At 44.6% G+C, this 58,397-nt stretch overlaps 1 long non-coding RNA gene and 1 pseudogene across 1 annotated transcript; both read left to right on the top strand.

Annotated features, from left to right (window-relative positions):
* The first annotated feature begins 16,456 nt into the window (after positions 1–16,456).
* LOC105877588 (uncharacterized) lies at positions 16,457–41,588 on the top strand. The gene is made up of 3 exons (XR_001157016.2): positions 16,457–16,686; positions 27,458–27,596; positions 41,274–41,588. It is a non-coding gene; the product is annotated as an uncharacterized LOC105877588 (long non-coding RNA).
* Positions 16,832–18,496, top strand: LOC105877587 (solute carrier family 25 member 3 pseudogene; annotated as a pseudogene).
* Positions 41,589–58,397: the final 16,809 nt, after the last annotated feature.

Below are 58,397 nucleotides of genomic sequence, written 5' to 3'. Positions count from 1 at the left end.
ATTTAAAGCGCCAGAGGAATGTAGTTCTCAGTAAACCAATTACAGTAGAAAGGCATTGTAAGATACAAACCGTGTTTCTCCTCCCCGAAGCTGCTGCATCTGCTGAATTTCATTTCTCTCCCCTGCGGAGAAGCAGCCAGTCACAGTGATGCTTCTAGAATATTCTCAAAAGCTCAGTGCAGCGTGCTGATTGCTCAAGGGTGTGCCTATACAGGAATTCCCGTTTCTTAAGAGTCTTGTTGGTATAGAAATGCATTTCTGGCAGATAGCATATTGCTGTTGATGCCTTCCAAAGTAAAGCATATTTAAAATGTTTTAAAGTAAAATAGACTTAGGATATTCTAGCACTAGCTTGAATCATGGCTTAACTTGGCCATGAATGTAGTTATCCCTGTAAAGCAACCCAAATCTGGGACAGCTGAAAATCTAGCACCAACTTCATAGTTTACCCAAGGTCATTAAATTAATTCAAATTCTTTTTTGATAGAAATTTGTGACACCTTAAGGTCTTTTTTTTTTTTTGAGGTCGAAAAAGCAGACCAAAAAATGAGCCAGTAACACCTAAGCTGAAACCCTTATAATTATAGGATGTCATATTTAAGGAAGTAGTGATGGTTAATACCTGGCTAGAACATGTGCATTTTTTATTGCCCTTTCTTTGAAATTCGCTTTCTGGTGGTAAAATGGTAGAAGGGCCTAGTGTCCACCTTGATTTTCCTGAGTCTCTGATGCATTAGTACTTTGCATTCTCACTGGCTGCCTCGGAATAGGAAATGGTTGCCATCCTGAGGCTCATTAGACACTGGAAAGCTTGTAAAATCTTTTTCTGCTTAAACAAAAATATATATATATATATAATTTCTCATAATAAGAGGGCAAAATTATATATTTCCTGTATTATTTGGCTCTTCAGGAATTTCACTGATAGCTTTGCATCCATTTAAAGAGGTTTGTCTCTGCTTTGTTCTAACAACCTCTATGTTAAGTTTTTATTTTAAAAACTTATAATGGTTGCTTTAAAAACTTACATGGTTGCTTAGATAAAGGACAGGCAATCCCTTTTTCTGACTCCACCCAATTCCAAATGTATAGTTTTTCCACTGACCTTGTCATTTGAAAATTATATGTAAAAAATCATAGTTTCAATACTGCTGCCAAAAAATCTGGGGCATACACTGCATTGTTTCATGATATTCCAAATTGTATGGTCATTTTCTGCATTATCAAATTTAAATTTGAACATCAGGTGACATTGGATAATAAGGCCTAAAAAAGAAAACTACTCATTTGTATTTCATGCTTGGCCACCCAAGCTCTCTTCATTTTCTCATTAATGATTTAAAGGAACATCCTATTCAAAGCAAACTATTGGAGTTAACGTATTTAGCCTAGTTAACTACAAAATGATTCCACATTCACTTGATAGCTTTGGGGCAAAATACACCCAGGGTGATGTGAATTTGCATAGTGCTTTAAGAACACTAATAAACAACCATATATCTTTTTAATCAGTAGTCACATTGTAAGATGTAAAAATCCCAAGGTTTTTACAGTAAACAAACCTAAGTAGAAAAAGACTAGTTTATTTCTCCATTTTCCTGAAAGTCTTAATTTGTGTAGGTAAATTTCAACAGAGCTTTATTTCACTCTTGGAAATTCAGGCAAATTGATAGTTTGGTTTTATTTAAGTTGATGGCTGATTACTTCTCAGGCTGCTGCTGTTTTAAAAACATATATACAAGAAATAATAGACTTAAACAGAGCTCTAGAACAAAAGGGTCTGACAGATCTCTACAGAACATTCCATCCAAATAAAGCCGAATTAAATTCTTCTCATCAGCCCATGGAACTTTCTCCCAAATTGATCACATACGAGGCCACAAATCAGACCTCAACAAATTATTAAAAAATAGAAATTATACTGTGTATCTTCTCTGACCATAGTGGTATAAAATTAGAGTCCAACAGAAATACTCACCACCTCACAAAGTCATGGAAATTAAACAATTTATTGTTGACTAACTATTGGGTCAAGGAGGAAATACAGAGGGAAATCAAGAGTTTCTTCAAACTAAATGATAACAGAGATACAAGTTATTGAAACATGTGGGATATAGCAAAAGCATACCTGAGAGGAAAACTAATAGCAATAAATGCTCACATCCAAAAAACAGAAAGCTTAGAAATTGACAACCTAATAAATAGACTCAGGAATTGGAAAAGGAAGAGCAAACAATTCCAATCTTAATAGAAGAAAATAAATAACTAAGATCAAAGCAGAACTAAATGAAATTGAGAGCAAGAGAATTATACAGAAGATGAACAAAACCAAAAGCTGCTTTTTCGAAAAGATAAACAAAATTGACAGCCCTCTTGCTAGATTGACAAGAATTCAAAGGGAAAGGACTCTAATAAACTCAATTAGAAATGAAAAAGGAGAAGTCACAACAGACACCACAGAAATACAAAACATTATTTTTGATTACTATAAAAACCTATACGCCCAAAAACTACATAACAAGGAGGAAATGGACAAATTCCAGGAAACATACAACCTCCCTAACTTCACCCAGGAAGTAACAGAATTTCTGAATAGACCAATCTCAAGCTCAGAAATTGGAGAAGCAATTAAAAACCTCCCAAAACGGAAAAATCCTGGACCAGATGGCTATACTTCAGAGTTGTACCAAACATACAGAGAACTCATACCTGTACTACAGACATTATTCCACAACATTGAGAAAGATGGTATCCTTCCTAACTCACTCTATGAAGCCAATATCACCTTGATACCAAAGCCAGGAAAGGACACAACAAAAAAAGAAAACTACAGACCAATATTCCTCATGAATATAGATGCAAAAATCCTCAACAAAATTTTAGCAAATAGAATTCAGCAGCACATCAAAAAAAAATTCACCATGACGAGGTAGGCTTTATTCCAGGGATGCAAGGCTGGTTCAACATAAGCAAATCTATAAATGTAGTTTACCTCATAAATAAAAGCAAGAACAAAGACCATATGATTCTCTCAGTAGATGCAGAAAAAGCATTTGACAAATCCAACACACCTTTATGATAAAACCTCTTAACAAAATAGGCATAGATGGCTCATACCTTAAAATTATCAAGTCCATTTATGACAAACCCATGGCCAATATCATACTGAATGGAGAAAAATTGAAACCATTCCCACTTAGAACTGGAACCTGACAAGGTTGCCACTATCTCCACTTCTATTCAACATAGTGCTCAAAGTCTTTGCTACAGCAATTAGTCAAGAGAGGGGTTTAAGGCTGTCCAAATGGGGACAGATGAGATCAAACTCTTGCTCTTTGCCAGTGATATGTTATATTTAGAAAACCCCAAAGATTCATCCAAGAGACTCCTAGAATTCATAAATGAATTCAGTAAAGTCTTAGGATACAAAATCAATACATACAAATCAGAGGCTTTCATATATGCCAATAACAGTCAAGCCAAAATTCACATCAAAAACACAATACCTTTTACAATAGTGTCAAAGAAAATTAAATATCTAGGAATATATTTAATGAAAGATGTGAGAGACATATATAGGGAGAACTACCAAACAGTAAGAAAAGAAATTGTAGAAGATGGAAACAGATGGAAAACTCTACCTTGCTCATGGGTTGGTAGAATCAATATCATTAAAATGCCCATACTACCTAAGTGATCTACAGAATTAATGCACTCCCTATCAAAGTACCATCATCATTCTTTACAGATCTAGAAAAAATAATTCTATGCTTTGTATGGAACCAGAAAAGACCTTGCATAGCCAAAACAATCTTAAGTAAAAAGAACAAACTGGAAGGTATCAGTCTACCACACTTCAAGGTGTACTACAAGGCTATAATAACTAAAACAGCATGGTACTGGCACAAGAACAGAGACATAGACCTTTGGAACAGGACTGAGAATCCAGAGATGAAACCATCCACATAGATAATCTAATTTTTGACAAAGAAGACAAAAATATACACTGGGGAAAATAATCTGTTTTCAATAAAAGGTGCTGGGAAAACTGGATAGCTACATGCAGAAGAATGAAACTGGATCGCCACCTCTCACCTCTCATAAAAATAAATTCAAGATGGATAACAGCAGGCATCCTCAAATTATGGCCCACGGGCCACATGCGGGTGTTTTTGCCCATTTGTTTTTTTACTTCAAAATAAGATATGTGCAGTGTGTATGGGAATTTGTTCATAGTTTTTTTTTTAAAACTATAGTCTGGCCCTCTAACAGTCTGAGGAACAGTGAACTGGCCCCCTGTTTAAAAAGTTTGAGAACCCCTGGATAACAGACTTAAACCTAAGGCATGAAACCTTAAGAATTCTAGAAGAAGATGTTGGGAAGACCCTTTCAGACATTAGCTTAGGCAAAGAACTTTTGAAGAAGACCCCCAAAGCAATCACCACAGCAACAAAAATAAATAAATGAGATCTGATCAAATTGAAAAGCTTTTGCACAGCCAAGAAAACTATCATTAGTGACTAGACAGCCTACAGAATGGGAGAAAATATTTGCTCTCTACGCATCCGATAAAGGGCTGATAACAAGAATCTATCTAGAACTTTAAAAAATCAACAAGAAAAAATCAAACAACCTCATCAATAAATGGGCAAAGGAAATGAACAGAAACTTTTCAAAAGAAGACAGAATAGGCCGGGCGCCGTGGCTCATGCCTGTAATCCTAGCACTCTGGGAGGCCGAGGCGGGAGGATTGCTCGAGGTCAGGAGTTCGAAACTAGCCTGAGCAAGAGCGAGACCCCATCTCTATTATAAATAGAAAGAAATTAATTGGCCAACTAATATATATAGAAAAAATTAGCTGGGCATGGTGGCACATGCCTGTAGTCCCAGCTACTTGGGAGGCTGAGGCAGAAGGATTGCTTGAGCCCAGGAGTTTGAGGTTGCTGTGAGCTAGGATGATGCCATGGCGCTCACTCTAGCCTGGGCAACAAAGCGAGACTCTGTCTCAAAAAAAAAAAAAAAAAAAAAAAAAAGACAGAATAATGGCCATCAAACATATAAAAAAAATGCTCAACATCTCTAATCATTAGAGAAATGCAAATCAAAACCACAGTGAGATATCACCTAACCCCAATGAGATTGGCTTCTATCAAAAAATCCCAAAACAACAAATGCTGGTGAGAATGTGGAGAGACAGGAACAATCTTACACTGCTAGTGGGACTGCAAATTAATGCAATCTCTGTGGAAAAGAATTTGGATATACCTCAAAGAGCTAAAATTAGAAATACCATTTGATCCAGCAATAGCACTATTAGGCATCTACCCAAAAGAGCAAAAAATATTCTATAATAAAGACATTTCAGCACCCAAATGTTTATGGAAACACAATTCACTATTGCAAGGATGTGGAAACAACCCAAGTGCCCATCAATTCATGGGTAGATTAGTAAAATTTGGTACATGTATACAATGGAATATTATCTAAGCCCATTATCTGAAGCGAGGTATCACAAGATCAGAATAGGCTCAACTTGTACTTGCCATCAAATTGGCACTAACTGATTAACACTATGGTGCTCACATGGTCATAATATTCTCTAGGGATTAGGGAGTTTGGTGGGGGGTAAACTCACAACTAAAGGACACCGTGAGCATTGTAGAGCGGAAGTGCATGCCTCTAACTCTCACTTGGGTGATGCAAAGACATAAAATGTAATCAAAATGTTTGTACCCTCATAATACCCTGAAATAAAAAAAATAATAAAAACATATACATTTCTTTAAATTGTTGTTTAAAAAGATGGTGACAAGATATAAAAGTAGAAAATAGGAAATCAAAAAAGGATGGGAGCAGGAAGTACACTGTGGTCGCCTTCCTTCCCCTCACCTAAACATTAGGACATTTATGTTTAAGAAAATCTGCATCATCAAAGGCAATAATTTATAAATACCAAGTTACGTTTGCTGGGGAATCACCAATTTGACTAATTAAACACAAAGGGGCTACTTGGTGGTCATACCTAATTCCCAACTTCAGAGATGGCCCTTTTTCTCTCAGAGTCTTAAATTTCCTAATGCCTCTTCTATTTGGTTGATATGATTGCTATTGGTACTATTTAATTCATATTCATTTTATGCAGTGCACAGGGATCATTTATAATCATTAAATATTGCATGCACTAGAATGTTTCCTTATTGGTAACACACAAGAGTAAGGAAGGTCTTTTTTGCCTACAGCTTCTTTCCCCTAACAGCTATAACCCAGATATCTGCTATCTTCCCCTCTTCAGGCTCTCTCTAATGAGCAATGAAAATTTTATTGAAGATTTCATAGAGAAGGTAGAGGGGAGGATTTACATGACACATTCTATAAAATCCTGCTTTAGCATTTCTGTTCTCCCAAGATCTTTCTCTGCTGTGCCATACCCACTAGAGATAAACTGGTCTGTTCTCCACCCTCCCCACCCCAAAACCCAGCCACTCCAGTTTCTCTCTCCTTTCTTGTTTTTTTGTTAGCCTCTGTAAGGGCTGTGGTTATCTTATTTTCCTGTATGTCTAGCACAAAATTGACATTCAGTAAGTACTTGTTGAATGTATGAATGAATCCTGCCTGCCTCCATCTCCTGCTAATGTCAGAGCTATCTCTTCCCTAATTGGCTTCAGCAACTTTCCCCAAACATCATACAAGTGCTCAGCAAAACAGAAAGCTCACAGTGATCAGGGCCACTCTTCTGACTAGCAGAATTGGGGGATCAACTTTGGTTCCCTGAACTCACCCCTGATCCCTAATGGGTTAATAATAGTAACAATAATAATAATAATAGCTAGCACTATGTGTTTATATGTGCCAGGAACTCTTAAGTGCTTTACATGTATTAATTCATATAATTCTCACAACAACATTCCAAGGTAAGTACTGTTCCTATCACCCCCATTTTATACATGAAGAACTGAGGCCAAAGAAGTTAATAACTCCTGAAGGTTTCACAGCCATTAAATGCTAGAACCATGATTCAAAACCAGGAAATCTATCCTCAGGGTCTATGTTCTTAATCATTATATTTGCTAACCCAAATATTTCTCCTAAACCAAACAGTGCTCTCCTCAAGAAAGCTTTGGTTATGAACAGAAATGTTTGTCTTAGTATATACCTCATTACAGAGGCAGGGCAAAAGGGGGTGAACGTGCGAGTAAGCTGGGGAATATTTCTAGGATGCCCTGGTTAGCTGCTTTCCTTTACCTGTGGCCAATATTTACTGAGTGCCAACTATGTGCTAAGCATAAGGCACATGGAAGTAAATAAAAAGAAAGGATACTTGCCTTTAAGCATATATTCTAGCTAGCAACCCAGAGAGTAAACAAATAATTCCAGTGTGATGAAAGTCAGGGAGAGACCCAGGATGTTACAGGATCTTAACCTGGCTTGAAAAACCAAGAAAGACTTCCTTGAGGGGCTGATTACTAAGCTGATGCCCAAAGGGTGAGTAGCCAGGTACAGAAGTTGTAGAGGTGTGTCCCATATGCTAATTACTTATCACAGTGCGGGTTTGGTACAGCAAGGCTGGGAGACTGGCAAGAGATGAGGTGGAGAGGTAAGTAGCAGCCAGGTTGTGGAAGGAGTCCTTGGGGGAAGTTGTGTGAGTCACTATCTAAGACCAAGGAGAGAAAATGACATGGCAAAGCCAAGCCAAACTATAACCTTGGTTATTCTTTCAGAAAGCAGGACAATAAGTAATCAGGACTCACATAGGTATTGCAAGATTGAAATGGAGTAGAGTGGGGTTTTCTTTGGAGTGGTCGTTCCAGGTAGGGCACACATTGGCGGCTAAGCATGGACCCAAATCAACACTGTGCTGGGCAGGGGTGTTCCTCCTAAGCCTGGAATGCTGTTGACAGATTCATCTGACCTCTCCTAGGAGTTTTAAAGAGGTGAGACGCAAAGCAGCGATGGAAGACAAAGGAGGGAGAGAAAAGAAGAGTAAGATGCAACCAAACAGACTGAAAGCTGTTACAGAGGTTGTGCAGTAAAGACTGGAATGAACAAGTCATGGAGCAGATGAAAAGTACAACTGGGCAGAGAGGGCATGCTCAAAGTGCTACTGTTAGCTGAGTTAGATCCAATAGTACTGACTTTTGTTTTGTTTTTACTTGCTAATTTGAAGAAAGAAATTATTTTTACACACAGAAACTTTCATAGTATGTATATGTAGTTGATTGCATGTATTTTTGATGGTGCTATCAAATTTCCATAAATTAAAAAAAATTTTGTTCTGCAAAGATGAGAGGCTCATAAACCTATAAAATACATTGCTAATAGGGAATAATATAACCTTTAGTATCTCTGTCCCTTGGTAGAATGTAAATTAAGTTTAACACAACAGGCATGAGTTGAATGCCTACTAAATACAGGGTACGGTTCCCTAGTAAAATCAGAGTCAAAAAGAGCAAAGGAAAAAAGAAAATTAATCTTCCTTTTCTGTGTATGGTCCTTGTCTAGTTTCTTGGAACAGTCAATTCCATTTATCAAAAAACAAAAAAACCAAAAAACCCAGAAATTATTTGTATGAGTTATGCTTCTATGAGAATGACAAGCTGATATCAAGAATTTAACTTTTAGGCTGGATGTGGTGGCTCACACCTGTAATCCTAACACTCTGGAAGGCTGAGGCAGGAGGACTGCTTGAGCTCAGAAGTTCAAGACCAGCCTAAGCAAGAGCAAGACCCCACCTCTACTAAAAATAGAAACATTAGTTTGGTGTCATGATGGGCCCCGGTAGTCCCAGCTACTTGGGATGCTGTGGCAGGAGGATCGCTTGAGCCTAGGAGTTGGAGGTTGCAGTGAGCTATGAGGATGCCACTGCATTCTGCTCAGGGTGACAGAGTGAGACTCTGTCTCAATAACAACAATAAAAACGAATTTAGCTTTCAAGAGACCTTTTTTAAAATTTTATGTCAGAGTCAGTACAAATTCGGTCCATTTTATAACTAAAAACAGATGGCAAGAAATACTACTCTAAAGATATGCAGACTAGGTGAGAACCTGATCATTAGTGATGAGTTATGTTACCTTGGCCAAGTCACTTAACTTCTTTGAGCCTCAGTTGCAGTCGTAATATTTGTATAATGTGTTGCAAATCTCAAAGTATGCCACATTGATCTCATTTAGGGATATTAATATTTAATGAGTGCTTATGGTTTTGCAGGCATGGCCTCATTTAAACCACAGAACATCTATAAGGGAGGTACTTTCATTGTGTCCATTTAACATTATAGCACTTAGAGTTAAGAAATGTCTTACCCAAGGTATATAGGCAATGACAGAAGACATATGAATAAGCTCCAAGTCTGAACTACGCTATATTGCCACCATTTGGTTATTTCATTTACTTTAACTATAAGGTGGAATCTCTGACTCTTGCAGGATTAATGAGATAATGCATTTAGAATACCCAGCACCGTGAATGATATCTGGCAACATGGTTAACATGCATTACATGGTATCAAGAAGGAAGAAGGGGCAAAGGGAAGAGAGATGAGAAGGAAGTAGTATCTCTGACTTAACTGGGGCCACCTCCAATCACAAGATTTGATTCACCTACACAGTGGCATCAGGGTCTCCAAGCATAGATTAAACTCAAGCTGTCTAGTACGGTAGTTATTACCCTCTGTGGCTGTAGAAGTGTGGCCACAATTAAGATGTGCTGAAAGTATAAAATGCACACTAGATTTCAAAGACATAGTATAAAAAAAGAATGCAAAATATCTCAACAGTTTTATATAGATTACATATTGAAATAGTATTTTGGATATATTGAGTTAAATAACATTTTTTAATGTGGCTTTTTACTTTTTTAATGTGGCTACTAGAAAATTTTATATACATATATATTCTCGTGCTATATTTCTATTGGGCAGAAATATAAGAGAGATTTGTCTGCTCAGTTCTCCTCTACTTCCAAAGATGAGGTTTTCGACAGCAGCTCAAGTTGAGGTGTTACATCATCTTCATGTGGAGTGTACCACATCCATACATCCCTTCACGTTGGTGAGATGTTAACCTTCACTAACATGAATCTCTACTCTTTGCCACGTAGGGCCTTTCTACTGGGATCAAAACACTCTCATGCTTTTGAATTGAAAATATCTATCCATTAGAATACCATCAATTAGAAAAGTCTAATTAAACTCTAGTTTGCATTTTAAATCTTCAAATGTATTAATGTTATTTTATAAGAATATTTTCATCTATCTTGTTAGATATAAAGCACCAGTACAATACTGTGTAAACTAGAAAAGAAAGAAAGGCATCATTATTTACTAAGGTTACAGCATACCTGTGATATATAATCCATCAGATCTGCCTAAGAGCTCAACCAGAGGGCACAGGTCAATTATGTACATGCTGCTTGATAAATGGAATCCCTCTGATAATTAATATTATTAAGAACTCTGGAAATTTAATTTTAAAAAATATTTGATTAATGCTATTCTTCTTCCCCTGAACCTACCCCAGGTAAATAATTGCTACCACTAGGAGCACTAATGTTGCTTTGCACAAATAATTCCTTAAACAAAAAAACAGCATGAAGATTTGTTATGAACAGTTTTTTCCTAAGCATAGAGATTATTACCGCCCACAACATTTTCTTTAAACATGGTTAAACTTACTTAGTTTAATCAGTTTGAGGATTGTTGCTTTTTCCTCTTTAATTTGCCAGATAAATCAGAAATATTTATTTTAAGAGACAGTTTAAGGAACTCTGTAATTCCCAATCTGTCAGAGTTTTATAAATAAATCTCAGTTGAATGTCTATCATTGTTTCCAATCTGGTCAAGAAAAAAAGAATAAAGAAGTATACAGTTCATCAGAATAATTAGGTGATTGGGGTTGAATAAATTCTAAGAATAAACATTTGATCCCCTGGCACCTCATAAACCTCCTGGAGTGAGGAGGATTATAAATTAATGTACAACATGTAAAATGGTTCAGATACACCCTTAACATCACTGTGAGCATGTGGGACACATTTAGATAAGTTAAAACCAAGTGTGGGTTTAGAGTTTGGCCATCTTTCATCAGTGGCTTACTAAAGCTCTGTTCCTTTGGTGTGAGGATGGGGGTGGTCCCTGAGGTGAGTTGAAACAATGGAATAATGGCAACACTGCCCCCTGCTGCCTGTGGCCACCTCCCTTCACTCATGGGGATTTACTCCTCTTAAATATAAGGATGTCAGGAAGGAAAGCACTAACTTTTTTTTTTTTTTTTTTTTTTTTTTTTTTTTTTTTTTGAGACAGAGTCTCGCTTTGTTGTCCAGGCTAGAGTGAGTGCCGTGGCGTCAGCCTAGCTCACAGCAACCTCAAACTCCTGGGCTCAAGCGATCCTTCTGTCTCAGCCTCCCAAGTGGCTGGGACTACAGGCATGCGCCACCATGCCCGGCTAATTTTTTTTTTTTTTATATATATATCAGTTGGCCAATTGATTTCTTTCTATTTATAGTAGAGACGGGGTCTCGCTCTTGCTCAGGCTGGTTTTGAACTCCTGACCTTGAGCAATCCGCCCGTCTCGGCCTCCCAAGAGCTAGGATTACAGGCGTGAGCCACCGCGCCCGGCCAGCACTAACTTTTATTGCAAGCAATGTGCTATCATTTAATAATATGAAGTTATTATAAATTCAGGAAAGAATATGATGTATTTCCTAAATGAAGAAACTGAGGTTAAGAAAATTGGATAAACTCTACAAAAAGTCATAGCCAGAAGTGGATTTGCACCCAAGTGAGCCTAGCTCCAAAGCCTGTGCTTCTTACACTGCAGCACACTGTCAATGGCTAGAGGCCGTGGGCATAGCTCAGGCACCTAAAAGTTTGGTGACCAACTGTCTTGATTTGCCTGGGACTGAGAGCGTTTCAGGGACACTGGACTTTTAGTGCTAAAACCTTCCAGTTTAGTCCAGGGCAAACCACAATGAGTTGGTCACCATAGTTGGAATTTAGTTGAATAAAGCACTAGGCTGCAAGGGTTTATTTGAAAAAGGAAGAAGGCTGCCTGGTTCTCTGTATTATTTTTTTTGCTGTGGCTCAGGCTGTTGGGCCACAGGTGAACAATCTCTGTCCTAGTTATTTTATGCCTTGACACATGCTGGGGGCATTGTCAAAGAAGTTCACATCTCTTCCAGCTATGATTTCTTCAATTCCTGTACCAAATCATCAAAGTCTATAGGCATTTAGTTAACTGATTTATCCATTCGAGCAGAAAGGAAAGAGCAGAGACAGGCATCACAGAGACATGAGTTCTGTGAGGATCAAGGAAGGCCAGAAAAGGGGGCTGAGTAGCAGAATGGACATTCATGGACTGCTTACCGTGCACTGAGCTAGGTACTTTATGCACATTATCTCACACGTGTGCACATTAGCTCTCCTGATTATAACCCTAAAAGATAGTTATAATTAACTCAATTACAGATTCAAAAAAGAAAAGTAAGCTCAAGAAGAGGCTAAATAACTTGTCTGAGGTCACACAGCTAGAAAAAAAGGTGGAGGCCGGATGCAGTGGCTATTGAGCCCCTCAGCCCATCCCTGTCTCTACTGAAAATAGAAAAAAATTAACTGGTGTAGTGGCGCTATAGTCCCAGCTATATTAGGGGCTGAGGCAGGAGAATCGCTTGAGCCTAGGAGGTATGGCATTCTAGCCCAGGCAACAGAGCAAGACTTTGTCTCTAAAAAAAGAAACGAAGAAAAAGTGGAACTTAATATTTGTTTCTGCCCAAAGCTCTGTGACTTTTCCCACTATATTATAGTATCTAACTGTGATATTGTGATACAATAAGAAATATATACCTGGTCTTCATGGCACAAAGTCCCTAAAGCCCTTGTAAGTTCCTGAGTAATAAGGGTGATAAGAAAATTTTTTGTTATGATATTTGGCCTTAGTCTCCAGTTCCTGACAGGAGCTTCTAAGACCCTTGGAATCTCTCAAGTGATAACAGTGTCTTTTTGTATGCTAATGAAATGACTGGTGGCTGGGGTCCCCCAGATAATCTCAGGATGAGGGACCAGTCACCAGGAAGACCAAAGCATCATTATAGGGTTGGAACTTTCAGCTCCCACTCTCACCTCCAGGGAGGAGGTAGGGGCTGGAGATTGAGTTAGTCACCAGTGGCCAGTGATTTAATCAATCATGCCTAAGTAATGACTCTCAGAGGACATGGAGTCCATACCCCTTCCCCTCTTACCTTGTCCTATACATCTCTTCCATTTGGCTGCTCCTGAGTGTATCTTTTATAATAAACCAGTAAATGTAAGTAAAGTGTTTTCTGGAGTTCTGTGAGCTATTCTAGCAAATTACTGAACTTGAGGAAGGGATTGTGGGAACCTCCAATTTATAGGCAGTAGGTCAGAAATGTGGGAGCCCTGGACTTGTCATTGGTGTTTGAATGGGGGCATCTTGTAGGACTGAGCCCTTAACCTGTGGGGTCTGATGCTAACTCCCAAGTAGTTAGTGTCAAAATTGGACTGAATCACGGGGTACTCAGATGGTGTCTGGGGAGTTGCAGAATTGGTTGGTGGTATGGAAAAAACCCACACATTTGGTGTCAGAGGTGTTGTGAGTACAAACAGCTTTGTAGTGACACATAGTAGTATTTAATAAATATTGAATTCCCTTTCCCATTAAGTTCCTAACATTAAATTTATTAATTTCAATGACCTCCATATGCTTTAAAACAAAACAATGTACCAAAAACAGTATTCTCCAAACTCATGGGGTGAATATGGAGTTTCACTATGGGGGGTGAAGTCACCTGATTAAGTCTGTAATGTTAAAGCTGAGAAAATAATTCAGGCAACTACTCCAGTTCATTCTCACTGATAAGTCATATTTGGGCTCTGGAAACAATACCCCAAAATGAAGGCCTCAGAAACAAAAGTTTTTGTCTGGCCTTCTCCTGCCTTCCTGTTTCTCAGTCCCATTCTCTCCCAAGGCTATCCATAGAAACTAGAACCCCTCTTCTCCAAGATGGGTCATGGAAACCAGACCCCTTTTCCCCAAAACCAGCCATAAAACCTAAAAATATTACTCCATCTTTCCCTTTGCCTTTCTGTGTAAAAACTGGCCATAAAGAAATTATCCGACCTACTTGTTTGTGGGTAATAAGACCCCCATTCCAGAGATGGTTCTGCCCCATACCCAAAAGGAAGGAAGGCATGTTCAGAGAGACCAAGAAGAATCTAGTCAAGGTTTGCTGGACTTCCCTACTCTATTAGTATTAGATCACACCCTTTTTGTTCAATCATACTTCTTAAATGGCTGTTCATACTTTGTTAAACCTAAACATAAAATGGATAATTTCCCTGGATTTTTGTGTCTTCTGAAGGCTATACATACAGCAAATAAATTTATATATATTTTTTTTCTAATTAACCTGCCTTTGTGAGTAGATATTTCAGCAAACTTTCAGAGGACCAAGGGCAACTCTCTCTCCTTGGCCCCTACAGTAAGTTGGCCAATACCCACTGAATACTGGATAGAACACTGTACCACGAGATGATATGTAAACAAAGTAATCAATATTCTTACAATCTCATCAGAAGTATTTTCTACACAGTTTAAAAAATGGCAATTTTTCCAGATAACATTGCTGATGACTTAAAAAAAAAAAAAAGAGGCAATTTTATGAGTCCAGATTAAATACAAATTAATGTATGGTAAACCATTTAAACACTGTAGTTATCACAAAAACACAAGGGAGGTGAATTAATAAAGGAAAGTTTTCTGGCAGACATGCTTTGTACCTGATTCTGTAAGACAGCATGAATTGGCAGAGGAAGGTGTAAGGGTACACACAAAGACATGGACACAGGGATAAGGACATCTTGCATGGATATATTTTGTGTAATTAAGAGTAGAGAAACCATTAATGGACCTAAGTATTTATGGCTGAAAATCAAATACCCTACAAGCAAATAAAAATGTCGTGAGAGGGAAGTAAGCCAATATGATGTAGAGATCAAAGAATATCCCAGATACCTGAACAAGTAACGGTTCTGTTAGCAAAGAGGAATGGGCAATTGGCTTTAAGGTAGACATGTCTACTACTCCATATTTATAAAAAGGGAAAGATTATCTTGCACAATTGTTGTAGGATTAGAGATGTTTAAATTAACTGGCAAAGGGTAGGTATTCAATGAGAGTTTGTTATTGTTTTATTTAAATACTCTATGATTACATTTCAGAGCTTATGAAAATTCACTTTGGGGATGAGATATTTGCTCTGCTTTGGTTGTTATTAATAATTCAAAATGTGCCTGGCATATAATAGGCACTTAGTAAAAAATCTGTTGAATGAATGAATAAAGTAATACATTTTCACTCTTTTCTTATTAAGTATAACAAATAAGAGAACAAAAAGTCTATATCTGGCCTTGTGGAAAGGAAAGGTCTACTTAACTTGAGTTAGCAGGAAAAACACAGGAAAAGTATAAGGATGATTTCAAGACAGAAATGTTGCCTAACATCATGTAACTACCAAAGACATAATAGTGGGGGAGAGTCTGGAGTGTGAGATCAGATTTTTAATAAAGCACTCCAGGTGATTCTGATGCAGGTGTGGATCACCCTTCTGGGAAACATTGGCTGGCTCTATAGGATAAAAGTCAAAGTCCTGAACAAGACATTAAGGTCTTCTCTAATCTGACCCAATTTTATTTTTCCAGACTCAACACTTAATTTCCATCCTGTTGAATTACTCATCTCTCCTCAATAGGTCATGCACTTAGGTTTCCCTTAATTTGAAATTACCTTTCCATTCTTCATTACAGGGCAGACTCCTACTTGTGCTTCAAGACCCAGCTACACTGTCACCTCCTCTGGGAAGTCCTCTGAACCTCATCAGGCAAAATTAATTGCCCCCTCATGGTTCATCCAGAACTTTATTCAAATTCTATTACAATATTTATCACAATACTGACTTTTTAAAAATCTTCTTCAGAAGTAAGCAGGAGTATGTCTGGTTCTTTGCTAAGCCCCTAACTCAGCACAGGGCCCAGCACACAATAGGGAATGAATGAATGAATGATCCTATACTACTGGTTTACACCTGGAGTCACTGAGTTCTTATTTTTCAGGCCAATAAGTGCAAGCTTCCTAGGAGAAGAAAAGGTTTCTGACTCACTTTCATATTCTCCAAAATCATGCCAAGGACTCAGTAGTCAATGACAAAGTACCTAATGAGTGAAAATAATCAGCACCTACCCCCAGTTTAATGAGTACTTCCATGCTTCCCAGGCCCTCGCTACAACTGTTGGAGGAGACGGGAATGGAGTGTGAGTGTTGGGGGAAGATGTCATCCCCCCTCCGCCAACTGAGAATGTTATGTCAGGCTGGAAGCCACATAAACGGGCCTCCAACGCCAGGTTCCTGGCTCTCTCGGCCCGTTCCCGAATAGAACACTGCTGCCATGGAGATGGCCATTACCCTAAGCGGGCACAGCTGTGTGAGGACTCCAGAAAGGCAACAGTGCATGGAGACTCTTCACCCCCTCACCCACCTCCTCATCTATTTACTGGCCTATTCCTGCGTTTACTCGTGTTTGTACTTGCTTGTTTACTTTTTTAGGATTTTTGTAGAGGACTAGGCAGCTACCCGGGACAAAACTCACTTGGGACTCGAAAGCCCCACCCACCGGCCAAGGTAGGATGGGGACACTGAATGCCCGCCGAGGCGGGGCGAGGGTCGGGGTTCCTGCGCTACCACACGCCCATTGGCCTGAAGGTCCCCGAGGGGCGGGCCCACCGAAACTCGCGGCGTCCGGCGCGGGCTGCGCAGGCGCGGGCGAGCGCGGCAAAACCCTTGGCGGGACCGTTGGCGTGGCGGGCGTGCGGGCGAGGTTGGCGACGCCTGGCGCCTTCCCGCGGCCCCCAGGAGTGCGGCCGGACGAGAAGAGGCCTTCCTGCGAGCGGTGTGTGCGGGCCCGAGCGTGGCCATGTTCGACGCCAACGGCTACCGAGCCCTGCGGGCGAGAAGCGCGGGCCGAGGCCGGGGCGGGCCCTGGGCGGCGGCGGCGGCGGCGGAGTACAGCTTCGAGTACGGCTCGAGCAAGTACCTGCTGGTGTGCGGCCTGGGCGGGATGGTGAGCTGCGGCCTGACGCACACGGCCATCGTGCCGCTGGACCTGATCAAGTGCCGCATGCAGGTGGACCCCGGCAAGTACCGGGGCATCTTCAGCGGCTTCGGCGTGACGCTGCGCGAGGACGGGCTGCGCGGCCTGGCCCGCGGCTGGGCCCCGACCTTCTTCGGCTACTCCCTGCAGGGCCTCTTCAAGTTCGGCCTCTACGAGGTCTTCAAGATCCAGTACGGGGAGCTGCTGGGCCCGGAGAAGGCCTACCTGTGGAGAACCGGCCTGTACCTGGCCGCCTCGGCCAGCGCCGAGTTCTTCGCCGACGTGGCCCTGGCGCCCATGGAGGCCATCAAGGTGCGCGTGCAGACGCAGTCCGGCTACGCCAACACCCTCCGGGCCGCCGCGCCCCGCATGTACAGCGAGGAGGGCCTGTGGGCCTTCTACAAAGGCGTGGCGCCGCTGTGGATGCGGCAGATCCCCTACACCATGATGAAGTTCGCCTGCTTCGAGCGCACGGTGGAAGCGCTCTACAAGTACGTCATGCCCAAGCCGCAGAGCCAGTCCACCAAGGCCGAGCAGCTGGGCGTCACCTTCGTGGCCGGCTACATCGCTGGCGTCTTCTGCGCCATCGTGTCCCATCCCGCCGATTCCGTGGTGTCTGTGTTGAACAAGGAGAAGGGCAGCACGGCCCTGGGGGTCCTCCAGAAACTGGGGTTTGTGGGCGTGTGGAAAGGCCTCTTCGCTCGCATTATCATGATCGGCACCCTGACGGCCCTGCAGTGGTTCATCTACGACTCGGTCAAGGTGTACTTCAAGCTGCCTCGCCCTCCCGTGGCTCAAGCGCCAGAATCCCTGAAGAAGAAGAAGAAGTAGGCGTGGATTTCCGAACGACTATAGCCACAATGGATCTGGATTTCCTTCAAGTGGGGAATTGCGTGCGAACAATGCTAGTGTGTAAAATGTTAACGTGTTTGGGACAGATGACTTCATACGCAGTCTGAGTTCTTTTTAAACTGATTCCTTTTTTGGCAATCCAGGAGGACTGCAAATGTTTCGTTAGAGGGTTTGAACCATTATCTTTGGGGAGTTGGCATGGTTGCTTTAACTCAATAGCTTTTCAACAATTATAAGGAAAGAATTCTTAGCAGAAAGTAATGTTAGGTAGTCTTGCCTCTCTAGATTGTATCTCCTTTGATTTGCCATTTCTGTGGAGATTATCCAAGCATGACTATTGAATAGCCTACAAATGAGGTTTTAAGGTCAGCACAACTATATGGAATGGGGAACAAAGTGAAATTCTAGTATGTGGTGTTCATCTTAATAGAAATTGTGCACCTGTCGAGTAGATGAAGGACTCGTTGCATATTTCCTGTTCATGTCCATTACAGGTAAAAATTATTAAAAGTTAAATTGTGACATTGTCAGATAGATTAGAATGTATTCACTGTTTTCAAAGAGACTGAAAAAAATCTGCATTTTATCATTTTGCTTTGTCCCCTTTCCTGATTAGAACATAGCTCTCTCCAGGAATGCTACAATTGGATCAGTGTGGAAAGCCAAAATGAGATGAAGGGCAGGCTCTAGGAATATGTAAAGGAAAACCTATTCTCCAAAGATTTCTTTTGTATAACTCAGCTCTCAATAGCCAGACATCCAGAGAAAGACCATACCACCCTGACGTTAAAAAACAAAACAAAACACACCAAAAGCCTACAAATTGCAACAATTTTTGTTGAATATTTGAAAATGGTTTGGGTGACTTTGGAAGGAAAAATCTCACTTTAAGGGTAATAAGTACTTAATTTGGTAGGTGTTTCAGTGATCTTTACAATGGTTGAGGTTCATAAAATTTTTAGAAGTTATAAGGCATGTTTTCCATTCTCTGTAGCTTTTATATCTTGGGGGGAAATAGTAAACTGTTTAGTGGCTAACATGTTAAAAAGTGTTTAGGTTTAAGTATATCTGAACTGTCTTGAATGGATAATAAAGAGTTTGTAGGAAAAAGTCAGAACTTGTGAATGAGATGGAAAGAAATTTATATTTAGTGCCTCTGTTTTGCTTATTGGGAAGGATCATTATTTGTTGTTAAGACAGTTCATATTTCCTTAGGAAGTTAGTGTCTAAGTTTGTTGAAAAGTTCTCAGTTAAGGAGAATGGTAAATCTAATACAAGTTAATTGTGCAGATTTATTTTGACAGAATTTTAAAACCAGTATATTTCTGTCCGTCGTCTTTTATACAGTATGGGAAGTTTCTTTGATCAACAATTTATTAAGTAAATTACTTTCTGTCAGTGATATAACTTAGCAAATTGCTGTAAAACTATGGATTTCAAGGTAGTAAGAAACCACTTGTTTTGCCCTGTGGTATTTCATCATTGTTCTGTTGATAGCACTAGATAATTTTTGTAATATACCCTGTGTATGTTTAGAGAAGTATAATTTAAGGAAAACCATATGGCATAATTCTGCCTGTCATGAATCTGGTCAAGACGGATTTACCTAGTTTGGTTCAACAGTTTTCATATTCAGTTCTATTCACCTCTTTTTTTTTTTTTTTATGGTTTACAAATATCTGTTTGAATAAATAGGGCCTGGATAGCTGACAATAAAGAATAAAAGGTAATTTAAGTAAAGATAACATGAGTTCAAAATCATTAAAAGTTTTTTCCTAGCTAGTATTCCTTTGGAATGATTTAAGTTTGTATTCAGCATTTTACCCTGCCTATGTGGGAGACCAGAATATGCCACCCCAAAATATGAAGGATTGTTGAGCTGAAGACCAGAAGAAGCAAATGCATGTGAGCTCTCTGCCCTCCATTTGCCTAAAAACAGGATGTAGATTTACAGACAAAAGACACCTTGCAAAGGTTAACCTCTGAAGAAAACTTAAGATCCTTACTGGACTGGAGATGGTACTAGAGGAATTTATATTAACAAGCTTTGCTACCTAGCCTTCACTTGCCATTTGCCTTTCCCCAAGTTGCTTCCCCTGAAGACTCAAAGTCCTTTCCTAAATTTTCTCTTAAGTATTCACTATTCTTTGTTGAAGATGCTATATAAGCTAGATTTCAAAACCGCCTCTTTGAGAACTACTCATTCTCTGGGTATCTTCCATGTATGTATGAAATATACATGTTAATAAACTTCTCTTTTTCTCTTGTTAGTCTGTCTCTTATAATAGGGGTTCATTCCAACTAAGAACCCATAGGGGTTATTCCTTCCCCGCACCTGTAATTATCACTCTGTGAAATCATGCATATCTATTAGAATTATCAAAGTCATAGTATACATTTGGTATTGTTAGGTATCTTTGTATTTCATTTTCTCGTATAATTGCAGCAATTCTTGAAGTAGTCCATTTTGTGTATAAAACAGGCTTAGAGTCTAGGTAACTTGCTTAAAGTCATAGAGCTGGTAAATGATATAGTCTGAATCAAGTCCACATTTTTTTCATTGTTCCAGCTTAACACCTTGATATAAACAATAACTATTCTTTTCTTAAATTGTTTTTTATAGTACCTCAAAATTATGTCTAAAAATTTTTCTATTTGTATATACTATAAAACTATCCTAATTTTGCACCAATGGGAAATTTGTAATGTGTCTCAGTTGTGGAAAATTTATGGCACTGGTATGGTTGTTTAGAAATAATCAAATTGCAAAATACTTAATATTTAAGTCATTTCCCACATCAGTCAGTGCCTCAGTCCTAACTTGAAGGGATTGATCGTAAATGCAGGCTTTTGGGTTTTTTGTGTATGTGTGTGATATTGCAATTTCAACAAAAGGCTTTATCATATTTTCCTTTTTTTCCTCCTTGAATCTTTAGTTCCTATAGCAGAGGAAGCTGGCTTAGGCGATTTATCTTTTCCCCCAGGTGGTGATTAAAGAATTATAGCTTTCTCAAGTATATGAAATTAATTTCATGATAGAGAGCTGTAATCTCACCCAATTGATCTGTCCTTTAAGAAGTGAATAAAAGAAGCAGATAGGCCGGGCGCGGTGGCTCACGCCTGTAATCCTAGCTCTCTGGGAGGCCGAGGCGGGTGGATTGCTCGAGGTCGGGAGTTCGAAACCAGCCTGAGCAAGAGTGAGACCCCGTCTCTAGTATAAAATAGAAAGAAACTAATTGGCCAACTAATATATATAGAAAAAATTAGCCGGGCATGGTGGCTCATGCCTGTAGTCCCAGCCACTTGGGAGGCTGAGACAGAAGGATCGCTTGAGCCCAGGAGTTTGAGGTTGCTGTGAGCTAGACTGATGCCACGGCACTCACTCTAGCCTAGGCAACAAAGTGAGACTCTGTCTCACAAAAAAAAAAAAAAAAAAAAAAAGAAGCAGATAAAATCTTGAAAAACAAAGACCATATTTACATGTTAATACCACATGATAAAGGTGGGAAAGAACCAAGGTGTTACTGTTAGTATTTTTCCTTGCTGCACAAGTGGTCTTTGGAAAGAATTTCTTTTGGGCCTTTCAAAGGCAAGAATAATCACTATAGTCAGAGATCTCATTTTGATAGGTAGCCATCTGATTATAGTGTGCTTGGTTTTTGTGGTCTTAAAGATCATTTTTTTAATCATGAGCAAGGAATTGTTAGAAAGGAAATTTAAATTTTAATATCATTTAGAAGACTTCGTCTTGTTTTTCTGAATTCTATTTGGGTGGATGTGTGAGTAGGGACTGTATTACACTGTGATTATAGCCAGGTTTGTGTGTGTGTGTGTGTGTTTTAGCATATTTTTGAGAACTTCAATGATACAGTATCCAATTTTAGCAGCATTTTGATAATTCTGCCCATATCCCAGTCTATAATACTACCCATCGACATCCACCATGTACGAAGCATTGTGCTAAGCAGAAGGTGATGAGCATAATACATGGATGCTGCCCTTGTGGGGCCTACAGTTTAGTAGGAAAAATTAGTTACAATTGTGCAAAGTGCTACAAAGAAGTATAGGGTGTTGTAAGATTGGAGATCTAAGTGATGTTTAAAATGAGAACTAGAAGGTAAGCTGGAATTAGACTGGCAAGGAGAAAATACATGGCAGTGGGCAGAGCATGTGCACCTGTCCTGAAGAAGGAGAAAGCCTGATAGTTTTGAGGAACTGGGAGAAGTTTACTTTGGCTGGAAACATTCAGGTGCTGAGAGGGTTATGTAAAATGAAGTAGGAAAGATAAACATGAGGAGGGTCATCCCAGGCTTTGTAGTTCATATTAATGATCTGAACTTCTTAAGAGTATTCTTAAAGCCATTGGAAAATCTCTGAAGGGCTTTAAGTATGGAATGGTGTTCAAGTTGCTGGTGGAGAGAAATGGAGTAAAGGGGAAAGAGGTGATTTAACCACTTCAGTATGGCACTCACTGGCTGCGAAACCTTGCCCACAGCCGGCACTTGAAGTCCCCACGATAGTTTGTGCTGTGCATTGACGAGGAATCCGTTTTGCTCTTGTGTGATGAGGAAAGCTTTAAAGAACTGAAAGCTTGTTTTACTTTACAGGCAGCTTTACTTGTAAATCAGAATAGGTAACATATACATATATGTTTTTATTACGTTATTTTTAAATGTTCACAATTTTGATAAATGAAAAATTAGAAAAGTATCACGGCTGTCAGATGAAGTGGCTGTGCACGTTCATCTGTGGCTATTGACTATTGCCGACACTTGTACTGAAGTGGTTAAAATATTGTAATCTGGGTGAAAGAGAATGGTAGCATGGACTAGGGTAATGACAGCAGGGATGTTAAACTATCCTGAGAAGTCAAAATGTGGAAAGAGCCCACATATCCATCAATTAATGAGTGGACGAACACATTGTGGCATATACATACGAGGGAATATTATTCAACCATAAAAAGGAATGAAGTACTGATACATGCTACATCTTGGATGAACCTTGAAACATTATCTTAAGTTAAAGAAGTCAGATACAAAAGGTCACATATTGTGTGACTCTTTTTATATGATATATCTAAAACAGGCAAGTCCACAGAGACAAGAAACATGAGTGGGGGGGGGAGGAATGGGAAGTGTCTTAATCTGTTCCGTGAGGTTTTAACAGAATACCACTGACTGGGTAATTTATAATCAATAGAAGTTTATCTGGCTCACAGTTCTGGAGGCTGGGGAGTCCAAGAGTATGGTGCCAGTATCTTGAAAGGGCCTTCATACTGCATCAATTCCATGGTGGAAGGCAAAAGGGCAAGAAAGGGAGAGAGCAATAAAACAAGAGAGGGCCAAATTAGCTTTAGAAAGAAAAAGAAAAAAATTTTTTAAGTGACAGAGTCTTGCTCTGTTGCCTAGGCTGGTCTCAAACTCCCGGTCTCAAGCCATCCTTCTGCCTCAGCCTCTCAAGTAGCTGGGATTACCGGCACGGGCCACCATGCCAGGCCCAAATTCACTCTTATAACAAATCCACTCTTGAGATAATAACCCCACTATTGAAATAATGACATTAATCCATGAGGGTTCTGCCCTCATGACCTAATCACCTCTTTAAAGGTCCCAACTCTCAAGACTGGTGCATTGGGGATTAAATTTCCAACACACAAACTTTGGGGGACACATTTAAACCATGGCAGGAATTGATCATTCAATGGATATGGGTTATTTTTCCAGGGTGATAAAATAGTTTTGAGAGTAGAGAGAGGTGGTGGTTGAACAACACTAAATGCCACTTAATTGTACATTTCAAAATGTTTAATTGTTATATGAATTTCACCTCCATAAAAACAGTTATGAGACACTTTATTCATAGTAGCCTGAAAGTAGAAACAACCCAAATGTCCATCAACTAATGAATGGATAAAACTGTCATATATCCATACAATGGAATATTTTCACCATAAAAAGTAATGAAGTACTATTTTCCATAAAAAGAAATAAAATACAGGCGATGACATGGATGAACCTTGAAATCGTCATGCTTGGTGAAAGAATCTAGACATAAAAGGCCATATATTGTGATTCCATTTATATGAAATGTCCAGATTAGGCAAATCCATAGAAATAGAAAGTACCTTGGTGCCAGGGCCTAGAGTGGTGGGGGGAGGGGGGAGGGAGGAATGGGGAGTGGCTGCTAATGGGTACAGGGTTTCTTTAGGGGGTGATGAAAGTGTTCCTGAATTAGTGGTGATGGTGCACAATTTTGTGAATATACTAAAAACCACTGAATTGTATACTTTAAAACGAATTTCATGGTATATGAATTATATCTCAATGAAGGTATTATCAAATATGAGGATATAAAATGCACCTCAAATACCTATTTGTTTCTAAAGGTACAGCCCTTAACTCTATCTTCCTAAATCCAGTTAAGACCATAGCTACAAAAGTAAACAGCTGGCTGTGACACAGTCACATTAAATTCCATAAAAACAAGTATCAAGAAATCTACCATATTGTAAAGAGTAGAAACTGCCTTTAAGGAATGAATGCTATCTTAGTCTATAGTAAAGCTGAGATCTTTGATTTTGAAAAATCACTTCACATTGTAAAATTTGAGCTACAACCAAATTTGCCCTTTAATGTAAAGGAAGAAGGAGGCATGTGTGTATAGCACACAAGCAAATCTCAGCTAACCAAAATGTTCAGGAATTGGTGGTTTTATTTAACTAACTGCGAGGTAAATAGTAATACCCTTTTGCTTTCAATTCTTGATGAATTTTTTTCTATATGTCTGTTTTTTCTTTATCAGAGAGATGCTGAACATGATGACTAACTCTAAGATTTGTAAAGCCCCATGGCCCTATATAAAACCAATGCTTGTTGTATAGTGCCAAAGCCATAGAAAGTAGAGGGCCTTCAGATAATATACACTGACCCTAGACATAGTGAACATGGAAGTGAATGTGTATGCGTGTGTTTAATCCCCAGGATTAATTTGTGTGTGTGTGATTTATTTATACAAAGTTTATTTTTTCTTTTTATTTTAGCATATTATGGGGGTACAAATGGTTAGGTTATATATATTGCCTTCGCCCTGCCTGAGTCAGAGCTTCAAGTGTGTCCATCCCTAAGAGAGTGCACACTGCACCCATTGGGTGTGAATATACCCATCCCCACCACAGGGTTAATTTGTAATCTTGACATTTGTCTCTTTGCTAAAACATAGAGTGATGAAAAAAATATGGATCACTTTAAGATTATTTTCTACTATATTACTTCTATAATAATAGAGGTATTGCCTCTATTATGCTAGGTACTTTCACATGTTATCTTAATTTGTTCTTACTTTGTGCTATAGTAGGCTGTATTTCAAAAATTGGTGATTTCATGTGTAAACTGTAGTCCTATGATTTACCACAGTGATCCAAAATGGTAAGCTATATCTAAGGAAATTATATTCCTAAATCATATTCTTATATATCAGTGTGCTTATCTTTCCTGCCATAAAGAAATAAAATGTGTTTTTAGAAAATACTACATTTAGTATTCTGGAAAGAGATTCTGTGGGTTAAAAGTACTGTGCCCCTTTGCAAGGCTGGTAATTCACATACACATAATTGTTAGGCTTTAGACAAGGATTGGAGCTGCTGACAGGGTGATTGTCCGTTTGTGAGAGGGTGGATGGAAACCTGGCCAAGAACCGCAGCTCTTTCATCTCCAACTGCGTTTGTGTTGGGCTGGAGTTGCATCTTACTCCCAGATATTAGAATTTGTCACTGTAATCAATGTCTTATACCTCAATGTCTCCTTACCCCTCCTTTACCAAGAGTATAAAGCTTTTTTGTCATGCTAAATCAGTACCATTCATCCCATCTGTCTTGTGTTTTGATATTTTTGTTCCTCTAAATTGTTACCTATATTTGATCAATGCTATTACTATTACTTGTAGCAGCCATTTACTGCTATTTATTGTGTCAGGTATTGTGCTAAGTACTTTACATATAACGTATCATTTATTATAACCATCTTGTGGTGTTGGTATTTATTTAAGTTAGTATTTTGGGGGGGTTGTTTTGTTTTGTTTTTTGGCTGTAAGCAACACAAAACCCAATACACAACAGTTTAAACCATAAAGACATTTATCTTAGCAAGAATCTGGAGGTATGTCAGCCAGGGTTGGTTCAATAGATTAGTGTTGTCCCCAAGGACCCAAACCCTTTTGGTCCTTCTGCTCTGCCATCTTTACTGTGTTACTGTGTTTCCCCGAAAATAAGACAGAGTCTTATATTTAGTTTTCCTCAAAAAGACATCCTAGGGCTTATTTTCAGGGCATGTGTTTTATTTTCCCCTCAAAGCCTCAGCTTGCAGCACGCACAGGATGGCTGGGACCTGACAGGGGGAGCCGACCTTGGTGGGGCTGCCCGCAACTTTCCGGTCACCTCTGGGATAGTAGCTGTCAGGATGGGGCAGATGAGAAGGGCTGCTCGTCTTCTTTACCACTCTGCAACGAAATGCATGTGTTGTGCCGATAGGCTGCGTAGCCACGCCTTATCACTAGGTCTTATTTTCGGGGTAGGGCTTATATTGTGCAAATGCTTAGAAATCCTGCTAGGGCTTATTTTATGGGTAGGTTTTATTTTCGGGTAAACACGGTAGTAATGTTCCCCCTCATGTTCATGATATGACTGCCACAGCACCAACATCACGTCTTAACAACAGCATCCAGTGTGAGAAGCAAGGAGGCAAAGGCAAATGGGGCTTTCTCTTCATTTATCTTTCTTATCAGAGAGGAAAATCTTTCTCAGAAGCTTCTGGCTAATTTCCCTTTCAGCCTCACTGGACAGAATCAAGTCACATGCCTTCTTGTAGACCCTATAGGCCAATCACTGGCACATAGGAATGAGTACTTAGGTCAAGGCAGCTCATCTGCTGGAATCAACAACACTGTGACCCAAACAAAATTTGTTTATATCTGTTGTTGTTGTTAATAAGGAAGGGGAGGGAAATGGCTATTAGGTAGGCAACCAGGACCTGCCTTGTGATATTTTCCCTATTTTACAGACAAGGAAGCTGAGGCTCAGAGAGATTAAGTAAGGAAAGTCAAACTGTAGTGACAAAACCAGAATTCAAAGCAGATCTGTCTGCCACCAAAGCAGTTTGCTGTCACATTACTTGTTTTAGCCTGGAACTTGCTATGAGACAGTTACTGTACATCACATCAAAAGGAATTTATTACCGAAAGTGCCAGAAAAACAGCTTTCTAACAGTGAGTAATACATAATTAGGTCTCAAAGCTGGGAGTTTTTGGACATGATGGATTCATGGATAATAGGAAACTAGGTGAGAAACAACACAAAAATAAAGAAACATCTTAAAAGAAAGTAAATGTTTATAATCTTTTTTGTGAACATCTGTGGTCTCTTAATTCTGCACTTTTTCCCCCTTGACTTTCCAGAAATGGCCATTTGCTTTCAAATACTGTACACTGGAAAAATCCAAAGGATTCATCAGATGAACAAATTTCAAAGAGCCACTACCAATTTTTTTTCTTAAGAAAAACATCAAGCATCTGATTTGCTACTGATAAAATCTCTGTAAGTAGCATTATAATTAAGCACACACAAAACCATTCTGTGTTTCCAAGAATACAGCTGGGCTGGCACTGAATTGGTGATAGCACATGGGCACCAAGCAGGAGGGTTCCGTTGCATCTCAACTACCATGTAGGGTCTTTGTGCAGTGACCAATCCGTCTCTCTCCTCAACACCCTCAGAATCACAGGCCATTGCCCATTCACCCCGTGTCTGTCACTGAGCTAGTTTACTGGGCACCGTCACTGGGCCTTGAGACTGAGGTTGTCCTGCTTCCAGGTTCTGGTCAGAAAAAATACCAGGAAACCAAAGTAGTTCCCCACTCCCAGCATGATTTCCCCTTACCCCCCAGGCTGGTAGAGTTGAGAAAAAGACATTATATGCAGCACAACTGGGGAAAGAGAGAGGCAGTTGGGGGTGGGGGTGGCAGGAAAGGACTGAGCAGTCAGACCAGGTTTCCAAACCTGGCTTCACCACTCCTGGCTTGCATGGCTTTGGCAGGTTACCTCACCTTGCCATGCCTCAGTTTCCCCATATGTAAAATCAGGAACCACAGCACCTACCTTGAAGACTGATTATGAGAATAAGCAATAAGTTAAGTAAAACACATGGTATATAATAAAAGCTTAATATATTAAAGCACTTAAAATTATTACCAGCCTCTTAGTAAAAAATTGACAGGCAGTTTGCAAGGAAAGATTTAGCCTGTGTTGTTGTTGTGGTGGTTGTTCTTGGATATATACAGGATATAATTGCTTTAATTTTTGATGCATCATAAAGTATATAACGCTTTGTGGGAAATTCAGCTCATAGGAAAGTGAAAAGCAAGTACCCTGGGGGTGGTGTGTGTATAGAAGCCAACAGTGACAACCCTATTTCCCCCTGGCTTCTATGCAAACAGTTTCTTTTACAAATGTGTTTTTGGTATGCAAATCAGTCTATGCAGATTTCTGTGTGCAAAATACAGCATAGAAAAATGGACTTCTTGCCAAGGAAGACAGGAGATGTTGGCTGCCATCAAATGAAATAGCAGCAAATTTTAGATTTCTTTTCCTATTGCTCTTTCTAACAATGTATGGGGTGAGCATATTTTTGGCACATTAAACTGAACTATTTTGGCTTTAGATTGTGTGTTCTTGTGATAAAAGTGTGCTCATTGAAGCCTGTAACTACTTTTTGAAGCCATAATAATGTTAAGTGGTATTTAATTTAGCATTTCACAACAGCGTGCCACCTCAAGTTAGCAAAAATGCTTGTTGTAAAATCACAGATGGCTTCACATCTAAGGTTATGCTGCTAGTCTTCGTGCACTTCCTACTTTTCGGTAAAGCCTGTGCTTATTAAGAGATTTAATTTTATATGTTGGGAAATGTTTTCTCCCTAATTAATGTATGTATTAGTGAAAGGAATACATTTAATATTAAAATCATCCTTTTCTTTTGGTGAGCGTGGGAAGCTAGCACTGAATTCACAAGGCAATATTTTACCACCAGGCAGAATAATGATCATACGTCTCTTTCATGGTGTTCCTTACCATTTCCAACACTTTTCTCACTGGTCCCTCTTGTGGGCTAATGGAAAGTGAAGAAAAAACTGTGACTGAGGTCACTTGTCATAGAATGCCTCTCCACTCCCATGCCCTGGATCACATGTCCTCTTCCTCCTCTTCTTTCCTTGCCCTTGCACCCAAACATTTTTTGCTTGTTTTGGTGTTTCAAACTTGCTGAATGACATACTCATTAGTTTTACAAAAACAAAGTTTAACTCGAAGGCATTTTTCAAAACAAAGTATGAATACATTGTCTGAGAGAAAATAAATTTAGCTTACTTTTATTGGACATCACCAATAAAATGTCAGGAACTAAACAAAGGTTCTGGAGTCCCAAGATGTGGGAAAAGAGGGAAGAGAACAATGTCTTCACTCATTCATTTATTTGTTTACTCATTCATGCATGCATTCATTCATTCACTCAACTCCCTGCCTACCATGAGTCAAGCATTGCCCTAGGCACAGGAACATGAAGATGAGAATAGTCCCAACCATTAAGGAGTTCACCGTCTACCAGGAGAGGCAGATATGTAAACAAACTACCCTGGCACTGGTGTCCCAGCAGAAGTATATGCCAGGTATCAAGGTGTACAAAGGGGGACTCACAAGGTCTTAAAGGATGAACAGGTATTCTCCAGATAGGTGGTGGTAGGTGGGGGAAGAGCTTCGGAGATGGAGGGAACAGTAAATACAAGGGCCACAGAGGCCTGAACAAGCAAAGAAGGGGGGATTTTTTTTCCAGAGGAGACATTTCTTTGAGCTAAGAGCAGAGGGGGAGATAGGAAAGCTTGGGAAATATTCTTAACATTTCACATATCTGTTTCCCCATTTTTATTTCTACTCCACTACCCATGGTAGGTCACCTTATGGCTGGTCCAAATTATTGCCACAGCCTGTAACTCGCCTTCTTGCCTCCAGCCTCCTTCCCCACTGACACAGAAGAACACTTCAGAGGCCCGCAGTGTGCAGCCCCCACCCACATGGGAACCACTGCGGACAAGATGCAGTGCCTTGCCCCTGGCGCATGTGAGGCCTGTTAGGACGGGATCCCTCCTGGCCATGGGCATTGGTCATTTCCCACTGTCCCTCAGGTCCCAGCCCCCCAGCCTGGCTCTGCCCCTCCACCTGCCCTCCTCCTTTGACCACGGCAGCCCCGCTGACCAGCCCGTCTGCCCCTCGCTTGGTCTCTGCTTCCGTCCTTCAGGACTTAGCTCAGGCCCTTTATCTGGCTGGGATGGGCTTCATCCTCCTGTCTGCCAACATTGGATCAGGGACTAAACACAGGTTCTGGAGTCCCAGGATGTGGGCTCCAATCCTAGCTCAGGCTTTCGACAAGTTGCCAACGCTCAGTTTCCCCAATAGTGAAAGATGACTGCTCACCTTGCACAGTCCTTATAGGATTAGTAGAGCATGTTTATTAAGTGCCTGATACACAGCCTTCAGATGTTGGAGTTATTATTATTATTTAGCCTCTTCATGAAATTCATGCAATGGTAACTACCTTTCTAACTTGGTATGAGAATCATATAAATTCATGGGCATGAAACTGTTGTAAACCGAAAAGCCCTGTGGATAAAGCTATCATTTGTATCTCTATGAACATATTCATTCATGTTTCTCTTCATTCATCCATTCACTCATTTAACATTTACTAAATTCCCAATATGTGATACATCCTAAGCTCAGCACGGAGGAAGAAAGACGAATCCGAAATGCCCCCAAACTGCTCATAGCCACACGGGGGGATCAGACAGGGGTGCAGTCAGGGCTCAAACCGGCGGGGCAGGGGGCTTGCCTGTGACCGAGCTGGGTGCCGCGGAATGCGGGAGGAGCCAGGGCTTAGGGTTGAGCTCCAAAGAGCAGCCCTGTCCTCAGGTCTGGAAGGATGGGAGGAGGCAGGGAAGGGCACGGAGGGCACTGGATGGGGTCAGTCAGAGCCAGGGGGCGTGAGGCTGCCTTAGGGAGTCTGGAGCCAAGCTGTGGGTCAGGGGCTGTGGGTAGTGGGAGGACAGTGGGTACGGGAGATTATGGTGGAACCAGAGGTTGCAAAGGTAGCCTGGGCCTGAGGGGAAGGTTCTGAGCAGCTGTGTGCTCAGAAGATGCAAGCCGGTGGAGGGCAGAAGTGTTCTGAGTCACTGTTTTATCCCCGAAGTCCTCATGTGGGGACAGGGCAACCCCATGAATCCGAGGGAGCCAGTGATGGACAGCCCTGCCGATTAGCGAGGACAGCCGCCCCGACCGCCACCTGTGCTGTGCCTCGCCGTAGCCCCCAGCCTTCCTTCGCACCACTGAGGGGTGGAGGTGGCCTGTTTTTGCCAGGGAGATACACCATCCGTAATGTAATAATTCAAGTCAGCAGGATGTTACAGAAATTTCACTTTCAGTAAATTTCACTGAAATGCATATAGTTACAAACTGGACAGTCTGCCTGCCCAAGCGCTTTTGAAGTGTGCAGGAAGTGACTCACTGTGAAGGTTGCCCTGTGAAAGCCATTTAAAGTCTGTGGACAAGGCTGGCAACCACGTAGGTGCTAAAAGAAATATGAACTCTTTGAATAGAGATTGGGCTATAGGGTACGTGACTATAGCTTGTCAGAGGTTGAGGAGTAATGACCCTTTTTCTTCTTGAATGTGGAGAACAGGCACTTGGAACAGAAATGAGCTCTATCCAAATACCCGAATCCAGTCAGGCCTGATACTATGTTCCTACCACCCTCGGAAGTGAGTTTTGAAAATAAACACTTGAAAGTCTGCCCAGATTGTTGTAATCTTATTAATCTAACAAAGAGACTCAGTAACTGCCTCAACCAGGGGATCAGTGTTTACCATGTAATTTGCAACGAGTTGATAAACACAACCTTGCCCTACTCGAAGGAAAATCTCATGCTCCCTGCGAGGAAAGCAGTTGGCAGAAAACAGTAATAGAGGATTGGAGACCAAAAATAGCGTGGTTTAGGATCCAGGTCATCTCCTCCACCCCCTGGCCTCCCCGCCCCCTGCATCTCCAAGGTCAGAGGCAAATGTGTGTTTTTCCTGGACTCCCAAGGATCTGCCAGATGTTCCTGGCTGCTCTGGGCAGTCGTCAGAGAGCTCAGGCTGAGGGATTTCTGCCTAGGGTCTTGCCCTATGCTCTGAGGTCGTTCTTTATTCTCTCGCAGATTTTAGGCCTATCCTCTGAGCTGAGCCCCACTCACTAGTCTAAGGGGGTTCAGAGCACAGTGCTCCCTCCCCTGGGGTCCCTAGTGGACAGTGGTTTTGACACCACCATTGAACATGGCTCTACCTGGAGCTGTTGGTTGTATACCACAGGAATTTACTGGAAGAGCAGTGGGCAGGAGCCAGGTAGGTGAGGCAGGGAGGTTATGCCAAGTTAGCACAGGGGCGGTCTGGCTGCCCCGCCACACTGGCATAGCCACCCTTCCCCACAGGGCCACCAGCCCTGCAAATCATCTCTTAGAGTGGCCCCGCACCTTTGCCTCCGTCTCTCAGGATTAAGTCCCAGGCTGGCCCGGGCTCACTTTCTACAAAGGAGCCACATGAGAGGGGGAGGTTTGGACATGGAGTAAGAGATGAAAAATACCCACTTCACTCCTCTGAATACCAGTGTCTAACATTTACTAAGTGCTGTGCCAAACACTATAAATGAATTAACTCATGGAGTCCTCACAACAAGCCTATAAGAACAGGCTCCATGTTACAGATGAGACACTGAAGCACAGAGAAACTGAGAAACAAGCCCAATGTCACACAGCTAGGAAGTGACAGCACTTCGAGTCAAGCTCACTGTGGGTGTGTGAGCAGAAGCCAGTCTGCTACCTGTAGAGGCTCTGGAAGCTATGTGAGAAGCTGACCTGAGTGGAGCCTCTTATTTTTTGCTGGCTCATCCGTGTTTCCACTGCCGACCTCGTGAGCTTCTTGCGTGCCCAGCTTTGGTTTGGTTCCAGGCCCACAGACCCTCTCCCCCATCTCACCCATCTGGGCTCCTGCTCGCTGCCCTTCACCGCCCCAGCCCTCACCCCACTTCTCTGTGCAGGGCCCCTCTCTTACTTAACCCTGGTCCTCAACAGTACATGGCCCACATCAGAAATGGATGGGATGCCAAGTGCCATGATTGATTCTATGTCATAAATTCTTCCACTGTATTTTAAAAACTATTTGTCCTTATCAGAGTCTGTTTCAGGATTTGAATCACTGAGTAAAAAAAGCATACTAACCTTTACAAATCTAAAGATTCTAATTTTTAAAAAAGTGTCTGAGCACTATGGCTTACACCTATAATCCCAGCCCTTTGGAAGGCCAGTCTGGATAACTAGTAAGACTCCATCTCTAAAACAAATCTTTTAAAAAGTTAGCTAGGAGTGGTAGCATGCATCTATAAGGTCCCAGCTACTCGGGAGGCTGAGGCAGAAGGATTGCTTGAGCCTAGGAATTCAAGTTACATTGAGCTATGATGATGCCATTGCACTCTAGTGCGGGTGGCAAGAGTGAGGCCTTTTCTCTAAAAATAATAATAATAATGAAAAATGTGTCTTACCAATCAATGATTATAACATGTACAGCAACAGAATTTGACACAAAGGGATTTTTACTTATTTTAAAAGATTGGCATGCTTGGAATCAGGCACGAGGTGGGCATTTGATAATATTTGCTGCACTAAAGAATGAGAACCAGAGGCCTGCCGCACTGGCACCTGCAGTGTTTACTGAAAGACTGATATTCTGTCTGTGAGCATGCCACAAACAAAGCCTCCTTTTCAGTTTCTTTTTAGTCCTTTCATTTATTTCTTTCCCCTCTTCTTACCACCTTCTAGATTCCTGATGACCCCCACTCGTACTGCTGGGAAAGGCGTTTGTTGCTTTAGAATCACTTTTAGCGATGCTCCCCCACCCCCACAAAACACACAGCACGGGAGAATTCTGCGCGTGCCACGCCGTGACTGCAATCTAAATACGACTAGTTAGGGCCTAACTCTACCAGGCGGGACCGTGTCTGTCAGTTTGTCGTCTTCTGCGTCGCCCCTATCCCACTGTGATTTCTCAGCAAGACGTGATAATTATCCATAATTATAGTGGGCATAACAGCCAGATGAAGTCTGAACATTAAACCCACCCTTCTAAAAACGAAAAATGGCAGTGCGCAGTCCCGATCCCGATCCTTTGCAGTCCCAAGTGTGGCTAGAGCTCTTTGGCCACTCTGAGTAAAGTTTTTAAAATGACAATTGGCTGATACTTGAAAAATAAATCTGTTTTGAATGCAAAGTAATTTAGGATTTAAGACTCCAGGAGTGATGCGAACAGGAAGGGAAAGGCCTGCAGACACCTCTTCCCACATCAGAGTGACTGAACTCACTCCCACCAGCTCGACCCTCTCCTGGAGGCGGCCAGCCGGAGTGCGTCTCTTACCCTCAGACAGCTCGTCAGTCTCCTGCCACAAAAATGAATCAGCCTCACGTGCAGACCCTCGTCCCGCTCCCCTGCAGCAAAAGCACCTGCCAGGCTGGGTTAGAAAGCAGTGACGCCGACACAGACGAAGTCCACACGCTCTGGCGCTGGGAGCCGGCGGGGTCCCTGTAGCCAACGCCACGTCTCCTCTTAGACACATCACGCCCACGTCCCCTCCAGCATGCATCTGTCATGTCCCGTTGTCAGCAGCAGAGTGGGCAGACACATGTGTGCGTGGCCGGAGGCAGAGCTGCTGTCACGGCACGGGGCATCTGCCTGGGACGTGGCCTGCAAGGGTGGCCTTCTGTCAGTGGCTGGTTGTTTAGGGGGCTCACCTCTCCCACGGGCCTAAGCCCCATCAAAGCGGTTTTCTGGAAACTTCAGATTTGGGTTCAGATTCTAGCACAGCCATGCAGGTAAGTTCCCCAGCCTCTCCTAGCCTGTCTCCTCACAGGCACAATGGGAAACTTAAAAGGTTGCTGGGCGGCACAGAAGTTCCACATGGACAGCCCCTAGCATGGCACCGGACACACTCCAGGTGTTCTATATACTGGACTCTGTTTATCTCAAAATCTTTTAAAAGGCCACCCATGTGGCATTTAAGAGACTGCTGGGATCAGAAACAGAGATGAGCCATTAAAGCAGCGGTCCCCAACCCTTTTGGCACCAGAGACTGGTTTCATGGAAGACAATTTTTCCACAGACAAGTACCAGGCCATGGCCCAGGGGTTGGGGGCCCCAGCATTAGAGAGGGGCCTTCCCTGGCCTTCCCTGAGCGCACAGGGATCTCTCCTTTTGCTCAGCTTTCCAACAGGATTTGAACTCCCAGCCAGGCCCTGGCACTGGGGCCTGTGTTCCCTCGTGGGGCTACTCAGCTCACCCTGTGGAACAGCTTGCACCCTACCCTCCAGACTGCTTCCCTTAAAACCCCTCTCCTTCGTGTGTGCTCCTTTTATAGCTGGCATTAATGGCTTCAAAGAGCCAGAAGGGATTGCCTGGTGGGGCAACGGAGGCCCTGCCAAGCTGCGAGTGAATCCCTGGACTCCTAGTCCAGTGCTCTTTCTATTCTGCTGTACTGCTGCCCGGGGCCTGCATGTCTTCCAGTGTGGGCGCCCCAGGGAAACTCTGTTCTGACATGCTGCCCCCGGCCCCCAGTGGCACAGCGGCCTTGCTCAGGAAGGAAGGTGGCAGGCCGGGATCTCCCCTGCAAGCCCACTGTTCACAGCCCCCTGCACACAGGAAGCCTGCGCAATACCCGTGCTGGAAGACACTGTTTTAGGGTCTGGCCCCTGTTGACCGGGGAGCCCCCTGCAAGGTTGGGCACAAGTCATCCTGGCTCTAGCAGTTACCACCTGGAGACTTAAAAGGTGCGAGCCTAGTCGTGACTTGTTCAGATTCTGCAAAGTTTATAGCCTGTGAGCCCACCCTGGCCCCCACCCTTTCCTTGCCAGGCTCAGCTCCACCCCCACAGTGTACCCCAGCCCTGCCCCTTCCTCACTGGGCAACCCAACCCAGGGACAGCCCAAGGGTCCCTCTTGTTGACACCTACCTGGGCTGCTGCCCCTCCTCAAGTCCTCAGTGCTACCGGGCTGTTTGGAACCATCATCTCCTCGTCCATCTAGCCTCCCTTCGCCCCACACTCCCCTCCCACACCCCCGCCCACTCCCTCAGCACCTCAGGAAGACCAGAGAGGCCATGTGCCCCTCCCCACCGAGCCTCTCCAGCTTTCCCGCACCCTTCTCCCAGGCATGCCCGCTCCCATCCTCATCCTCTCTAGCTTTCCTTGGGGCATCTCAGCCCTTTCTGTGTCCCTGCTAAGCTGCTGTCACCACCAAACACCCTCCCATCCAGGCTTGACCCTGGAGTCACCCTTGACCCCCTCTCCCTCCCAATGGGTTGCCCATTTCCTCTTCTCTCTGTTCCCATGGTCATCACTGCCTTGATCAGGCCACAGTCACCTATGGTCTGAGTTCCAACCCCAGCCTCCACGTGCTCCTGACCTTCAGCCTGAGCCCCTCCCCCGTCCCTCCTATACACAAAATTGCTTATCTGTCCAAGGTCAGATGTCCTCCCCACCCAGCACCCTCCGGACTCCCTGCACCTCCTGGGGAGGGTCTGCCCCTGACCTTAGAGGTACATCATGGCCCTCTGTGATCTGGTCCTTGAGCCCATTCTAGCCTAGGTCCCCCTCCAGGCTGGCTTCCCTGGGCCCCCTCCTGCTTCTCTGCCTGGAGCCTTCCCACCCTCGCAGCCCCCCTTCACCTCGACTCCTCTCCTTCCTTCCAGACCCGCCCCTGCATCACCACCTCCCGGGGCTAATACAAACCTCTAGGGTAAGGCTGTAGCCCCTGATTGTCCCTCTGCCCAGCCTGGGTCACAGGTGCTGTTGTCATCTGTTTGTGCATCTGTCTCCCACACAGCCTCCGAGGCAGGGCCCACACCCCATTACCTCCAGCCTCCAGGACCCCTGAGCCTGGCACATGGTGAATGGGCAGTGGTAACTTGTGACGAAACTCAGGCTAGCATGTATATATCCAATGTCCATACCTCTGGCTTGGCCACTAGAGTAACGTTTCCTTCTCATATGGAAGGCCTGTGTCTCCACCTTCATCTTCTACTCCTCTCCATTGGCAGGAACATGGACTGCAGGGTCAGACAGTCCCAGGTTCAAATCCTGACTTGACCACTTACTAGTTATGGATTTTGGAGCAAGACACTTAACCTCCCCGAGCCTCAGTTTTCCCATGTGTAAAATGGATGTGAGAATGCCTACCTCAAAAAGTTCTGATAAAAATCAAATGAGGTGATGCAACTGGACCTGGTAGAGGACCTGCACACAGTAGACACTTAAAAGTGGGAGCTGCTATCCCAGTGGGCTGTGTATATATTAACTAGGATAGGACAGAATCCAGCAAGACCCGGCATTCCATTAACTACAGAAACAAACCAGAGGTAACAGAATGAACACTGGGGTAGAAACAAAAAGACCCCAGGACCACCTCAGTCACCAAACCAATGTCCTCACTTGTTTAAAAGGAGGAGGGTTTGGTTAAAATGGTAACTACATTCATTCGCAGCTCATGGATCCTCTAAGGTTCTTTGACTGTAAAATTTCATGAGCTACCATATGTAGCCTGAGACACTATCAAGGTCATTAAGGAGAAATGCCATGGAAAATCTAATTCTATTGAAGGGCAAAAGACCACTATTGGAAGGCCAGATGAGGTGGCAAGTCCTTACCTGCAAATATTTCCATCCACATGAGAAGGTGACTTTCCTTCTGAAGGGTTCAGAGACAATAATGCTTAACACAGACATTTCGTGAATTCCAACAATGCTTGGCATTCCAGCAATCACTGCGGATGGCTGGCAAGAGCTTATGTCTGCAAAATGCAGCCTTCTAGATGAAATTTGCAGGGAAATGGAGTCTTTAGATATTACAGTGTTTTCAAATATCATTATTATGGCTCTATAAATATCCCACGCCCACAGTGTTTCAGGTGCCACATGGGAAATATTGGATTCGTTTGGAGATTTTCTTAAAAGACACATAACAGTACCATATGCCAGTCATCTTGGATAATATTTATGTACATGCTACAGAAGCAAAGATTAGCTGTGTCAACATGTATAGAAAAATCTCGCAAAACAGAATCTGTGGGGTGTGTATTATCTGCACTTATGATCAAAAACATTTGCCGACTTTCTTCACTTCTTTCAGAGCTATTCACCCATAAACTATAGAAAGGTTAGAGGAGCGAGGAATTAAAACAGCAATAATCAGGGGGAAATTATCAGAGATCCCTCGAGTCTCCTACCAGGGATAGTTTAGAGCCTCTGTAGCTGAGAAAAGCAGTTCCAAAGCTGTGAACAGCAATTAACCCTTCCATTTAGTTTTTTGTTTTTTTTTTTTTTTGGTTTTGTTTTGAGACAAGGTCTCACTCTGTTGCCTGGGCTAAAACAGTGGTATCATCATAGCTCGCTGCAACCTCAAAGTCCTGGGCCCAAGGGATCCTCTCACCTCAGCCTCCCCAGTAGCTGGGACTACAGGCACACACCACCACAGCTAATTAAAAAAAAAAAAGTGAGGGTGGGTGGGATCTCGCTATATTGCCCAAGCTGGTCTCAAACTCCTAGCCTCCAGCAATCCTCCTGCCTCAGCTTCCCAAAGTGCTAGGATTCTCAGTGTGAGCCACCACACCTGGCTCCATTTACTTTTAACTAATGAGATTTAAACACAGTTCATTTCTTTTCAATTGTCCTTACCAGTACACCAAAGGGGACATTGCTTAGAGGTTAAAATATGTTTTTGCATGGGAGACATGCAAAAGGGAAACACTATTTTTGCTAATATGATCCCAAGTGCAAATTTGTACATAAGCACTATGCAGATAACCATTCACATATGGGTGCTATGGACTGAACTATGTCTTCCCAACTTATATTTTGAAACCCTAGCCCCAAGTGCCACGGTATTTAGAGATGGGGCCTTTGGGAGGTAATTAGGATTAGATGAGGTCATGAGGGTGGGGCACTCATGTTGGGATTAGTGCCTTTATAAGAAGAGACACCAGAGAGCTTGCTTTCTCTCTCCTTAGTGAGATCACAGTGAGAAGGTGACCTTCTGCAACCCAAAAGACAGCCCTCAGCAGAACCTGACCATGCTGGCACCCTGATCTCAGACTTCCAGCCTCCTGAACAGTGAGAAAAGAAATATCTGTTGTTTAAACCACCCAGTCTGATATTGTGTTATGACAGCCCAACCTGACTATCACAATGGGGTTCTTCCACCCTGAGCTTTTATTTTAGATAGTGACAAGATTAAAATTGGGGATTATATTAAGCAAAGAGACACAGTCAAGTGGCTGATCCTTGGTAGAGTTGATAGTTAAGAACTGAAAGGACACATGGCTATCTATTAGGGACTCAATCCTGAGCTAAAAATATGAAATTGTCCAATTATTTGGAGAATAGAGCAGTACTAAACAGACTGATGCCAGCAAATGGTTTGAAATCCGGTAGCAATATTGTGGAGCCCAGGCAAGTGGAGTGGGGGAGAGAGGGAACAACTTAGTTTATTGAGAATTTCATTTCTCTTTACTGTGCTATTTTATTTTTAATTGCAAAGTGTCTGGTTGAGCAGTTATTACGGAAATTTATTTTTGTAATAAAAGCACTTTGTTAAATCACAGTTTTATTAACAGTGACATGAACCAGATTTTGCAATAATAAATAAGATGCTAAAGCACGTTTAAAATCTGAAAAAAAACTGTGTAGCCCACCCCAAATGTTAATATGAACGTTAGGCAGATAAAAGAGTGACCTAGCAGGATTGCGTAAGAACTCAGCAGGCACTCCCGAGCATGCTTCAGGAGCCTGTGTTCTGAATTTAATCTGCTTCCCTCGAAGCTGTGTGTCCTGGGGCAGGTCCCTTCCCTTCTCTGGGCTTTAGTTTCTCCATCTGTTAAAAACAAAGCAAAGCAAAACCAAAAAACACAAGAAGGCTGCATCTTTCTGCATGACATGCTCCTCAGGAGTATAGTTCCACTCAATAGCAGGTGGCTCTAAAAGACAAAAATAAGGGCTTGGGGGCAGAATTAAGCATGAAAACCATGTACGTGGCTATGGAAGGCCCAGTCGGTCCCCATTATCACCCTGCCCTTCCTAGAGCCCAGCTCCAGCCCTCACACCACGTGGCAGCCAGGCACGTCCAGGACCATGCATGGGAAGGTCCAGGCACGGGAGGAGAGGCCCGAGCCGAGGTCTCCACGGGGGAGCCTGCCCAGGAGTGGCCTGGGGAAGCCGGTCGTTCAGAGGTGCCCTGTACTGCTTAACCGGGGCGCTGTGTGAAGACTTCCGCTCCTGGGAGGGCTGGGCAGGTGCCAGGTGGGCCACAGCCGAGCGTGCTGTCCGACCACCCTGAGCCAGCTGCTGGCAGCCGGTGAGGCCGGCCCAAAGGCAGGGACATCTCCAGCTGCCCTCCCACCCAGCAGGGTGGCCGAACGTTGGGGCTTGAGGGGCATGTTAGTTTGCTGAGCTGCCATAACACAGTACCACAGACTGGGAGGCTTTAAGCAACAAAAATGGGTTTTCTCACAGTGCTGGAGGTCAGAAGTCTGAAATGAAGGTGCTGGCAGGGCCACACTCTCTGAAGACTCTGGGAGAGGTTCCTTCCCGGCCTCTTCCAGCTTCTGCTGGTTGCTGGTAATCCTTGGTGTTCCTCGGCTTGTGACACATGGCTCCAGCCTCTGCCTCTGTCTCAGATGGCGTTCTCCCCGCGTCTGTGCACCCTGCACCGACACCCAGTGTCCCCTTTCTAGGTGTGTCCGTCTGAACTTCCCTCCTGGTAGAAGGCCCACCCTATGCCAGCGTGGCCTCACTAAACTTGCTCCTGTCTGCAAAGACCCTATTTCCAAGTAAGGTCACATTCACAGGTACTGGGGTTTAGGGCCTCAACATATCCTTTGGGGGGACACAATTCAGCCCACAGCAGACCCCTTCTCTTCACACCCCTCCCCGCCTGCCCTCAGAGTTGCTCAGGTAGCATGGTTCTGCTGAAGGGTTCTGAAGTGCACTGACTGGCTTTCTGTTTGGCCTTTTGAATGACTAACATCCTTCTCTTTCCCACTCCCCTTTCTCTCCCTCTCTTTGTCTCTCTTCCCTCTCCCCTTCCCCCCTCTGCCCTCCCAGCTTCTGTCTCTCTGCTCTGCCTCTTTCTTCCCTCCTTCTCCCTGCTTGCCCCAATCCCCTCATGTGGGGCCTCTCTTGTCTCTACCTCCTCCCTTCGGTTTCCGCCCAGAGGACACCATCATTCCTCAGATGTGATGACCAGGAAGAATGTTTCTCAGTTGTTCCAGAAATCCTGAGTCTCAGCTTTGCTGCCGCGACCGCACCATGACAGCTCGTCACGGACTGGGTCTGCCTTTCCCAAGCATTTTATGATAGTTACTTGGCTTTTCACTCTTTAAATTCTCTCTGAAATTAATAAAGTTAAAAAAAAAAAAAAGACTGTGATTATTTCCCTCTTCTACAGAGGCCCAGACTGAGAGGGCTCAGTGTGGCCAGCGGGAGTCCGTCCGCTCTGTGCCCGGTGGTCACCCTGCTAACAGGGGTCTCGCCAAGGTTTTTCTAGGCTGCTCTTTCCTATCTGGTTAGTCTATTCTGGGCCCAACTTTTGGTTTATTGCTCTCCTTAAAGAATATAGATGCATAAGTCCTAAACAGACTATTCACAAACAACATCTAGCAGTGTATTTAAAGAATAATAGGCCATAACCAAGTAGGGCTTATTACAAGAATTCAAGGAAGATTCCAAGACATGAACCATTGATACACACAACGCCATGGCTGAATCTCAAAATAATTATTCTGTGTTAAAGAAGCCAGACAAAACAAGAACATACATAAGACTCTAGAAGGTGCAAACTAATCTCTAGTGATAGAAGGCAGATCAATGGTTGCCCAGAGGAGGGGGTGCCAGGAGGAGGCCATTGCACAGGGGTACGAGGGGAGGTCGGGACATGATAGATATGTTCACTCATTTGATGGTGGTGGTGGATTCGCAGAGGGTATGCACATGTCAAAACACCAAATCACACGCTAAAAAGATCAAAGAAGCTACACAGGAAGAGATTTACTAATGTGGTCGAGTGTATACGATTTGGTACAAAGGTCAAGACATGAAACGGAAAGCCACGTGGCAGATGGGAGGTCCGTTCATTCCCCCCAGATGTTTTCAATGGCCGAGGCTTCTGGAAAACCGAGGCATCCGCTGGGCTCAGGGACTGTCCCACCTCAGTCCTCAGCATGCCAATGTAACAGGGTCTCTTTCATTCATGAGTCCAGCCCAAGATCCATCCTCACCAGCTTTCCAGAAATTGTCTTGGGATCCCCAGGGGAGGGAGGCCTAACTCAAAAGCAAACAAGTTTTAACTGTTCAAAAAGCACAGTGAATATATATTTTGAAAGCAGGGAGTAGCAATAAACATGGTATCACAAAAACCATATCTGAAAGGAAATTCCAACATGCGTCTGAAAAGAAAGGAAATCACAGTGTTGACCCAGAACAAAGGAGAACATGACATAGAAGGAGTAAAACATTCAGGACGTGTTTTTTTTGTTTGTTTGTTTTTTGTTTTTTTTTTTTGAGACAGAGTCTCGCTTGTTGCCCAGGCTATAGTGAGTGCCGTGGCGTCAGCCTAGCTCACAGCAACCTCAAACTCCTGGGCTCAAGCGATCCTTCTGCCTCAGCCTCCCGAGTAGCTGGGACTACAGGCACGCGCCACCATGCCCAGCTAATTTTATATATATATATTAGTTGGCCGATTAATTTCTTTCTATTTTTATAGTAGAGACAGGGTCTCGCTCAGGCTGGTTTTGAACTCCTGACCTTGAGCAATCTGCCCGCCTCGGCCTCCCAGAGTGCTAGGATTACAAGCGTGAGCCACCACGCCCGGCCCAGGACGTGTTTTGTTAGCTGAGTTTTTAACTTTCAGAATACATGACAAAGTTCTTTTGGTTTTGGAGGGGCTGATTTCAAGACCTGCTGTTCCTGGGGTGAAACCAGTGCCAGGTGTGAGGAGACCTCTCAGAGGCTGCCTGGGGCTGTGACAGGCACAGGTAGAGCTGTGCAGCGTTGCCCAGGTGTAGGTGGCTGCACGTTGGGGCAGGCCCCACTCAGATCTGGTCAGGTTGCAGAAGGACAAACCCATCATCACCATCACCATCATCACTGTCACCATCATGACCATTATCATCACAGCAAGCTTATATTGAGTACTTACCTTGTGATAGGTAATGTTTGAAACACTCTCCATCTTTCATGTACATCTTGTTTAATCCTGACAATAGCCCCATGAGGGTTGGTAGTATTATTATCCCTCTTTCACAGATGAGAAAACTGAGGCACAGAGAGGTTAAGTGCTTGCTTAAGGTCATATATGCAGGGCTGGGGAGGCAGAGGGAGGGGAGATGCAGGCAAGGAGATTCAATAGAAGGGGTGTCCTTATTCATGGAGCATTGATCTAAAAATGTGACTTTAAGGGTATTGGTTCCCTAATCCCTACAGGGCTATAGACCTGGGGACACTCAACCAGTGCATGTCGGGGTGCATATCATGACCATTTTCATGATGTTCAGAAAGGAGGAGTGAGGGGCAGAGCTCAGGACCCCCAACCAAGCAGGGGGCATGGAGGGACTCCCCAGTTTTTATGCCCACAGAATATCTGGGTGGGGCCACATTTTACAGATAAGGAAACTGAGTCCAGAGGACCTAAACAACCTTGCCGGGGCCCTGCAGAGCTGGGACTTGAACTCAGGTCTTCAGGGAGCTAGCTTTGCCCACAACTCTTTAAGAAGAGTCAGAGTGCCCTCTTACTCAGGGCCCAGGAACTGAGGCCCTGAGAAGTGAAGGCTCTTGTCACCGGCAAGCTGTCCAGAGCCAGAGCTCGGTGTCTCCTCCCATCCTGTTCCTTTGTCCCATCCACGTGGACCCAACCCCCCCAGAGAAAAGGCGAGACCCTTGCAGTGGCCACCGCAGGAGCAGGGGTCCTCGTCCGCTGGCTCAGCTGACACCCGGCTTTCTCTGCTTGGCTCGGAAGGGCAGGCATAATCCAGGAGAGCGCACGTGGCTTTTCAACAGCCTTCAATACCTGCCCATTGAGAAAAGAACATCCACACAGGGAAAATTATATGAACACACTGCTCCAAAGACTCTGGGTGGGGAAGGCTCCCGATCCGGTCTGGGAATGCAGCCAGGAAAAAGTCACTGTCACAGCCTGTTGGAGAGCAGAGACTCTGACCCTGCTGGAGAAGCCTTTGGTTAGAGAATGTCCTCACTGTCCCCCCCTGGAAGGGGCTCCTGCCACCCCTTTTCTCCCAGAAACCACATTATTCACACAGTTCTTTAGGACCTTAAAAAGTAAGGGTGCCCCCCCACCCCCCGGGGACGGGCAAACTAGCTGAGGTGCACCCTTACGATGCACAGGAGTAAGCTACCCACCCGTGCAACGACACGGACAACCTCAAAAGCATCGTGCTAAGTGACAGAAGCCAACCCCAGAATGCTACATACTGCATGATTCCATTTCTGTGACATTCCGAAAAAGGCAAAATTACAGTGACAGATAGAGACACCAGTGTGGCCAGGGCCAGGGGTAGGGGAAGGAAGCAACTGGAAAGAGTCCTGAGGGAACTTTCTGGGGTGACCGAAATGCTCTATATTTTGTGGGGTGGTGGAAACACTTTGTTAAAACTTCTCAAACTGTGTTTAGGAAGTAAATTATATTGAATGTGAGTTAGACGTCAATACAGCATATTGAAAACCACCGGGAGAAAAAGGAAGGAAAGGGGGCAGCCCCCAGCTCAGCTGCTGCTGGGTCCCAGTCCCTGCCATGGCCATGTGGGAAAAGTCCTTCAGTGCCTTCTCAGGAGGCCACTGGCACTCTCGCTTCTGTGTGAATGAATGAATCCAGCAGCAGCTCCACCAGGACTGGCACCTCTCGCCACAGTCCCTGAAGATAACGTGGACAGCCAGGTCCCTGGTCTCTGTCCAGCAGGCTGCCCGGCAGACACCCTCCGGCTGGGTTCCTGAGGACCCTGCTCCCTTCACCCCACCCCCACTGAGCTCCACCTAGGTGCCAAGCCCTGGGCAGGTGCTGGGGACAGGGCTCTTCCCTGGAGGGGCTCACACTCTGGTGGGGGTGGCAGAGCCACCTGCAGACAATTATGACAGGGTGAGACATGGGGAAGCCCTGAACTGCAGAACCCTGAGCAGGGGCCAACGGTGATTGGAGGAGGTGACATTCCAGCTAAGCTGCAGGGCTGATGAGGCGCTGGCCAGTGAGAGGCAGGGGACGTCAGGACCAAGGCAGGCATGGGGCAGCTTGGCATGGGGGAGGGCTGCGGCAATGTGCTCCTGCTGGAGAATGATGTATGTGATGGCTGGCGAGGGCCCTCCTGGGTCTTCAAAGCTCATGAATCTCCTGAATTTGGACTCTCCCAAGGCAACCGTGGGTCTCCTGGGGAGCAACACTATCGGATTTTCAATTTAGAAAAATCCCCATGGCAGCCGGCGGGGGACAGGGGTTCCCAGCTTCTGGGTCTCACATGCCAGTGTCGGGGTTTTATTTTGCATTTTTAACATCTCTTGTTCATAGGGTTGCCACCTTTTTATTTTGTCCTTAAAAACAACCACGATTCTCTCTTACTATTATGTCCCGCCCCCCAAAAAAGTGGTAATTAAAACTATGGTGCTCAAATGGTGGTAGTGTTCACCAGGAATTCAGGGTGGGGGTAGACCCACATTTTAGGGATGTGGTGAGCATTGCGGAGGGGAAGGGCATACCTCTAACCCTTCTTAGGGAGAGGCAAAGATATAAAATGTAACCAAAATTTAAAAAAAAAAACAAACCAAAAAACTTTTATCGGATGGCGGGCAGGTGGGAGGGGAGGAGGGGATGGGTGTATACTTACGTAATGAGTGCGATGGGCACCACCTGGAGATGGACACACTTGAAGCTCTGACTCGGTGGGAGGGCGGAGGGGTGGCAAGGGCAATATATGTAACCTTAACAATATTTTTACCCCCATAATATGAGGAAATTAAAAAAAAAGTGGGGAGAAGGAGCAGATTTTAATACACAATATTGGAAAGGAACTAATCTCAGGATATGGAACAATTTTTAAAATTGAGTACACATAGCTTTATGAAGAATTTACCAGGTAGCCCTTGAAGACCTGCAAAGACTTTGCAGGTCCACCCTACATCTTCAGACAGCCCGGGACCCTGGACCTTAGCTGAATGTTAGAAACATGGGAAACAACCAGAGAGCACCCTAAACCATCTGCAGGTGGAAGGAAGAAGCTGGCAGGGGCTGGAATAGCCACAGAAGGTTCTAGAACTGTGTTGGCCAATAAGGTTGCCACTAACCAGGTGTGGTTATTGATTACTTGAACTGTGGCTAGTCTGAATTGAGATGTGCTATGCATACACTGGATTTCAAAGTTTGGTATTAAAAAAGGCATAGTTATGAATAATTTTGATATTGCTTACATGTTGGTATGGTAATAGTTTGGAAATATTGGGTTAAATAAAAACATTATTAACTTCGCTGTTTCATTTTACTTTTTAAAAATATGACTACTATAAGATGTAAAATCGCTTGTGTGCATTGTGTCAGCATCTCTCATATTTCTGTTCTAGGAGCCAGAGTCTAAGCGGTGACAGAGCAGGGACCAGGAGAGGCTCTGGCCTGGCTGCCAGGAGTTGGGGGCACAGCAGAGGGGAGTGGAGGAGGGTGGCTCACTGGGAATGGGGGGGAGGGGGGCTCGGGATGGGGAGCAGGAGGGGGTGGGGACGGGGAGTGGGAGAGCCAGGCCTGGACCTGAAGCCTTTGGTTACAGGGAAGGGTTGTAGGTCGTTAGCAGAGGAGCGAGTTGTGGAAAGCTGCGGCTGGGAACAGCATATCTCTGCAGCGCTGTGCAGGAGGCCGGGCCTGGGCACGGTGCACAGTGGTGGCCAGGAGGCTGTTGGTGTGGTCTGGGCGGAACCGTGAGGGTCTGTACAGAGTGTGATGGGAGGGATGAGCTGGGGGTGGATAGATGGGCAAATCTCTGCCACGGCAGGTCCCTCAGCGTCTACTCCTAAAGCCCAGAGTATGTCACAAAGAAAGATTCAGAGCACCTGGTGGGGTCACTGCCACTGGGTGGCACCTTTCCCTACAGCTAGTGGACACACACACACACACACACACAGACATACACACATGCACACACCCTCTTCCCGAGGGCTGAGCTGGGCGGGAGAGCTTGCAGCAACCCTGCCCCTCCCTGCTGCTGCCACGCTGCCCCTCCTCTCTGAGCCACGGCAACATGCTCACACATTTGTTTCTCTGAACCACAGCCAACACTTGTGGGACACGTATGACCTTTCAGGGCACCCGGTGCATGCCGTCCCGAGTAACGTACGGAAGCGCCCTGTAAATGGTGCACATCTATGATGATCTGCCTTGACAGCTCTGGGCGCAGGCAAACATTGCAACCCATCTCACAGGCGGCAAACAGCATCTTGAGGAAGAGAAGGGATTTGCCTACAGCCCTGGCCCCTTTGTGGTGGGCATGGCTGAAGAAGGAGAAGAGCAAGTGTCATTTACGCAGTTCTGGGTACAGTGGTTGGGAGCTGCCAGAGGCTGCAGGGCTTGACCTCTCCACGGGCTGCCACCTGCCAGGGCCCAGGAGGAATGCCTGGCGGCCTGGAAGTCCCCAGGCCTAAAGAGCAGAGCAGGTCTGGGCTGGCTTTCCAGCCTCTGTCCCCACAGCACAGGCTGAGCCTGCGGGCGCTATTTGCAGCTGTGGCCAGCAGGGGGCGCTCTAGGACAGACGACTTTTGTGGACTCGCCCAAAAGGATCACCCAGAAATTGTGTCCTCTACACACTCAGAACTAGTGTCCCTGGGCTTCCTCTACCTCCCAAAGCCGGGACGCTTAGATGTCTTCAATAAATCGTGTTGAGACAGGCCCTTCTACACCTGACACCCTTGACCAGGCCCAGTGCTTTGGAGAGAGGTCTTTGAAAAGCTCCCCCCAGGAGAAGCTTTTTCCAAGATAACTGGCCAGTCCTGTATGAAGGAAGAGGGAAAGATGATCTTGGGGTGGGGGCTGGGGAGATGCTGGTTGGAAGAGGTTCCCAGTGGGCCCTATGAGCATTCACCAGGGCCGTTTCTCGGCTCACATTGAACACGTTCCTCCCCTGAGGCCCCACACTCTCAGGGGATCTGGGTGGCAGGAGGGAGGGGTCAAACCCTTGGGACCCCCTCCCATGACACCACACTTAGGCCTTGGCCTCCTAGAGCCAGGGCGGGTCTGGTGCCGATCCGAGGCCACAAGTGTGGGTGGGTTCGCCGTGAAGTCAGTTCCAAGATTGGCTCAGAACGGCTCCAGGTGGGCAGCGGGCACTGAGGGGCCTGGAGGGGGTCTTCTCTGGTTATTTTAGGGTGAGAGCAAACAGCCAGCTCAGGAGTGTGCGCCGTGCAGATAAACGTCATAGAGCAGAGTTCAGTGCTGTAATTAAATGGTGCACACAACAGAGTTAGTCCCACACCTACTTAAAGACATGCGATGGCGATTGTATGGCATGATAATTGGGCAAAAATAGAAAATGTGTTGTGTAAATGACTATAATTAACACTGTTTTTGCTCGGCAAACCTTTTTGCAGCCTCCTGTTCTCTGCTAGTGCTTTCCTGTGGAAGGCAGGATTGCCATTTCTCCCGACACTGGTTTTGTGGCCGTCCTACCCACCCCGACAGAGACATGCATTTTCCTGGAGGAACCTTCCTTCTCCTACTTGCAGTGCATGTGGTTTAGGTGGTGCTGACCCCATGCTCAACCTCAGGGGTGAGCACATGACCCACACATGCCCCGTTAGAGGGTTGCACACACCTATGCCCCAGTAACCACTTTAGGGATGGCCATGCAACCCAGACACAGTCAATGAAACTCAACTCTTGGACCCAGGTTAGATCTGTAGAGAGAAGAGAAATCTCTTTCTGTTGGCCTTAATGTGGGAGGCCAACCCACGAAGAGAGTGTGACTGAGAAGTATGCTGATTGAGGAAAAATCAAAGCAGACAGACCAGGTCCTTTTGACATTGCTTAATCTCCTGGATCCAGCCATGCCCGAAGCAAGCCCCTGAACCTTTTAGTTATGTGAGCCAAACAAGTCAATGCTTTGCTTATGCTAATTTGATGTAGGTTTATGTCACTTTGCAACTAAAAATCTCCTGTCTGCTATACCTTAGGGAAGTTTAAGGCCAAAGGAAGATAGGTGGGGAGTGAGAGGGAACCAGTCAGATATGAAGGCTTGAACTTGGATGGGTGCTAGGGAGAGAGAGAGAAGTGGACAGATCCAAGAAGAACTTAGCAGGCATCATCAACGGGGCTCCCTGAATGACTGGATTTGTTGGGAGAGGGAGAGAGAGAGTGAGGATGAGTCCCGGGGGTCCAGGGCCATCGCATTCACAGAGGCAGAGACCATGAGGAGGTGTGGGTGCGTGGAAGGACACCAGCTTCCACTTTGCAAATGTAGGTGCTCTGAGCACCCCTGCACTTGCCCAGTGGGCCACTAGCTCTGTGTGTGTGTGGGGAGGGGGGGGTCAGAGAGCTCGGGCCGGGGCAGGCAGTTCGGGGTCAGCAGAGGGGAGTGTTGGAAGCCTTGAGAGTGGATTCGTTGCTCAGGGAGACAGGAGAGTGAGGATGGAGGAGCTAGGGCCATGTGCTGATGACACACTGGAAACAGAGGAGAAAAGGTTTTGAAGATGACAATTGCAGAGAGCCCTGCCAGAGTCATTGCCAGTCCCTTCCTCTTCTTCTTTCTTTTTCTTTTCTTTATTTGTTTTTTATTTTTATTTTTTTGAGATAAGGTCTCTCTCTGTCTCCCAGGCCAGAGTGGAGTAACACCATCATAGCTCACTGTGACTGCAAACTCCTGGACTCAAGCAATCCTCCTGCCTCAGCCTCCTGGGTAGCTGGGACTACAGGTGCCTGTCACCATGCCTGGCTAATTTTTTTATTTTTATTTATTTTTTTTAGAGATGGGGTCTTGCTATGTTGCCCAGGCTGGACTTGAACTCCTGGCCTCAAGTTATTTTCCAACCTCGGCTTCCCAAAGTGCTGGGATTACAGGTGTGAGCCACTGCACCTGGCCTCACCAGTCCCTTTTTAACCTGGCTGCCACTGGCCTGTAGATCCCATAGGTAAGGGCAGGACGTGTTGGATTCATTCCCCAGGGTATCCTAGCACCAGGTGACTCCCGGTGATGGGTGCTCAGTAACTGCTGGATACATGAGTGAAAGAAAAAGGAAAAAGCAGACGGGCTGGTGGACTATAGATATGGACTTGGCCCAACTTCTTTTTTAAAAAAATCAGATTGGAACATTAGGAAACCAGGTTGGTTGGTTCCTTGGAATGGGCACTTGCGTCTGGCACCTCTGTGAGGCCTGTCTCCTCCATTTCAGGGCCAGAGTCCTCCCCCACTCCCCTTCCCTTCCGTATGCCGCCTCAAGTGACAGCCAGGGAGGAGCTGGCAGGGAAACAGGCCACTGATTTTATTTTCCTTTTCAAGGGCCTGGTGCTCCCTTCTCGTGGTGCCCCTGGCACCTGGGCCCGGCTCCTCCGCCCTCACTCTCCTGTCTCCCTGGGCAACGTCTCCACTCTCGAGGCTTCCAGAGCTCCCCTCTGCTGACCCCACACTGCCTGCCCCGGCCCGAGCTCTCTGACCCTCACACACGCATGGCCAGTGTCCCACTGGGCAAGTGCCAGGATGCCCAGGGCACCCAGACCACACATTTGCAAAGTGGAAGCTGGTGCCTTTCCCTGTCCCTACTCCTCATACTCTCCGCCTTGGTGGCAGCATGACCGGGATCCTTGGTGGGTCCTTACTCCTCTCTCTTTGTCCCCTGGCCACTCAGATCCAGTTACTCATCAAGACCCTTTGTTGTGGCTGCTGCCTGCTTCTCCGATCTGCTCACTTGGCTCTTCCTCCGGACCTGCCTGTGTTCAGGCCCTTGTACTGGCTGGTTCCTGCTCATTTGACCATCCTCCTGGCCCCTGCCGTGGTCTGAACGTTGGTGTCTCCCAGATTCATATGTTGGAACCTCAGACCCAGTGGGATAATAATAAGAAGTGAGGCCTTTGGGAAGTGATGGAGTCACGAGGGTTTCACCCCCATAAATGGGATTAGTGACCTCATAAAACAGGCTCAAGAGAGCCCCTCCCACCAAATGAGAGCACAGCAAGAAGGCGCTGTCCCTGAAGAGCAGGCCCTCACCAGACACCAAACCTGCCAGCACCTTGATCTAGGACCTCCCAGCCTTCAGAACTGTGACCAATAAATGTGTATTGTTCGTAAATTAGTCTAAGGCCTTTTGTCATAGCAGCCTCAAGCGACTGAGGCTGCAGCCGTGAGCCAGGAACCAGCCTCATCACCCCCCACCCCCAGCCCGGACCGCAGAGCCTGCTGCTGCTGTCACCAAAGTCACCGTTGCTATTCCTTCTCCTTCCCCAGCCCTGCCTGGGACCCAGACACTCTCCTGCCCAAAAGGGGTTAAACGAACTCCTGTACACGGCAAGTGGGCACTGGGTGCCAGGCTGGAAGCTGTAGGTGAGGAGGCAGATGGCCTCCTGCAAACGCTGAGGGCTGGTGGGCCAACCTGGCTGCACCGCCTGGGAGCCGACATAATGGAACACAGAATCGAGCCATCCCAGTGGGTGGGCAGTGGCATTTCCTGTGGTTCTAATTTGCATGTCCTTAATGACCAGTGATCTTGAGCATCTTCCCATGTGCTCATTTGCCATTCATATGTCTTCATTGGCTCAGTGTCTGTTCAAATCTTTTGCTAGATTTTAAAGATCGAGTTTATCACCTTACTGAGTTGGGAGAGTTCTTTATACAAGGCCCTTGTTGGATATATGTTGTTTCGTTTATAGTTTTATTGAGATTTAATTCACATGTCATAAATATCACCCTTTTAAGATGTATAATTCAGTAGCTTTTATTATACTCACAAAGTTGTGCATCGATCATCACCGTTGGTGTGTTTTGCAAACATTTTCTCCCAGTCTGTAGCTTGCTTTTTCATTTTCTTAACAGATTCTTTTGAAGAACAAACCTTTATAATCTTGATGAAGTCCAATGTATTGATTTTTTTCTTTTATAATTTGTTATCTTTGTGTTGTATTTAAGAAATTTTTGTCAGACTTAAGGTCATTAAGATTTTCTCCTATTTTTTTTTTCCTAGAAGTTTTAGAGTTTTATAGCTCTTACATTTAGGGATACGATCCCTTTCAAGTTAATTGTGGTACATGATGTGAGGTCAGAGTCAAGGTTCATTTTCTGGTCGTTTTGGTCAAGTTCTGGGACCACTTGTGGAAAAGAGCACCCTTTCACCTTTGTTAAAATCAACTGACCTTACACATATGGAGCTTTTACTGGACTCTCATCTGTTTCATTTATATGCCTATTTTTGTGCCAATACCACATTCTCTTGTTTACTGTGGCTTTATAATAAGTCTTAAAACTAGGTAATATGTATCCTCCAAGTTTATTCTTTTTCAAAGTTGTTTCAGCTATTCTAGATCCTTTTGAGTTTACATATAAATTTTGGAATCAGCTTGTCAGTTTCTGTGCATATACCAAATAAACTGCTGGGTTTGATCAGGATTGCATTGAATCTATAGATCAATTTGAGGAGAATCGACATTTTAACAATATAGAGATCCACAAACACAGTATATTTCTCCTCCTATTTAAAGGTCTTAATTTCACTCAACAATGTTGTATAATTTTCAAAGTTGGAGTCTTGAATATCTTTTGACAATTTTAGCCTTAAGTTATTTCATATTTTGATGCTATTACATGCTATTACTTTTTAAATATGAATTTCTAATCATTTGTTTCTAGTATATAACATACACAATTTCTGTATTTTTAGTATGTGAAATACAATTGATTCTTGCATATTGACCTGGTACTCTTTTCAAACTCCCTTCTTTTTCTTCTTCTCCTTAGTATTATCATTATTATTATTATTATTATTTGAGACAGAGTTTTATTCTGTCACCCTGGCTAGAGTGCAGTGGCATCATTGTAGCTCTCTGTAGCCTCATATTCCTAGGCTGAAGCAATCCTCCTGCCTCAGCCTCCTTAGTAGCTGTAACTACAGGAGAATGCCACTATACCCAGCTAATTTTTCTATTTTTAGTAGAGACAGGGCCTCTCTCTTGTTCAGGACGGTCTCCAACTCCTGAGCTCAAGCAATCCTCCTGCCTTGGCCTCCCAAAGTGCTAGGATTGTAAGTGTGAGCTACTGTACATGGTCTCCCTTATTATTTCTAGTAATTTTTTGTAGGATCTGTAAGATTTTCTACATAGGTGATCGTATCATCTGTGAATAGTGAAGTTTTATTTCTTCCTTTCTAATCTGTCTATTAAATTTCTTTTTCTTGCCTTATTGCACTGGCTAGAGCCTTCAGCATAATGTTGAATAGAAGTGATAGAGAAGACATCCTTGTCTTGTTTCTGATCTTAGAAGGAAAGCATTCAATCTTTCCCCATTAAGTATAATATTAGCTGAAGGATTTTTGTAGATGTCTTTTTCAGGTTGAAAAAATTCCCTTCTGTCCTTAATTTACTGGGAGCAATTTTTATCGTGAATGGAGACTAGATTTTTATCAAAAATATTTATCATTTATTAAGATGATTGTAGTTTTTCTTTTTTAGGCTGTTGATATGGTGAATTATAGAGATTGGTTTTAAAGTATTAAACCAACCTTACATTCCTGGGATAAACTCCACTTGGTCATGATGTATTATCCTTTTTATATACTGTTGGATTCCACTGGATAAAGTTTTGTTACGGATGTTGCATCTATGACTGGAACACAAACCATGCCTTATCTGTGTGGGTCCACACATTGCTCCCCTGTTCCTTTTGGGTGGCTCCTCCCCAGCCTCAGGAGGACTCCTCATATACATGCACTGATCAGTTGTCAGCTGAAGGCATGAGGGAGGTCCTCTGCAATGCCAGAACTTTCTTTCTGGGCAGCTTTCTCTACTTGGATACTCTGCCCTGTGAATTCCAGCACCTGGGCTCCCTGGACTTACCTCTGTTTCCTCAACTCAGGTGACCAGGCTCCACCTGGCTTCCCCTCTCTGCCCTGCGGTCTGAAACCTCTCTCCAGGCAGGCAACTGGGCAATCAAAGGCTCCCTCCATTGTGTCCCCTCTCTCAGGGGCCACTGTCCTGCATTGCCTGCTGCTCAGTGTCTGAAATCCACTGTTTGAGGTATTTTGTCTGGCGTTTTAGTTGTTTCAGGTGGATGGCCAATCTGGTCTTTGCTACTCCATTATTGGATGGAAGCAAAGTTCCAGGCTTTTTTAGGTGAGAAATTTTATCTATTTTTAGATAGTTGGGATCATCTTGCCATATAATTTTACATCCTATTTTTCTCACTCAACATTTTAACATAAGCATTTTCATGTGATTTTAACCTTTCCCTAGATGTCAATTTGAGGGATGTGGAGTGCTCTGTGAAGGGTGTGGTCAAGTTTCAACGACTCTGCTCCTGTGTCCTGACAGGCCCCATCAAAGCCGGGTCCCAGGGGTGTGGCTTCCCTAGTCAGGGCTCTGCTTCCCTCCCAGACTCTGCCTGCCACTCTGATGACTTCCTCAACGGAAGACATTTTGTACCATAAACTTCAAGAAGGTGGTAATTAAGGACTGCAGAGAAGCGGTTTTCAATTTAAACCTATTTTTTTTTTCCTGAATGGAGCAGGTGTCTGGAAGTCATCGTTGCAGGAATGAAAGAATCACATTATGCACAGTTTGCCTGTAATTAAACTCATCCACTTTCTGAATGAAGCCCTGTGCCCAAAATAATAGCAACCAGAGCTCCCACGTGGGGAGCCCTTACTGTCTTGGCACCGGCACCGTCCTGGGCCCTGAGCTGGGCTGTGGTTTGCTCCAGATCCTAGTGAACCCCAAGAAGGCTTCTCCTGAACTCCTGCTCTGACTGCCCCTCCTTTCCTTGGGCACCGCTGGAGATCTGGAGGAGGAAGTAAAGGGAGCATGTTAGCAGGGCACTGACAAGATAAACTGAGCAACGACATAATGCTAATGGCCACCACTTACTAAGGCTCAGTGTTAAATACGTCATCCTCCCAAAAACCCTTTGAAGGACAGGTTGATATATTATGGCTCAGAGAAGTGAGTTAACTTGCTCAAGGTCACACAGCAAGTTGGTAGTGTTGCTGGAATTTGTTTAGCTAATAGAAGCCATTCACCCTTCTCTCCACAAGAAGCCCAGGGGAGGCCGGTGGCTGGGATAGCCTGAGACGTGCCGAGCCCCGAGGAAAGCTTCAGTCCTGGGACACCATTCAGTGGCAAGAGCACACCTAAAGCCAAGAGCCACCCGAGGTCAAGCTTCCACCCTAGAGGGAGTGGAGTGGGCCCTCTGCCCAGTGCAGGTCTCTCCTGCCCCCTGTCCGTGTGCCCTTTTCCTGCCCTGACCTCTGAAAGAACCAGAAAATTCTCTAGTGAGGTCAGTCGTCCAGCCCACCAACACCACCAGTGTGGTGCATGACCGTAGTCTCTTCTGAACTCTCTCGGTATTATTCTTTCAACTTTACTAATAAGGGGACCAAGGCTAGGAGGTAGGGGGTGATTTGTCCAAAGACAGTGATGCAGACAGAATTTGCACTGAGATCTGTTAAGGACTCTGTTATATGTGCTGCAATATGACCCACTGGGGGTGGAATTCTTCATAGCTGACTGACAGCCTTCGAGTGTCTTATCTCATTTGTGAGCCTGCAAGTCCTTACTGAGCAAGTGGAAACAGAAGGCGCTCTGTCCCTCCTGGGGGGAGTGGAGGATCAGAGAGATAACGGATATTACATTCTTAATCCAAGGCAGCCCTGACCACACAAATTGATTCTGAAGCTTCCGCTAAAGCCTTCTGTGGATTAATTATGGCATGTACCAGTCAGAGTCCTTGGTTAAGGACAAGAAAAACAGACTTACCCAACTTAAACAGGGAAGGGGCTTGTTGAAAAGATAGTGGTTTGAGCCAAGGTTGCCAGGCCACTGAGGACCCAGCCACCAGCGCATCTCTGCCTGGCACTCGGCCTCAGGGGGAGTCCCACCGGGGACTGGCCTCCACCTGCAAGACTCTGCTGTTGTCATCATCACAAATAACAGCAATAGCTAATCTTCACTGAGCCCTCACCAGGTCCAGGCACGTGCTAAATGCTTTCCCTCTATTAACTCATTTTATAGATGAGGAAACTGAGGCACAGAAAGGCAAAACAAGTTGCCCAAGATGAACTGGCAGTAGATGGGAGGGCCTGGCCGCCCGGCCTGCTGGTGTGGGCCCGGAGCCCACACCCTTAACCACGGCGCTTTGCTTTCTGCCACCATCTCAGATGGTCCCTTTTGTGTCGTGTCCCTCTCCAGGATTCAAGCTCCCAGCCTGGTTGTGAGCTGAACCTATGTCCCATTTTTCATGGGGAGGGGAGGAGACCAGCAGTTCTGCCTCAGTTTCCAAAGTGAGAGGTGTGGCCTTGCAACCCTGAGATTCCCCGCAGGCGGAAGGGGACTTGGCTGCTGGGCAGGCCTCAGGGGTCAGTGGCTCCCACTCAGGGGTCAGTGGTGACAGTGGGACTGAAATGACTCCAGATGAGGACCCTTTGCCATGTCCAGCCCCCACAGCCACAGGCCCCCAGGTGGGAACCTGAGATACACAGACTTTGGTGTCCTTAGCAAGTAGGGTCATTCCTGAGTTCCACAGTAGTCCTTCATGGGGACAGCTGGGATGGAGTTCCCCAGGTGCCTGGGGGCCACGTGCATGCGGGTGGGAAGCAGCCCCTGCCCCCAGAGCTGTGGCGTCTCTCACCCCATTTTCCTGAGAGACGGTGGCGGATGCTTCCCTCTGCCTGGAAGCGCGTCTCAAGGAGAGCAGAGCCGCTATCTTTGTCTGGCATTTTTTAATGTCAGCAGCAGAGAAGCAAAATCAGCCCGAAGGCCTGTTTAATTGCAATATAAAAAATCATGCTTTTTCAAGGGAAAAAGGAGCGTTCTCCACCCCCACCTCCCCCAGTTTCCAGCGCGATACTGTATCTGCTGATTCCGTCTCATTCAAATCCAAACAAGCACATTCATCATCCCAAAAAGTGCCATTCAAGCGCTGCTCTCCACAGGGCCGAATTTTGCCTCAAATGTTCCCAAGCTCAATCAGGCCTGGTGCAGGCTGCTGAACCCAGAGGAGTGGGTGCTGAGGGGAGACGCTCCCCCGGCTCCTGGGAAACGCTGCCTCGCTCCTTCGGTTCCCCCGGGGCAGAAGGAAAGTCGGCAGGAGCCCCGGACCAAATGCCAGCTCTGACCTGGGGCACGTACGTCCCTTCCTTCCCCTCTCTGGGGCTCAGTTCCCTACCTATAAAAACAGAAGTTCAGACTGGATCCGGGATGGCAAGCAGGTGACCCGTGCACCCCCACTCTCCCTCCCTTGCCTGTGCCAACGTCTCTAACTACTCAAGGCTGTATTTACTGAGCCCAGGTTCGGTCTCCGAGTCCCTCCCAACACAGCGCTCCAGGCCATCGGCACTTGAGGTGAAGTGTGGTGCCACCGTGGGCTGTCTCCTGGGTCCCTTCCAAGCCACACACTTGAACTTTGACAGTGGTGATAATAGCCAACAGACCTTCTCTGTGTGCTTCCTGTGGGCCAGACTGCATTCTGAGTACTCACCTCCGTGAATACTGGTTGAAGACACCTAGCAACCTCCTGCCTATTACTAACGTCCCCACTTCATAAACAAGGCACAGACAGGGTAAGTCACTCGCCCAAGGCTAACAGCTGGTAAGTAGAAGAGTTGGGATTCAGACCCAGGCCATCCAGCTCCAGATTTGGAGCTCTTGACCTCTCACTAGGGTGCATGTAAGTCAATCAACACAAAAACCAGCCTCTGGATAGAGATGGGGCCACACCTGGGTCATCTTCATGGCCCCGTCACTCTGCACGCAGTCAATGCTTGTCGAATAAGCAGATGAATGACTGAATGAAGTGAAATCCAGAAAAGCACTGGGAACGACACAATAATAATATTATTATTATAATGGCTGTTGTTTATTAAGTGCTTACTCTGTGCCAGAGGTGACGCAGCCCCATTTGGGAGGACTATTTGTTGAAACATGAGGATACTGTTAATAATACTTGCCCTTGCTATCCCAAGGGCCCGGAACCAGGGAAGGAAGCAGTCTGCCCACACTCAGGC

This window comes from Microcebus murinus, chromosome 2 (assembly GCF_040939455.1).
Source record: "Microcebus murinus isolate Inina chromosome 2, M.murinus_Inina_mat1.0, whole genome shotgun sequence".
Classification (NCBI taxonomy): domain Eukaryota; kingdom Metazoa; phylum Chordata; class Mammalia; order Primates; family Cheirogaleidae; genus Microcebus; species Microcebus murinus.
The sequence above is the reverse complement of the archived record's forward strand: the minus strand, read 5'-3'. Positions and strand labels throughout refer to the sequence as shown.